Raw genomic sequence first — 72089 nt, 5'->3', positions numbered from 1 at the left:
TTATATTTGGTGGATACGGATTATAGAATTGCACGAATCTTCGTGTCGATGACCCAAAGCAGATTCACGGGCTTGCAAAAATTTGTAGGCCTTCTGATTTCGAAGAAATAAAACGGATTCATATTACGATATTCATATGGACTGCGGTGTACGTAATACCTGAACAATTTAAGGGTGTTTGTAGTGACCGAATTCTCTAATAATCAGGGCTTGCCACGAGCAAATTGGGGGCGAGTAGATGACTACTCACACAAATTTAGACTTGCGCGAGTGAGGCGAGTACATGTATTTACTCACGCAGAATGATGTGCGTGAGCAGCCATTTAAATTTCATGATGTGCCTAATGGCAATGCTCTTGTCACTTCGGTGGAAGTGGACGTTGAATAAAGCTATTTCACACACAATGGCAATGCATACTCTTTTATTTCCTTGGCTGTAATATTAAATCGTCTTCCCTTTGCCATCGTTGGCGTGCTGAGGGGATTCGGGTAAAGCTTAGAAAGGTAAAAGAACAGGCAAACCAATTTCAATCCCATCAATTTGCAGAAAAGATGCAGGATCGAAAAAATTGCTATAGAAACGACAACATAAGCTCAATTTTTGATTATCCTGACACGGCAAAGGACATCCGCTTAAAAACCGCCTGGCAGTACGCGTCTCAAAGTATTTTTAGTAACAACAGGTGGCACTGGAAAGACATGCCGCGTGAGCAATAGTTCATCAATATGAAGGCATACAAATTGTTTACGGCTTTTTTTATTACGATATTCCATTATTTCTGATTAAATTATTTTTTATATTTGTGCGAGTACTTAATCACTCACGTAAATTTGGTTTTACGCGAGTGTAGCGTGCGTGCGAGTAATTACTCGCGTCTCGTGGCAAGCCCTGAATAATGGTGATATATTTATAAATGATAACATTAAAACGTTCTGCTTAAGAGTTTATTTATTATTCCTAATCTTTATCAATCAAAGTTTCTCAGTTTAAAAAAAATGCCGTAGTGACGAAAGTAAATTAAAAGTTTTGCCTTAGTTAGTGTACATAAAAACTGCCGTAGTGACGAAGGAATTACTGTGGCATTTTTTGAAAAAAATGCCTGCGTTCCAATTTCACGAATTTTGACCCCTGCAACACGAACGCTTTGCTCGTAACTGCGTGCTGGAAAGGGATCGTTTCCGGGGCGGTGGCATCATGGTTTGGGCCGCTATCAACATTAACTTCCAGTCCCAGTTGGTGGTGGTCCAAGGCAATCTCAATGCTCAACATTATGTTGACGCCATCCTTCGTCCGGTGTTGCTTCCATGCCAGGCAAAAATGGCACCATCTTCCAGTCAATATTTTCTCAGTGCATTTAAATATTTTGGAACATTATCTTTCATATTAGCTTGTGCCGTTGTGGGCCACCCTGAAATTTGCCTTAAATCTAAGTTTTGAGTGTGATATGATTATAATTTTGGTGCCCAGTCACAAGTTTTTTGGGTCAAGGAATCCATATTTGTACTTTTTATTTCACTGAAATCATTACTTTATTCAGAAATTCAAGACATACATGTGATACCTCCCGCAAATAGTCTCCCGATTTCACCCCTGATCTTCCGAGCTCCCGATCGGGAGACAAATACTCCTGCTTTTTCAATTCTTGTAATTTTATTTTTTGGGAGTCAAAATTGTAATCAAATAGCATCGAAATAAAACGAGACAGACTTTTTTTTGTTAACGACAACCGACAATCTCGTGTTGAATGTTGTTACTATAATTAATAACAAGACCTGAATACATTTCCGATGTTTTCGTATTTGGAACAATACCATTTAAATAACGCGATAATTATTGTTTTTATACGAAATTAATAATGTTTAGCAATCAGTTGATTTTAATTAAGTTTTTATTGCTCATTTCGAATTATTTATAAGAATGAGAGGTCTTGAATAGCGTGGGTCAGAGGTCATTTGAAGAATTAACGATGGCGTTGAGTCGAACGAAGAAACTGTTAATCTCGTCGTCTAATTGTTTAATTGACAAGATTAGCACAGCAGTTGTTTGTTATTGGATTATAATGAGGAGGAAATTGGGATTAATGATATAAGATGCGATTACCGACGATTTACATAGAAAATTTATGATCATGTTTAGACAATCGTGTTGCAAGTATCATATCAAGCCATGCCCATGGGATTACACAATCATTATCAAACTCGAACTCAAAGTCGATTGCCGACAATTTACAAAGAAAGTTTATGTTTAGACAGTCATGTAGCGAGTATCAAGCCATGAAAACTCAAAGTTAGTCAAAGCTTAGAAGTAAGAAAGATTGAACAGGATGCCAGAGGAAATTTATCCAACTTCACCACCTCCTCCTTAATGAGCATAAAACTCAACATGGACACATAGTGTTTTTTTTTTGTCCCAGAAATACAAATTATGGTACATATTAACATTTGTGTGATTCAGCCAATCAGAATCTCATAATCATTTGTTTCAGCCTAAAGACGCCATTAATTAGGTCACGGGATCTATACACTTGAGACAACGGGTTCTACGGCACTTTAGCTAATTGCTTTGCATGTGTTTGTTTGGGGAAAGAATTGTGCTTTTATTTAGTGTTGTCTGCAGTGCTTAATTTCAACTTCTTTGCTTTGCTTACTTCAGAGGTAACTTTATTATAACGTTTTCGGTGCAAACTTTTAACTTACAAAGTCTTATTTTACGTAATTAGTTCCGTGGGGCTACGTGTTGTTAAACTTTCTCGTTTCCTTTCACGGCACTGGAACGATTCCTTTGTGCTGTTCAAATGGTGATCCCATGATATGGCAGTATAGTTCGCAGTTTTCAAACTTGTTGTGTTTACTCCATAGGTAACGTGGATACAGTGTCGGTTCCAAAACTTTGTGTACGGTACGTAATTAAATCTGTGGTGCTTCGTGTCGTTTAAACTTTCACACGCGCATACCATTTGCTTGATTCCTTTTTATGAATGATATGGCAGTTTGTGCTTCGCATGGCACGACGTTTGCGTCGTTAGATTTGAATACGGATACATTTCCTGTTGTTCCTATCAAGGTAACTTTGTTTGGTTCGTCATATATCAAACGTTTAATTCCGCAATTACGCGGTGTGCATTCTAATTTACACTTGCCACTCAATCTGTGTTCTATTTCGTGTTTCGGTTATGGTGGGTTGTGCGTTTTGAACGACAGATTCCAGCGGTTGTATAAGGGCTTTGACCGTTTTTTAAATACAGATATCGCATTTCTTCATTTGGGTTCGAACGATTTATGTGATTCGTCAGTGTCGCCGTACATCTTAGCACATGCCATTGTTGACTTTGCTTTGGACATTTTAACTACGTTCTGTCCCCAAGGTGTGATAATATCGCAACTGATAAAACGTCACGTGGTGGTTGATGAACAATACAATGATCGTGTTTTTCAAACTAATTATCGTTTGTCATTGTTGTGTCAACGCTTCCCTAACGTAACTTTTTGGAAACACAGGTCAGGCTTATGTCAGCCAGTTGCATATATTTATGATTCGCAGGGCATTCACTTGTCGGATTCTGTCGGATGTATTTTATTTATGAAAAGCATCAGAGATGCTTTGCTAAGACACATGAGATGGTATCAATTGCTGCCACCCACCACTTCATTATCACAAGAACTACCCAGGCCTTGAAAGACGCTTATTGTGTTCTCGTAAGCTCATGCTAGCCAATTGATTGGGCTTTCCGATGGAAATTGTGCTTTTCTGCAGAATTTTGGCTTTCCCTGCAACACTCTTGCCATTAAAAATGGAACTTTTGCTTTCCCGGTGGAATGTTTGCTTTTCCTACGGAAGTTTGTGCTTTCCCGGTGGAACTTTTTGCTTTTCCCTATGCAATGTTTTGCTTTTCCTTATGGAACTTTTTGCCTTCCTTATGGAACTTTGTGCTTTTTCCTATGGAACTGTTGCTTTCCTGTGCAACGTTTGCTTTCCTGTGGAACTTTTGTTGCTTTTATTTGGCTTTCAGGTTTTCTTGTATTATAGTTTGTTTTTTCAGAATCATGCCTAAACGCAGATGTCCGTCCAGCGATTCGGAACAGGAGGGTACAGATTCCTCCCCGCTGATGACATCCGCGGAAGACCGCCTAACAGAGATTCTGGTTAGGAAATTACTGAAGAAAGGCATGGTGGTGAAACAGACCGGAAAAAGGGGGAAAGTCCATTCAGCATCTGTCAGAGACCAGGCAACTAGGGTGCCCACCCCCCCCTTCGTCAACAAATGTGGTACTTGAAGAGGAATCACTAGAGGATACTACAACGCCAGCAGTTGTTAATACATCAACGTCAACCGCTACTACTGCATCAACGTCGGCTTGGTCACCTGAAGATACTACAGCTGCTCCAGGCCCGTCAGTGTTTTCGATACGGGCTATTGACTTATTCAATACAGGTAACGGCGCTCCCCCGATATCGCAAGCGCCCATACCTCCAACATCAATTTCCAGCCATGTGTAGGATAAAATTAAGGCCGATATTTGGTTAGATAAATTTATTGATTTTTCTTTATTGCTACCTGGATTGAATTCCAGTACCCTTTCATTAAATATTTCTGAAGGGGATGATAGTTCAACCTTTCAGATCTCATCATCCCCCAAGGTAAAATTGATCAATTTTGAACAATGGCGTAGAGCCTTTTTAATTTTTATGGATATTTACTGTCAAAAATTTCCACAATTGATATCTGGTTTGTTGACTTATTTGCAGTCAGTTATGGATTTATATGCGTCATTTGGCGTGAGGGCGTATCAATTTTATGACCAGCAATTTCGTATGCTCCGCACCACATACCACCTGCCCTGGAATCAGATGCATTCCGAATTGTGGCTGAAGGCTTCCACTGTGTACGCCACAAAAAACAATGTCCCAGTGGAAGCTAAAGGTTCTACCACTGCCCGAGGTCAAAATTTAGTAGGTTATGATTTCAATTCAGCCAAGGGGTGTAACCGCCCACTCTGTAAATACCCACATGTGTGCAGATTATGTCTGCATAAACATCCTATGATGTCATGTTTCAGTAAACGTTCATCGTTGTCGAATACACAGATTAATCCTCCTATGCCAACTGTGCACCTTTGCTTGCTGATTTGTTTCTCTATTCCTATGAAGCCGATTACATACAGGCACTCGTAAAATCAAATAAAAGATAAATCACATTTTAATTTCACTTATCGATATATCGATGATGTTCTATCACTGAATAATCCAAAATTTAGTGATTATGTAGAATTCATGTATCCTGATGAGCTCGAAATTAAAAACACTACTGACAGTGACAATTACGCTTCCTACTTGGATCTACGTCTCGATTTTGACAATTGCCATAAACTTAGTGTTAAATTGTACGATAAACGTGATGGCTTTGACTTTTTGATTGTTAACTCTCCATTTATTAGTAGTAACATTCCGATATCACCAGCTTATGGAGTGTTTGTGTCTCAGCTAATTCGTTACGCGAGAGCTTGTTCATTTTATTCTGATTTTTTAAGTAGATCGAGGCATTTGTCATCTAAGCTTCAACTACAGGGATACTTGCGAACTAAACTTATTAAAACCTTTCAAAAGTTTTATGGCCGTCATATTGACTTGATTGGTAAATATAACATGTCTCTCTCGGCTATTATTCTAGATATATTTAATTGACGCGTATACTATCTCCCTGATAATGTCTGTCTACTACATCGTTAACACTGTTTATCACGTGCATTTTGCATACCGATAGTCCATTGGCCAATCACGCTATTTTACTGAGATTTCGCCTAATAGTTTGGATGCAGCTATGACGGGTGTGGCGCCAGGCAAGGTACCTGTTACCACTGTTTGTCGTGTTTTTTGTACACGGTGAACAGTCCATATGCTGATTACAATATTTTGCCAATGCCGTTTTTTTTTTTTAGGACTTCAAATTTTGTCTAATGGTTTGGATTGTTCGTACTTGGTTTAATTTTATTTGACTGAGGATGGATTGAAATCTATTCAAGAATTAGCGGCAAAATGGGTTGATGTTGATAAGAGACTGTACTCAGGCCCCATATGTTGAATTTCAGTTAGCCACAGTGAGACTATCTAGTGCATGCCATGATGTCCACATTCATGAAAACTGTAGAATCAGTTGCTGATCCCTTGTATAGGATATGCAGGGGAGGTCACTTCAGAAACATAGGTTGCTAGTCAACAAAACATACGCCCACAACAGATCATCATCCGACCAGTCAACAAGGGGTGTCGCTATTTTTTTCTTTTGTCGATAATGAAGCGGCTAAAACACAGTATTTGTCCAGTTTTCAATTTTTTAATGTTATATACAGTTTGGAAACAACATCCAGAATTTATATCCTATTTCTTCTATTCAACATTTGTAATAATGATCTCTTCTAATATAATGACCACCAAATTTCAAGTAAATATATATATCTTCATTGTACAGTTATGGCAATAAACATATCACAAAAATAGTTATTTTTTTTGCGTCATGCTGTCTTCACTTCAATACATTGTATTTTGAAACTCAAATTAATATATTTTCTGTGACTTTTGTAGAAAGGATTTAAACAAATGCTCGTAAAACATTTCCTATAAAAAAATTTGGTAGTTGAATTGCCCTATACAAATAGACAGTGTATTAAGGGAGTTATGACTAAATTAAAAAAATGTGTTTCTGTCAAATTTTCCGAATCATAGTGGATTGTGCATGAAAAATACTGAAAACTTACAACCAGCGGCAGCCAGGCAGGATGTGCCCACATTTTGCAACAGATGGATAGAGAACAAACTACAAACAAACGCGATTTTTTGTACAATCAGGGGCAATAATCCAGAAAGTTATGGTCTGAAATGTGCAAATATCAAAGGGGACTGAGATCTTTGGGATATAAAGATATGTTTTAAGGTCACAAGTAAAAGTTGTGACCTCTAGAGGGTCCACAACCTTGGTATTACATACTTTTACACAATTGAGAACAAAGAGCATCAATTTTGTTGGGCAGTTTCATTTCGATTTTCCCGAAATTTCGAATTCAACCTTCATTATGTTGGAATGGTGGTATATTTAAACGATTTTTATATCTAGAGAATCTGCAAGCTAAAAATGTGATTTTTCGAACAATCAGGGGACATAATCCAGGAAGTTACAATTGGATATGCGCGATTATCAAAAGGAACCAAGATCTTAGTGTGTAACGGTGATATATTCACACGTTTTTTTTAAATCGGATAAAAATTGTGACCTCTAAAGGGACCACACGCTAAAAATGTGATTTTCTGTACTATCAAGGGCCAAAAATTCAGTAAGTTACGATCCGATATGAGCGAATATCAAAGGGAACCAAGATCTTTTGGTTGTAAACATGTGTTTCAAGTTTCATCAAAATCAGTTCAAAATTGAAATTGTGACCTCTGGAGTGTCCACAACCTTGATAAACCAGATGTTTACTACTATTTGAGTATGAGGGGCGGCCATTTTGTTCGGCAGTTTTGGCCTGATTTTCACGAAATTCAAACCCAACCAACATTATGGTGTAACAATGATATATTCAAACGTTTTTTTTTTCAAATCAGATAATAATTGTGACCTCTTGTACAATCAAGGGTCATAATTCAGAAAGTTACGATCCGTAAAGCGCGAATATCGAAAGGAATCAAGATCTTTGGGTTATAAACATGCATTTCAAGTTTTATTAAAATCAGATCAAAATTGGGACCTCTCTAGAGGGTCCACAACCTTGATATACCAGATGTTTACACTATTTGCGTATGAGGGACAGCCATTTTGTCTGATGACAGTTTTTGTCCGATTTTGGTGTAATGGTGAAATATTCGAACGTATTTTTAAAGATGGGTTCCCAGAAAAGTATTTATCGGGTGGTTATTTCGAATAAAAGTATGGTAATTTTGGTATATATGAAAAGTAGAGATATCCAATCTTACTAGAAAAATACTGGATTCCCTGAAAAACACTCATGGAGCGTATACAGGACAAAAATGTAAGGGTTCCCCTAATCAACAGCCCGACAATTAGGAATTTCTGGTCACACGCGAACATTGAGCGCTTGATGTACAAGTTGATAAACTTTATGAAGAGTTAGATGTACAACACTTTCTGAGATAAAAATGACGGAAAAATATGCGGGTAGTGGATAATCCGAGAATTTAATTAGGATTCGATATTTGTATAGCAGGACATTCCTTCGCAATTACAATGTTTGAGAAGGATTTGAAGCAAAGTTATGACAAATTAATTAGTTTGAATATGTTTTTAGTCCATATATACCATTAAATCACCCAGTTTGTATGTGGGAACCCATCTTTAAATCGGATAATAATTGTGACCGCTAGAGGGACTACAAGTAGGTACCAGCAGCTAAATTTTCAAACTTTAGAAATGTTGATTTTTTTGGCATAAATTTACTTATTTATGACCCAAATAGAAGCACAGAAAATTTGAGTCAATTATCTTTAACGTTTTTTGAGATATGGGGCGGGGTTCTCCTGCCCCCATCCAGGGGTGTCAAAAAATCACGAAATAGCGTTTTCAAAGTGTAATAAATAGAAAAATAAATACAAAAATGCAGTTGTTTTGTAATTTCCTGGTAGACTTTACCCCTGGGTACTAGTAAAACAAACATTAGAACAACAGGAGATCAATTTTTTGATTAAGAGACTTTCAAAAATGCCTATTTTGCTCATTTTGAGGGGCCACAAATAGCCGCCGGGCATTTTCGGATGATGTTTATTTTTCAAATAGTCTTTTCAATACAGATCAAATCACATTTTCCCACACAGATCTGCAAAGAAAATTAGTCAACTTAATTTGGGGATCCTTTATGAAAAATAAAGAGGGAGATAAGGGTCAAAACATGGTGTCGGACCCATTATTGACCGAGTGGACAAAATGCCGAAAAATGAGTAAAAATGGCAAAATACCAACATCTTTAGTCTGCTACCAAAATGTTATTTCTTGACCGATTTGAATAAAAATTGGCATCAAGGTTAATAGGAAGCTTATGTCTGCAATGAAACAATCAGAATTGAGCTATCTATTATGGTTTGGGAGAGAGGACAGGGGCAAGGAGGTATTAATGACAAAAATCGCAAAATTTGCTGAAAAAGACATATTTTCAGATAGCCACCAAAATGTATTTTATAAGCAGATTGCATTAAAAATTGGCATGTAGACCAATATTGGGCTCCTGTATCCACTGTATTAACCAGAATTGAGCTATCTGTTATGGTTCTGGGTAAAGGGCATGGGGAAGAAGGTAATGATTTCCAAAGTTTGAACATGACAAAGTGTGGAGGAAAAGGTAATTTCAGATGGCCACCAAATTATAACTTTTTTGCAGAGTTGTTGATCCCCCAAATCCAATAAAATCTCCAAAACTGAGCTACATGAGATTGCTTTAGAGTAAGATAATGCATTTTTTGTTTTAATTAAATTAAAAACTTTTTTTTTAAAAATCCATCCAACGATCAATATTGAAGAAGTTTCGGTGGCAGTGCTGTCTTTAAAAGTACCATATTTATCAATATCACTGGCTGTATAAACCTGAGTCTCCTGAGATAGGCTAATGCAAATAATGAAAACTTTATCAAACCTGAGCATTATATTATAATAAACTGCATATTAATTATATTATGCTTAGGTTTTATGCATAATATAATTAATATGCAGTTTAATATGTAAAACATCATAATATAATAAAGAAAGAAACTGTATAAATCAGAGCAAATGTAGTTTGTTTATGTTTTGGTTGGTCTCATCCAATCACAGGGCAGAATCCAGTCACGTGATCCAGCAATATTGTGAAGCTAACTTTTTTCCACCGGACCGTACCACATGATTCAAAGGGACAAACATTAGTGAAGCTATTAATTTGGATCGAGAAATATGTCTACTAACACGACATACCATTCATTCGGCACCATTCTGTCCCCAAAAAACTGAATCGACAGTTTATTGACGGCGATTTGACAGCCAATTTTTAACGTACGCGAGGATTTTGTCATTTTTGCCGTGGTGTAACCCTCCGCAAAATCAAGATTTCAACATTAATAATATTATTTTATTGCCATGTTAATAAAAAACATCCTAGGGGATTAATTTTACACAAAACGACTTTTACTGGGCATTATTTACCCATAATACGGATCTTTTTGGCTGAAAAGCGAAGTGACCTAATTCCGATCTGGGATGTTCTCATTTGTCTGCTACGGAAGGAAGCTCAACGACGACTGCGCATTACGTGATGTTAAATAGGTTGCGCGGAGCTGCCGTTTGGTACAGGATTTCAACACGAATTGCATCTTAAAAGTTAATTTGTTTAGCTTTATTTACGTATCAAATATGCAGGTGTTATTTTCAAGGGGTCGTATTGAATTTTAGCTTTGAAAATTTTTGTTGACTTTCACGGCAAAATTAGAAACTTCGGAGAATTTTTTTTTATGCAAATATGATACGAATCGAAAGCTTGATTCAAGGGCTAAATAAATATTCAGGCCACGATGTGTCAAGGCCATTGGCGCCGTATTGCGAATCAAAATATTGACAAGCTCTGTGTTTTGGACTAAATTTTAATGACGTTACAATTAAGTAAATTACGTAATGCCGGGAATTATCGCAATTTCAACATTTATTTTTTTTATATCTTTCAAACATAAATGCAGTCATGTTAGGTATCATTAGAAAGAAGATAAAACAAACATTCTATGAATATAAATTATCTTTTAAAAACTGTAAGAGTGATAGCTGTACTAATGTTGGAAAGTTGACTGACTTTCTGTAATTATCGACGTCGTCATTGTTTTCCAGTAGGCCATGCTGGTATTTGCCGGTACCTACTACAAGCTAAAAACATGATTTTTCGTACTATCAGGGGCCATAAATCAGGAAGTTACGATCCGATATGCGTGAATATCGAAAGGAACCAAGATCTTTGGGTTATAAACATGAATATCAAGTTTCATCAAAATCAGGTGAAAATTGTGACCTCTAGCATATCCACAAGCTAAAAACGTGATTTATCGTACAATCAGGGCCCATAATCCATGAAGTTATGGTCCGATACATGCCAATATCTAAAGGAACAAAGATCTATGGGAGATAGAATATATTTTAAGTTTCATCAAAATTGGATAAAAATTGTGACCTGTAGAGTGTCCACAAACAAATTGTGGACGGGGGCGACGGCATAAATGTCCACATGAAAATGTGGGCGTATAATATTATACTTTTCAATGTGCAATTTTAAAATCTAAAATATTTTTCATTCATTAGAATTTGATTTTTTTTTACTTTTTGTAGTGTCCGTAACCATAAAGTGACCATACAGTTACCCATACTTAAAAAGCTTCACAAAAGTTGATTTGTAACAGCTGCTGGAGCGGAAAAAAGTTTAAATTTTATTGATCAATATTGATACTTAGTAGAATTACAAGGCAATTTATTTTTTCTCCCTGATGAGACACTTTTGTCACAAATACAGTTAGCTGAAAACATTTACAAGTCACTAAAATATGACTACGAGTAACAGCCCATTAAGTAATGATCAGAAATCATTAGAATTTGTCTGGCTTCTAGTTTAGGCACATGCTAACGTTTAATATACAAAACATTGAATATTATGTAGCTGTTCAAGTTATCGGAAATCATTGAAAAGCAATTGATTTTGTCGTCTGATGACCTTAAACTGAAATGATTCACATTTTAAAATATATTGCGATATAGTGATATCCCTGAAAACAAATATCACAATATATTCTGAAAATATAGCGATGTTTCCAGAGATATCACCTAGCTCTAGGGTTCAACATCCTACTTTTCAGCTCCATTTGCACTAATGAAGACGGACAATTGGACATCCACCATGCAGTGTGCTATACCGGTAATTTTGCCGGAATTGGGACCTTGGTTTTTCTTTTTGTCTCATCTAATCCATCTGTTCCTTGCCAGGCTCTCCATTCTGCACCAAAATATACTAAACTTAGACTGCCTGTCTACAGTTAGCTCGGCTTGAAAACAGACACTAAGCATTTTGTAAGAGATCGACAGAGAACAAGCTAATTTTAGGTAAAATCAGAGGCTAAAATCCAGAAAGTTACGATCCACTATGTGCAAGTATCATAACATGACCCAGATCTTTAAGATATAAACATATCTTTTTAAGTTCATTGAAATCGGATTAAAAATGTCACCACTACAGGGTCCAAAACCTATTTACGTACAGGGAGCAGCCATTTTGTTGAGCAGTTTCGGTCCAATCTTCATGAAATTCAAACTCAAATTGCGCAAATATCAAAAGGGACTGAACTCATTTAAACCCATCCTTCCTTATGGTATCATGCTGATATATTAAAATGGTTTTTAAAATCGGATAACCAGTGGTTGCAAGGCAAGATACGCCACATTTTGCAAGAGATGGATAGAGAACAAGCTAAAAACAAAAGCAATTTTTCATACTATCAGGGGCCATAATCAAGAAAGATATGCACAAATACCTTGGTATGACATACTTTTACACTATACACTACACTATTTGCGTACAAAGAGCCGCAATTTTGTCAGGCAGTTTTGGTCCGATTTTCATGACATTGGAACTCAACTGTCATTGGGGTGCAACGGTGATAAATTTAAAATTGGATAAAAATTGTGACCTCTAGAGGGTGCACAAGCTAAAAACAAGATTTTTTTGTACAATCAAGGACCAGGAAGTTGCAGTCCGATATGCGCAAATATCAAAAGGAAACCCCAATCTTTGGATTTCAAACATAAATTTCAAGTTTCATCAACATTGGATAAAAACTGTGAATTCTAGAGTGTCCACAACATTGGTATTACATACTTTTACACTATTTGCGTAGAAGGAGCAGCCATTTTGTCCAGCAGTTTCGGTCAGATTTTAACGAAATTCAAACTCAACCTTCATTGATGGTTAACGGTGATATATGTGACCCCCCATGGCATACTGAGTCACAGTGAGGACATTTTTAAAATTGAGTTATTGTTATTTTCACATTCTCCTACTCAATACCTTCAATTTGATGTATAGTTTGTTGGAATCGGGTAAAAATTGACTGAGCTCTGTCCATTCGAAGCTACCCAACTCACAAAAGTAAATTTTGAGAAAAATTACAAAACAAAATCCCATAGCCACCAGGCCATTTATTTGCTGTTCTGTCGTTGAATATATCTTTCCATGGGTTTTCACGGGTGCTGAAGACGAAAATCGTAGTAAAAATTTGATCCGACGATTTCCGCCATTTATTTGCTATTATATCCTTTAATATTTTTTTTATTTAGGTTAGGATTTCAAGGGTGCTGACGACGAAAATCGTAGTAGGCTAAATGCATCCCTTTCGTGACGAAACATCCATAACAAAGGCGGCATATTCACATGATAGTGTTATACTGAAAAATAATCTATACATTAGTTTTGTATATTATAACTTTGGTGAGATTAACAGTTAATCTCATAAATTAATTAGCACCTTAGTGCCAGCTAGTGGTCAGGAGATTAAGATTGCTGATTGGATAATCATCAAAGAAGCCGCCACAGCTGTACGCGTGTTCATTTAAAGGACAATATTGGTGCCAGTCATTATCACATATGTGCTAGAACTGGTTAAACAGAAATTTGCCCATGTATCTGTTATCACGCGACACTTCAGCCAGTTTTATAGAGGGATAACTCGTGTTTTCCTTTTGCGTTCGTCACTTCCTATTGTTGAAACATTGATTACTCATCTATCGTAGCAATGATCTCTGTGAAAAAATAATATTTGGAACGTGTTTAACCAGTTCTATCACATATGTGATAATGACTGGCACAAATATTGTCCTTTAACAAGTGAATTAAAATAAGATTTTGCGTGTATGATAGTTCTATTATTATTTTCAGGTACCATAACGGTATCAAAATATGAGTCCCTATAGAAATATCAATTTCATAGTCAAGAAATACTTACGTTCACTTACGTGCATTCTGGCTTTGATGTAATTAAACAATGGCAGACTCGAGAATCGTCGCAATTCAGCTCGTTGGTCGTTCTCATTTTTTCGACCCATTGTGATAAGAGAATTTTAAACAATAATATCCAAGATGCATTCCTTACTTTGCATGCCGTATGAAGAAGCGACAGTAAAGGGAATTTATCTATCAATAAAATTCTCTTCGAAAAGAAAATTATTGGCCATTTTGTTTATTTCCATTTTTAAATTGAAATAAACAAAATGACCAATAGGCCTATAAATTATTTTTTAAAAGATGATATGAGATATCCAATAATCACCGCTTGGATTAATTATTAAGAGTAAAAAAGGAGTTGTCCATGACTTTATCATTGACCCGTGACAGTTGATTAGTATTACTCAATGACACCCATCCGCATGTAGATTAATTTACATAATCAGCCACGTGGTTTGGATTAACACTCAACGGCAAACTATATACAATCAGAATTAATTTTTTTCTTCCACTTATCAGAGTGAATAGCATGTAAGTACCCAAACACATTATCGCTAAAACCAAATATTTATCGCCCGCTCGAGTCAGCCACGTAACCATAATGCTATTCACTCGGTGTCTGGGCCAATCAGCAAACGAGTTGTGTAGGCAGCATAGCAACAAGCGGGGGTGGTTTATATTTTTTAAGGGTTTTAAAACTCAATTAATCCGTTCAAAATCAATTCATCGACATTAATTTGATCATATTTGTAAAGTAGAGATTCTCCGCTTTACAACGATGCCAATCATTATGCAAGAGGAATGACCAGTCTTCCCGCTGCGAGCGAAGAAAAATAACTAATTTCGCCAAGAATTTTAAGAAATAGGACAGATTGAAGAATTTTAAGACATAGGACAGATTAAAGAATACAGTACTCTTACAAAAACGTTCAAATAAAGGAGTTCTAAAATCTTTTATTGCTATTTTGATCTTTTGTGTCGACTCATTTTTGTGAAAATCTCAATTCCGATCAAAATCAATATTTTCACTTATTTTGTCGATAGTCCAAAATTAGATTTTGTGTATTCCGACTCACTTTGATGGGTTTGTTTTGCCAAATTTACAGACAAAATATTAACAAAAAAGTGGGTATGACACTGCCCCAGGAAGTCGGGGCACAAAAATAAATAGTTGCTGTCTTTACCGTACAGTACTCTTACAAAAACGTTCAAATAAAGGAGTTCTAAAATCTTTTATTGCTATTTTGATCTTTTGTGTCGACTCATTTTTGTGAAAATCTCAATTTCGATCAAAATCAATATTTTCACTTATTTTGTCGATAGTCCAAAATTAGATTTTGTGTATTCCGACTCACTTTGATGGGTTTGTTTTGCCAAATTTACAGACAAAATATTAACAAAAAAGTGGGTATGACACTGCCCCAGGAAGTCGGGGCACAAAAATAAATAGTTGCTGTCTTTACCGTATAAGGAATAAATATGCAAAGTTCCAAGATGATCCATTCAGAATTGCAGCCTGTAGATGATAAATACAAAAATCGGGTGTGGCTCTGCCCCTGGGGGTTGAATATGGAACAATATAAATAGGCACCACCCTGTTATTGAAATGACAACATCAATAGTTGCTGTCCTTAGGGTATAAGGATAAGTATACCAAGTTCCAAGATAATCCATTCAGTATTGTAGCCTTCAGGCGCTAAAGGCAAAAATTGGGCGTGGCTCTGCCCCTGGGGGTCCAGAATCAATAGTTGACACCTTTAGGCTATAAGGAATACATATGCCAAGTACCAAATTGATCCATTTAGAATACGGCCTGTAAATGATAAACACAAAAATTGGGTGTGGCTCTGCCCCTGGGGAGGGCATGCAGTTGTTGTCCTTAAGGAATACATATCCTAAGTTTAAAGACAATCCATTAAGAATTGTGGCCTGTAGGCAACTCACAGAGACACAAAGAAAAAATAGGTGTGGCTCTGCCCCTGGGGCTTGGGCAATCATCAAGGGTATAAGGAATAGGTATGCAAAGTTTCAAAAGGATCTGTTAAGAATTGCGGTCTGTAGGCGACACAAAAGGCACACGAACTTTGGGTGTGACTTTGTCCCAGGGGGTCGGGCATGCACCAAAAATAATAGAGGTCAGGCTTAGGGTATAAGGAATAAGTAAAAAAAAGGATTCAAGACGATCGATTAAGCATTGCAGGCTGCAAGTGACATACAGACACACAAAAAGAAAATGGGCGTGACTCTGCCCCTCGGAGTTGGGCATTCACCACAAACAATAGTTGATGTTCCTTAGAATGGAATGAATAAGTATGCAAAGTTTCAAGGTGATACGTTAAGAAATGCGGTCTGTAGATGGCAAATATGATAAATACAAGAAATGGGCATGGCTCTGCCCCTGGGGATCGGGCATGCAACAAAAACAATAGGGATCATCCTTAAGGTATAAGGAATTATATGAAATTTTTCTAAGACGATTAAGAATTGTGGCCTGTAGGCGACACACAAAAAGAAAATGGGCATGGCTCTGCCCCTGGGAGTTGGGCATGCACCCTAAACGATAGGGATGTTCCTTAGGGTATAAGGAATAACTATGTAAAGATTCAAGATGATCACTTAAGAATAAGTATGCAAAGTTTTGAGATGATACGTTAAAAAATGCGGTGTGTAAACAAATACAAGAAATGGGCGTGGCTCTGACCCTGGAGATCGAGCATGCACCAAAAACAATAGGGATCATCCTTAGGGTATAAGGAACAAGTATGTAAAGTTTCAAGATCATCACTTAAGAATTGTGGCCTGTAGGCGACACACAGACACACAAAAAGAAAATGGGCGTGGTTCTGCCAGTGGGGGGTAGGCATGCACCCCGAACGATAGGGATGTTCCTTAGGGTACAAAGAATAAGTATGCAAAGTTTCAAGATGATACGTTAAGAAATGCGGCCTGTAGACGACAAACAAATACAAAAATAAGAATTGTGGCCTGTAGGCGACACACAGACACACAAAAAGAAAATGGGCGTGGCTCTGCCAGTGGGGGTTGGGCATGCACCCCGAACGATAGGGATGTTCCTTAGGGTACAAAGAATAAGTATGCAAAGTTTCAAGATGATACGTTAAGAAATGCGGCCTGTAGACGACAAACAAATACAACAAGCCAACAGTGAGGCTGATGTCCCCCGCCGAAATAGGAAAATAATTAGAGGACACATATAAATTTATCACAAATAAGCGGAACGGACAGACAGACAAACAGACAGACGGACGAACCCATTTTAATAGTTCCCTGCTTTCTTCGAAAGGCGGGGGACAATCAAAGTAGGAGAGTTATTGTTTTCCAAAGTCTCGACCAATCAAATTGCGTATCGCTCTGCTTACCCTGAGCAGAAAATGCTCATTATCAAACTTAGTCAAGGTATTACTGTAATGAAACTATACACCAAGTTTCATCAATCTCACTTAATTAGAACTAAAGTTATCGTGTCCCAAAGCATCAACCAATCAAATTGCTTATCTCTGCTTACCCTAAGCGGAAAATGCTCATCTTCGAACTCCATCAAGGCATTGACCTAATCAACACATACACCAAGTTTGAACATTCTAGCTCAATTAGGAAGAGAGTTATCGTGCCCCAAAGTATCAACCAATCAAATTGCTTATCTCTGCTTACCCTAAGCGGAAAATGCTCATCTTCGAACTCCATCAAGGCATTGACCTAATAAACACATACACCAAGTTTGAACATTCTAGCTCAATTAAAAGTTATCGTGTCCCAAAGCATCAACCAATCAAATTGCTTATCTCTGCTTACCCTAAGCGGAAAATGCTCATCTTCGAACTCCATCAAGGCATTAACCTAATCAACACATACACCAAGTTTGAACATTCTAGCCCAATTAGGAAGAGAGTTATCGTGTCCCAAAGCATTAACCAATCAAATTGCTTATCTCTGCTTACCCTAAGCGGAAAATGCTCATCTTCGAACTCCATCAAGGCATTGACCTAATAAACACATACACCAAGTTTGAACATTCTAGCTCAATTAGGAAGAGAGTTATTGTGTCCCAAAAAGTGTGACGGACAGACAGACGGACGGACAGACGGACAGACGGACGAACCCATTTTAATAGTCCCCTGCTTTCTTCGAAAGGCGGGGGACAAAAATAATATTTGTGGCCTGTAGGCTACACACACAGACAGGGGTGGTGGCAATGGCAATGGATCTATCAATGGATTAATGGATCTATTTTTGTCTATTTTCAAGCTGGTAGTAGAAGTCATTGTAACAGCAAGATCTTTACGCTTGAATGAGTAAGAGAAACTTGTTCAAAAATAGCATTTACTTTAGGTTACGTAGTTTCTAATTTTGCCATATTCTTTAGGTACATATGTGCTGATATAAGGTAGTTGAAATGTCCTGCAGCCCCAAAGATTTCCAGACCGGCGTACACAGCTGCTTTATGAATCTGCCAGTCACCCATTCTGTCACCTCAAACTAAATTTCGAGCTACTTGCACCATATATTGAAAACCAAACCATAATTCACTCGTCTTGGACTTAGACAGTTCGTTCTTTTTGGAATTCATAACCTCAAGTACTTGCATAAAAGTCTCATCTTCTGCCAGTGATTCAACGGTTTCACTGCCATTCATAAATGACTCGTATTTCTGACTTAATAAAAAGTTAATGCAAAAACAATAGAAACGTTCGATTTTTCTACTTTGTATACTATGCTTCAACATGTAGATCTTAAAGATAATTTGGATTGGTTTGTAGATAAAGCCTTTAATGGAGCTTTCGGGAAAGGCAGAAACTTGATGGCCATTTATGCAGAAGATGCTAAATGGATTATAAAACGTCGCATTGCCGACACTGTAGTTTTTGATAAAGAAAAATTTCAGAACATCATACAATTCCTTATTGACAATGCCATATTTGAGGTTGGGGATCAGATAATACAGCAAACTATTGGTTTACCGATGGGAACTGACCCCGCCCCATTTATGGCAAATGCACATTTATATAAATATGAATTCGCTTTTCAAGACCATAAAAGAAAAACAGATTACAAAGTAGCTAAAAGTCTAAACTATACCTTCCGATACATTGATGACATAACACCTATCAATGATAACGGAAATTTCAACAAATATAAAAGTGAAATATATCCTCCTGAACTAATATTAAATAAAGAAAATTCCGGCACTGTAAATGCATCTATTCTTGACCTGGACATCAATATAATTAACAACTAGAACTGCGATGCAGTAATGACGGGTTTCACCGGTGCCACATTACCCTTGAACTTATGTCACTTCCAGTGCCAGTTACCCAACAATATTAATTTCATTTATACATTTGTTACCATGTGTTACATATGTCAAAAAAGTGATCCTTACAAAATTTGTTACTAACTTACCGCTAAGTTAGCTGACTTTTAAATGGGAAATTTCTCGACAAGGGAAGATGCTAGAAGCAATTTTTGGACATCTATATGGTCGTATTGATCCAATCTATATGTCCATTGGAATCAAATATCATAATGTTAAACGAATGATAAATATAACTCACTTCAAAACAATTTGAAGGCTAATAATACAGTTTTTGCCAAAATTACATTACTTCCAGTGATAATAAAATTTTTACATTAATTCTATGAAAATATAAATGGCATAAGGCTCCACATGGTGAAAATTTTATGATAATCGAATAACAACTTGAAGACTAATAATACAGTTTTTGCCAAAATTACATTACTTCCGGTGATAATAAAAATTTTACATTAACTCTATGAAAATATAAATGGCATAAGGCCTCACATGGTGAAAATTTTATGATAATCGAATAACAATTTGAAGGCTAATAATACAGTTTTTGCCAAAATTACATTACTTCCGGTGATAATAAAATTTTTACATTAATTCTATGAAAATATAAATGGCATAAGGCCTCACATGGTGAAAATTTTATGATAATCGAATAATAATTGACACTTTTATAGACCAAAACCTATATCTCTGCAACCGAACAAATTAGAAACCATTTTGTGATATCTGTATGGTCGTATGGGTTTTTCCCCAAATGTCGTCATTTTCAGTGACAGTGAAAATGTTAAATTGGATTGACCTAGTCAAAGGTGGCATGAGGCATCACATGGTAACAAAAATTGAAAATTGAACGATAATTGACTCTTTTACATGCAAAATAACGTGAAAAGTGACGCATGCAAAATTGCCTATTTCTTTGCAACTGCGCATATTACAATCTAATTTTGACATACATTGTCCTCGTATGGATTGATGCTACAAAATTATGAAAGTTGCGTAGAAATAATTTAAAATATGAAGACGATGAATGGGTTGTAAATAGCTGATTTTTACTCCTTTTTTCAAATGGCGCAAATACAAAACTGATATAAAAAAAAACCCCACAAAACTAAGCCCGACATATTTTGCACCTGTAGTAGGAGCATTTATTTATCTTCATTGATAAGATTTGTAGAAATTAAGATTTTTCCTTAGGAAAAGACCTCCTGACCCGTCAAAATTTAAATTTTAGGCAAAATTACGTCACTTCTGGTGCCGACAGAAAACTTTATAGGTAGAAACAAGTTGAGAATTTGCACCAAGGAGTATATGAGCTTTTGTTTTATACAAATCAGGCAATAAATAATTAATTTAGAACCCATAAACTGTAATAAAAATGCGAAAAGTCTTAAAAAGTGATCCTGAAGAAATTGGTTATTTCTTTCCAAGAGAAGATGCTAGAAGCTATTTTTTGACATATTTATGATCGTATTGATCCAATCTATATTTCCATTGGAATGAAATATCATAATGGTAAACGAATACTAAATATAACTCACTTCAAAAAAATATTTGTTTTGAAGGCTAAAAATACAGTTTTTGCTAAAATGACATTACTTTCGGTGAGAATGAAAATGTTAAATTAGTTTTATGAAATCAGAAATGGCATAAGGCAACACATGGTGAAAATTGAATAATATTTGACACTGTTATAGACCAAAAACCCTGAAAAGTGACTAGTAGAAAATCGTCTATTTCTCTGAAACCTTACAAGTTAGAACCCATTTTGTGGTATCTATATGGTCGTATGGGTTCATTTTATTTGTCGATTGAAATTAAATATCATACTTTTAAACAAATAACATATACCACTCATTTGAAAAAAATATCGGTTTTTAAGGCTAAAATTCAGTTTTTGCCCAAATGACGTCACTTTCGGTGACAGTAAAGGTATTAAAATGGTTTAATCTAGTCAAACGTGGCATTCGGCATCCAATGGTGAAAGAAAATTGAAATTGAATAATAATTGATTCTTGTACAGGCAAAATAGCACGAAATGTGACTCATGCAAAATTGCCTATTTCTCAACAACTGCTGATATTACAAACTAATTTTGACATACATTCTCTTTGTATGGGTTATTGCTACGAGGTTGTGAAAGTTACGATGAAATATTTTGAAATATGAAGACGGTGGATGGGTTGTAAATAGCTTAATTTTACACCCTTTTTTCACCTTTTAATCGAAATAGCCCGAAAACGAAATCGAAATTAAAAATAACTGAGTCCGATGATTTGTGCGCCTTTGCATGGCGTATACTTTTGGTAATATCAAATTTTGAAAAAATAATATTTGCTTTCAAAATGTTGTACCGAACTGTCAAAATTGTAGTTTTTGCTGATTTTACTTCACTTCCGGTGCCGACACGAATCTTTACCGGCAACAAAATAAATGACATTTTGGACCACGCAGCATATGAACTTTTTTTTGTACAAATCGAATAATAAATAATTAATCTAGGACTGAAAAACTGAATTAGCCAATGGCGGCCAAGGAAAATTACGGACACAAAAAATGTTGACATTTTTTGTCAAATCGGATAACTCTTCAACCCTGGTTAAAATGCCATATAAAAATATTCATAAATAAAAAAGTTTTTTGTAAAATTTTAAATTTTCGAAATTTGGCACTTAATATCTATGAAGATTCGTCAACAATCAAAAATCAAAAGTAGCACAGCTATGTGCCTGGTCTCAGGCTATGTCATAATGCATCATATGTTAAAATTCGATGATTATTGTTAATACTACGGCATTTTTTTTAAAAAAGACAACTTCGGTGATTTCGGACATTTCGCATTGTCACAGAATGCCCAAAATAGCTTTAATCTCTAAGTCACACCCACTTTCCCAATAATAAATCGTATCGATCTGACATGTAGTTTCTGAGATACATGTAGTTTCTGTTGATACGAAGCCGCTTATTTGAGATTGACACATAACTGAAGGTGAATAGGCCTACCCGTCCAGTTAATACAATGGGCAATCTCACATCAGTCCACTAAAGAGAGGCACATGCTAGTCGCCCCCTACTTCCCCAAGACATTTAGTCCAAACCTTGACTCTCATACATATAAACCATTTGGTACTACATGTACATGTATTTCGTACTTATATCATATTAAACCCCTCGGCCGCCATGTTGAATCACACAGTATTTAACGTTCTATATCCTAACATCTTTATGAAATCAACGACAAATCTAAACTTGGGCACTCCAACCATTTTTATTTTTACATCATTCAGTTTTTTTTAAAACAGTAATTCTATCACAAATTATAGTGAAGACTGGACCACTAAACTAGTTACCCATCAGTTTTTCTTTGTGTTAATGCGTTCTACATTTTCAAAGCAATGATTCTTATAATGTGCGAGCCGCCATGACACCGGCGGATATTATAACTTCGATAGGCGAGAAACTTCAGGTAGCAGTTGGGTTTCATCAAATCATATAATTATGCGGTATGGCTTCACCTTTATTTCAATTGGAAAAGGTTTATTATATGTGCAGTGCAGTTTTAGGTCAGTTTATGTGTAAATTAAGGGAGCTATACATAGGCCAGTAACCTTTTTGTAGTCATTTGACTAAAAAAAACTTGCGGAAAGGAACTCCGTAGGACAAGCCACTACTGTGGCAGGAGTAAGGCGGAAGACATCAGTAGTGGAACCATTTCTAAGTTAATCCCGAAGTGCGTTGCTATTGTAAGAATATATAAAATCGGGTTTCCGATCCGCTTTTTTTTTACTGTAGTTTGAGTAATGAGTTAGAGCGTATATTTTGTAGTCAAAAAATCATTGCAAATAGAAGACCTCATCCCCACCACCACCAACCTGTAATACACTAGCTAGCTTGTGTATTTCCATATTCCATTTCCGAGAGATAGATAGAGAACACGCGAAATATAAAGTGATTTTTCTTACAATCAGGGACCATAATTCATGAAGTTACGATTCGATATGCGCAAATATCGAAAGGAACCATATCTTTGGGTTATAAACATGCATGTCAAGTTTCATCAAAATCTTTCACTGTGAAAAACCGGGGCTAAGTCATCTGAAATCAAACAAATTTTACAATGTAGGTAGTGAAAACAAAATGTTATGTTAAGCGTTGTTCGAGGGTGGGGTGGGTGCATAAAATTCCAAATGCAAAGGGTTATTTTTCGTGCACGCCAATATGCACACAGGATTTCGATTTTTCGTCCTACCTAAAAAACTGCACGCAAAGTTAGTTGTCGGGCCTTCGGTCAAGAACCACAGACAAAGGGAGAGAACGGGGACCTCTGTTTTGCATACCATCCAAGCGACTAGGCACTAATCCTTGTACCATGGACGAGGGGACGGGCATTTTTCGTCCCATCGAAACGACTAGACACAGATCCTTGCTAGGCCTTCCATACTTCACCACTGCCAACGGGGAACCACTTTGACCTCGGGTTTTCGTACCATCCAAACGACTAGACACTAATCCTTGCAAGGCCTTCCGTTCTGCAGCAAATGAGCCACGCTGGCCTCGTTTTGTCGTAACATACAAACGACTAGACAATGTTTCATAATTTAGTCATGTTCGCGTGGGTGGGTTGGCAGCAGAATTGATATGTACATGATAGTGACACGAGGAGGGGGGGGAGCGGGGTGTACACAAATCACACAAATCAGAGCTTTGTAATACACGCATATACTTGATATACTAAATACACAAATGGCTGAATTTCGAGACATTTCTGGCACTCTTTTATCACATAATGAGAACACTGCATTAATTTCTATATATCAATAAAATATGCCTCAGACCCATTGTTTATTTTTAAATTTGAATTAGACTCGTAACAAAATATATTTTCTGGCAACAAATAGCATATAAATAAAACTAGATTTACTTTCTGATTATTTTTTTTAAATGAAATCATTCCAGGGCTTTTATTGACATTTCAGAAAATGTAGAGTTGGTCCCATGCACTTGAGGCCAAGGTCCTTGAAGTTGTACAGCTGCACCCGGTGACCGATATTTATTTAACTGGAAATAAGTGATAATTCATATTATAACAGTAAATAATTAAAATATCCCATAGGGATTAAAATAATATGTATATCATGTAGGTGTGCATGTAGGTTAAAATTGTGACCTCTGTAAATAGGCCCGTTCCTTGCATTTAGTTTTAGAGTTAGGAGTGCTAAAATTGAGAGAGCGAAATGGGGTTGATCGACCACTCGACACAAACTAGGTAATTTCGGGACTAACGTATGGTTCAATTTTATTTCAATAATTCGCTTGCGCGTAGGGGTCTAGCAGTGGGGGGAAACCGGGTGATCCTGAAAAAATACACAGGTTGGACGGGCGACCTACTCCTTGTCACGTACGGAAAGATACCCCAGCAGTCAAAATAGGTCAAAATAGGCGATTTCGGTTTCTAGTGTCGATGCATCGTTACGGTCAGTTTAAAAAATTGTCTTTTAAGGATAATGTGTATAGTACCAATACCTATCACATACGGAAGAGGCGATAAAATCTCTTTGCATTTCCAATTTCAAAATTAATTAAAACCAATATTAAATTCCGAAAATCGTTTTTTTGCTAAAACTCTTTTCTTTTTAATGTGATCAAAATGGGGGTAAAGCACAGAGTCAGGGGTGGTAATAGGCGTATTGTGTCCTAATTTCATGGTTTTCGGACAATCGGTGCCGGTGTCACGGCGAAATTCCACTTTTTTCCCCTCATGGAAGCCGTAAATTGACGCAAGGGGTAGGGTCGCCTGTCCAACCTTGTGGGTTTTCTCCGGGTCCTCCGGTTTCCTCCCACTGCTAAAGACCCCTACGCGCAAGCGAATTATTGAAATAAAATTAAACCATATTTTGGTCCCGAAATGACCTAGTTTGTGTCGAGTGGACGTTAAACCCCATTTCTCTCTCTCTCTCTCTCTCTCTCTCCGTAAATTGACTTGAGGCCAGTGTCCTTTAAGTTGTACAGCGGCACCAGGTGACCGATATTTATTTAACGGGGAATAAGTGATAATTCATATTATAGCAGTAAATAATTAAAATATTTCATAGGGATTATAATAATATATCATGTCTGGGTATTACAGGGTTAAAACCAATATTAAATTCCGAAAATCGTTTTTTTGCTAAAACTTTTTTTTTTTAATGGGATCAAAATGGGGGTAAAGCACAGAGTCCGGGGTGGTAATGGGCGTATTGTGTCCAAATTTCATGGTTTTCGGACAATCGGTGCCGGTGTCACGGCGAAATTCCACTTTTTTCCCCTCATGGAAGCCGTAAATTGACTTGAAGCCAGGGTCCTTGAAGTTGTACAGCTGCACCCGGTGACCGATATTTATTTAACGGGGAATAAGTGATAATTCATATTATAGCAGTAAATAATTAAAATATTTCATAGGGATTATAATAATATCTATATCTTGTCTGGGTACAGGGTTAAAACCAATATTAAATTCCGAAAATCGTTTTTTTGCTAAAACTCTTTTTTTTTAATGGGATCAAAATGGGGGTAAGGCACAGAGTCCGGGGTGGTAATGGGCGTATTGTGTCCAAATTTCATGGTTTTCGGACAATCGGTGCCGGTGTCACGGCGAAATTCCACTTTTTTCCCCTCATGGAAGCCGTAAATTGACTTAGAAAAAAAACGACGAAAGGCAGGTGACAAGAACAAACGACTTGAACGAATGCAGGTATCACCTTGAAATTTTCAGGGTGCCTAGGTACCAACGTGAAAAGTTGCTCGCCGGAATTTAGTACTCATGGTACCTTTGGTTCCAGCGTAGCGCATGCGCGAAGTCAAATCCAGCTAAACTCGAAAACAACCTTGTCGGCACGGAAAACATCAAAGGAGAAATTCGAATAAAAAATGATACAATGATTTCACACAACAGGCCAGCTATTAGCCTCTCGATTGACAAGAGTTTCATTGCCCTCCATTCATTATAACCAATGTCATCGTGCCCTAAAGAATCAACAAATCAGCTTGCTTATCTCTGCTTACCCTAGGCAAAAAATGCTCATCTTTGAACTCAATCATGACATTGACCTAGTGAACGCCTACACCAAGTTTGAACATTCTAGCTTAATTAGAAGGAGAGTTCTTGTGTTCCAAAGTCCCGGCCCTTCAAATTGCTTCTATTTTTCATTTTCAATTCAAAATGGTGACCATCACGTGACCGAAATCAAAATTCTGATCCGATAGATTTTTAGGTATTCCTTCCAGGATTCCGAAAATATGACGCCCGAGTCTGTAAGTAAAATAGCAAAAAAGCCTTTTTGATTTTTCACGTTTAAAGATGGTGGCACTTCCGGTTCGATCGACAAACTCCATATTTTGTGTACGAATCAGTAATTACTTGTCTAGTATCGAATTTTTTTTTTAGGTCATTCTGACCTATATTTCGACGATTTTTTTGAAAACTTTGATCCTTAATTTCACCAAGGGGAGATAATTTAGAAAATTTCCAAGGACATCATTGAAGTCGCATTGGCAAGATCTACTAACATTCTAAATTTCACGAAAATCGCACAACTATTAAAGAAGTTGTCAAATTGGTAATAACTTCCGGTTCGAAATGACAGCGACGAATTTTCGAAATGAAAAAATCCGAAATTGCAGATTTGAAGTAAATGTTTCAAGATACTCAAAGAAAAAAGAATTAGTAAAATAGGTCAAATAGTCACAGAGTTACAGCATTGTAGGTCAAATGCATTCCTTCGTAAAATTCGGTGATTTCGGATTCGTAAAACGTTTTGAAAATATATTTAATCAACAGCCACCACCAATTTTTGGGGGGATAGGTAAAAGTTTCAGAACGATCCTATGGTTAGATTCTGAGAAATCCGATTTGTGGACAAAACACAAAAAAAAAATAACAATAATAATCTTAACAGAAACAATAAGCTTTCATATGTAATATGAAAGCTTAACTAGAACTGCGATGCAGTAATGACGGTTTTCACCAGTGCCACGTTACCCTAAACATATGTCACTTTCGGTACCGATGAAACCATTAAACAGGTTTCCACATAAGCATTGCACACATCAAATAAAATGGACGCAGAATCAACCAAATCCAGCAATATCAATTTATTTTATACATTTGTTACATGTAAGTGTACATTACTTCCGGTGATAATGAAAATGTTCAATTAGTTTTATGAAATCAGAAATGGCATACGGCATCACATGGTGAAAATTTTATGTAAATCGAATAATAATTGCCACTTTTATAGACCGTACAAGTTAGAAACCATTTTGTGATATCTACATGATCGTATGGGTTCATTCTATTAGTTGAAATATCAAAATTTTAAACAAATAACAAATACGACTCATTTGAATAAATTATTGGTTTTAATGGCTCTATTAATGGTGACATTGAAAATGTTAAATTGGCTTGACCTAGTTAATATTGACATTACGCATCAAATGGTGTCACTTTTATGGAAATCCAATAGTAATTGACTCTTTTACAGGCAAACTAGCGTAAAAAGTCACTCATGCAAAATTTCCCACTTTCTCGCAAACTGCTCATATTACAAACTAATTTTCACATACATTCTCTTCATATGGATTGTTGCTACAAGTTTATGAAAATTACGAAGAAATATTTTAAAATATCAAGACGCTGAATGGGTTGTAAATAGCTTAATTTTACACCTTTTTATCGAAATAGCCCGAAAACGAAATCGAAATTAAAAAAAAATGAGTCCGATGTTTTGTGCGCCTTTGCATTGCGCATCGATTTGGTAATAACAAATTTTGAAAAAATAATATTTGCTTTCAAAAAGTGGTACCGAACTGTCAAAATTATAGTTTTTGTTGAAATAATGCCACTTCCGTTCCATAAGTTTCAGTAAAATGGATCAAGACGTTTAAAACCGGGATGGATGAGAACATGAAACGAAAATGCTGGAAAAGAATTAAAAAGTGGCAGGAAAATATCAAAAAAATAAATGAAACTAGATCTGCATAGCAGATATGAAAGCTTTCATAGTAACTGCAAAGGGGGTTGTTAGAATCTATTGAAACAATAAGTATAAATGTCATCAGGTATCTGAAAAATTACATTTACCTTATGAACAAAATGGGAAAAATACAAAACAAAAATTGTCGACTTGTGGCTACCATCCAAGGCATATTTAGAAAACCTAATATTATATACAGAGTACGCAGGACAGGAATTAGTTGTGCTTCAATGTAAACCGGCCCGTTTCTTGCCTTTAGTTTTAGAGTTAGGTGTGATTTTCAAAGGATTCAATTTGAAATCGCTGAAAATCAATTGGCTTCTTCATCTCATGACCTTAAACACTGTGTATAAATTTAAAGTCAATCGGATATTGAATTTAGCCTCTAGAGCGTCCACAAGATTTTTTAAAGTGATCAAGGGCAATAACTCTGACGGTAATTATCGGAAATGGCAGTAAATATCAGATATCGCTGAAAATCAATACTGTAGGCTTCTTCGTGTCATGACCTTAACCACTGCGCATAAATTTAAAGTCAATCGGATATTAACTTTGGCCTCTAGAGCATCCACAAGATATTTTGAAGTGATCAGGGGTCACAACTCTGGCAGTAAATATCAGATATCGCTGAAAATCAATCGCCTACTTCGTCTCATGACCCTAACCACTGTGTATAAATTTAAAGTCAATCGGACATTAACTTTGGCCTCTAGAGCATCCACAAGATTTTTTTTAAGTGATGAAGGGCCATAACTCTGACAGTAATTATCGGAAATTGCTGAAAATCAATTGGCTTCTTCATCTCATGACCTTAAACACTGTGTATAAATTTAAAGTCAATCGGATATTGAATTTAGCCTCTAGAGCGTGCACAATTAAAGTGGTCAAGGACCATAATTCTGACAGTAATTATCGGAAATCACTGAAAATCAAAAGGCTTCTTCGTCTCATGACCTTAAACACTGTGTATAAATTTAAAGTAATCGGATATTAACTTTAGCCGGCCGGACGGCGACGACAATATACGACCACATTTCAATGTGGGCGTATACAAATTAACCGATGGCATATAATATTTAATGTATGATAAAGTCAAAATAGTCGATTTCGGTTTTTGGTGTTGCGTTCATTTTAAAAAAAAATGTCTTTTACGGATAATGTGTATAGTACTAATAGCAATCACATACGGAAGAGGCGATAAGATCCCTTTGCATTTGGAATTTCAAAATTAATTAAAACCAAATTTAAATTCCGAAAAACGGTTGTTTATTTTTTGCTGAAACTCCTTTTTTCTAATCTGATCAAAATGGGAGTAAGTCACAGAGTGGTAATGGGCGTATTGTGTCCAAATTTCATGGTTTTGAGACTATCTATGCCGGTGTCGTGGCGAAATTCCACTTTTTTCGCCCTTACAGAAGCCGTAAATGGCGGAAAAAAACGAACGGCAGGAACCGTGTCAAGAACAAACGACCTGAACAAATGCAGGTATCGCCTTGAAGTTTTCAGTGCACCTAGGTACCAACGTGAAAAGTTCCTCGCCGGAATTTGGTAGTCAACGTACCTTTGGTTCCAGCGTGGCGCATGCGCGAAGTTAAAAGAAATTACGGTCGATTTTGGGTATATTTCGGAGTGGTTTGGATCAGGGACTCAGATTGATCTAACATGGCGATCATAACACAATATGATAATCACTTTGAAGAATGAGCAAATTTTCGCGACCGGGTTGATTTGCTCTGCCCAGGCAACGTTCCTGTGCTCCGATTGCCTTCAAATTTGCACAGAATGTACCTTGGGATTCTAGCTATCACATATTAAAAATAGAAGAGTGTTGGATTCCGAGAACGTTCAAAATAAATTCAAAACCCACCCCCAACAATCAAAGGTTTTTTGCTTAAAAAATTGCCGTATTTTATCGAATTTTTATTGTTCTTGATATCTGAGGATTTTCTCAATTTAATATGTGATAAATATCATCGCGGCGCGCAGCCAACCGCTAGAAATTCCAGAGATTTGGACCACCGGAAGGATGCCTCAGCAGTCACAAAAGGTCAAAATAGGCGATTTCGATTTCTAGTGTTGATACATCGTTGCTGTCATTTTAAAAAATTGTCTTTTGAGGATAATTTGTATAGTACCAATACCTAACACATATGCAAGATGCGATAAAATCTCTTTGCATTTGCAAATTCCGAAAATCAGTTTTTTGCTAAAACTCTTTTTTTTTAATGGGATCAAAATGGGGGTAAAGCACAGAGTCCGGGGTGGTAATGGGCGTATTGTGTCCAAATTTCATGGTTTTCGCGGCGAAATTCCACTTTTTTCCCCTTATGGAAGCCGTAAATTGACTTAGAAAAAAAAACGACCTGGAGCCGTGCCAAGAACAAACGATTTGAACGAATGCAGGTATCACCTTGAAATTTTCAGGGTACCTAGGTACCAACGTGAAAAGTTCCTCGCCGGAATTTGGTAGACGTGGTACCTTTGGTAACAGCGTTGCGCATGCGCAAAGTCAAAAGCAGCTTAATATGTTATGAAGGGATTATTTTACAAAATGGACCTATCTCTATGAAACTTCGGCTAATCCCCCATTTCCGACCTCGGCGCATCAAAAAATTGTCTCCAAATTAAAATCAAACACCTAGTTCCATCTCTATTTTCTTGTTTTACTTTATGTACCCCCGGGAAAATGGCCACCGCTCGCCCCCATGGGTCGGGCCCTAAAATTTCTTGTTTGGAATTGTGCTTGGGACCATAAGCCAGATACCCGGTGAGTTTCAAGTTGGTGTGCACGATAGTAGGGTTGTGACGCGCATGCGCGGGCCTACACTCAAAAACAACCTTGTCGGCACGGAAAACATCAAAGGCGAAATTCGAATTTTTGAAATATTCGAATACCAAACATTCGACCCGTATCCCGGCTATCCTGAAATGTATTAATTTCCGAAATAGGAGACGTATTGAACATACTATGCCCTATTGTGTTTGTTTAGAAGACGGTAAATGTCGATTTTCCGCTATTTTTCATATTCACTTCAAAATGGCAGCCATCAGTTGACCTAAATCAAAATTCTGCTCTGAAGGTTTTTTAGGCATTACTTCAGGGATTCAGAAAATATAACTCCCATGTCTGTAAGTGCAGTATCCCAAAAGTTATTAAGACTTTTCACGTTTCAAGATGGTGGCATTTCCGGTTCGATCGACAAACTCCATATTTTGTATATGAATCAGTAATTACTTGTCTACTATCGGAAAAAAAAAATTAGGTCATTCGATGATTTTTTTGAAAATTTTGATCCTTAATTTCATTAAGGGGAGATAATTTAGAAAATTTCTGATCAAATTTTTGAAGTCGCATCGGTAAGATCTACTTACATGCTAAATTTCATGAAAATCGTACAACTATTAAAGAAGTTGTCAAATTGGTCATAAATACTGGTTCGAAATCACAGCGACTAATTTTCGAAATTCGAATATCTGAATCTGCAGATTTGAAGTAATTGTCTCAAAGTACTCAAAGAAAAAAGATTTAGTAAAATAGGTCAAATAGTCACAAAGTTACAGCATTGTAGGTCAAATGCATTCGTTCGTGAAATTCGGTGATTTCAGATTCGTATAACGTTTTGAAAATATATTTAATCAACAGCCACCACCCATTTTTGGGAAGATAGGTAAAAGTTTCAGAAAGATCCTATGGTTAGATTCTGAGAAATCCGATTTGTGGATAAAACACATTTCACCGATGTGGTAAATTCGTATTTCTTGTGGCATATAGCAGATCATGACTCATGCTGGCATTACACAATGGTTTCTTTGGGTTGCATTCCTTATTGTTTTCAAATTTGAGTGAAGTCTGTGTCACTACAGACCCAGGACTGTACAGCGCAGTGGACGCTTACGGCTAGCCCCGGGATCCATTCATTTTTTTTAAATTGTTTGTCTGTATGTGTTTTTCTGAGTATGATGTCTTGTCTGTGTATTTTTTTTGTGTAAATTTTGTGTGGTGCAGTCCCCCTGCACTTACTATTAGGGTATCCATTGTCTGGCGAAAGTTTGCGTCATCAACAGCTTAAAGCCTGATCAGATATTTTGTTAGACATTTGTCAACCGTTTGGAAACTGTGTAGGGCTCTTAGGACAGCTTTACTGTGCAGCATGTGTTCAACAGTGTTTTAACCATAAATGACTTGTAATACGTCACTCAAAACCGTCCCATCCATTAGAGCCCCGATAGCGCCTAAAAAGATCATCAATATATGAAATGATCCAAGCATCAACATAATATTTTTCAAATCATTATCATCATTCAAATCATTCAGAATTTACGATGCCTTCCAGAAGAGTGGTTGGTCAAACGTTATAATGGCCGGAAGCTTGTAATTGTGAGCTAGGTTTGAGAGATATGAAAATGTTGAAAATATACACATTTTGTCACTAGAATGCATATCTATCATATTAAGGAAATGCACCGAGGATTGTCCATGGTAAGCACGGTCTTTGTAAATCAGACTCATGCTTCCTCCCAGTTGGGAGTATTATGATGAAGTTTGAGTTTCAATGACATATCAATCTTCGGGTAAATTTACACTTTCAGAAGAGCATCAAAACTAAGTTTTCGGGTCTGTCCCGAATGAATTATGTCAAGTTTACTCTGACCTGTTATATCTAAGTTCGCCATATCTATATGTGGAATTTTCTTACCAATCTGGTTTCGTGATGTTACTGTTGCGATCATCCTCATTCCATGGAATACACCTTTTCTATCTATCGTAATTTTATCATGATCAACATTATCAGCTGCAAACTAGAGTGCCATTTGTTCAGACATAGCCCATATTGGCATATCTGTATCAGAGCAGGCAGCATTCAAATTTAACCCGAGAACCTCGCTGTACAATGAGTAAAACCCCATAGTATAAAATGTATCGATAACATGTCGCTGTCTTAGATGGTAATGTAATTGGACCACTAATCCTAGCTGTAAGGGGGCTATCACAGCCTTTGCTATTATGGCCTGTACGATAGCTTGTCCTAACGACAACTTTTTGTTTAGTTTCTGTTCCACTGATCAAACCTTTGGCAAAAGAATCGAACTTTATCAGGGAGGAAATCAAGAACAGATCATGTATGTAGCCACACCGGGCGGCACTATTTTATGCCGCACGGCACAAAGAAAGAATCGAAGAAAGGCGCCCAGTCGTGTTTAAACCCCTTTGTCCTTCTCTGTACACACACTCAGCGCTCAAAATTTACCACCGCAAATGGCAAAGCCATGGTAAAAGCCGACGCAAACCATGTCTGCCACGGCATAATTTATTTTTGTGTGCCGTAGTAGACCCTATCATCCCAAATTAGTTTAAAGAAAGAAGTATTGGTATTTTGTTTATTTATATTTAGAAGTTGTGTAGGTCTATTCATTTTACAATTCTATTGTCTTTAAATTTGTATATTTGCAGTAAATAGGTCACCCAGACCAATTTACTGCACTCAAATGTTAAAGGTTTGGATGTCGAAAATGGTGTCGTAATTCTTGAGACACAAGTCAAATAAAACAACGTGTTCAATTATCAATAATTACCTGTTGTCATAGTTTTTTGTACTCAAATAAAACACAAACACCGTTTTAAGAATCGTTTTAATTTTTAATCTCAAAGTAATAAAGTAATATTTGAAAAAAAAAAAAAAAAAAAACCCTGAGAAACAGAGTGGGGTGGGGGAATTTTATGCTCGGTCGGTTGGTGTCAAAAAGTTTTTAGATCCCTGGCAGAGTCTCTGTATCATTGATGAAAATTAAGTGAATTTGGTAAAAATTTGAATATATAAATGGAAATTTGATTTGCACTGAAGCAAATATAAAAGGCAGCAGATGCTCTGAAAATACACCAAGAAGGGTTGAATTTTCATAAAAGACCACAGGCCCCATTCAAAATAAATTTGTTCATCGCTCCGCTTGGAAGCTATTTTTTCCACCACTCAATGATTCCTGTCCAAAATCCAGCGAACTAAGACTTGCATCTACATCCCTGCAGATGCGAGTCTTAGTTCGCTGGATTTTGAACAGGAATCATTGACAGTTTCTTCATTAGATATTGTATCGTTTCTTAGGAATTTAATTGTAGCATTAATCATGGCGATTTTTTTAGCTTCGTCCCTAGAATCAGTACTGGTATTTTCATAAAATGTGCGTAGAATTTTATGAGCTGTTTTTCTGAGAGAAATAACATCTCCAAGCCCCACTTTCTGTGAGAACACAATAGAATCTCTGAAGTAACATTTTAACTTTTCTTTCATCCACTTTGAACTGTACAAACCAATGTCCGGCCCACTTTCAAGAACATTAGTGCATTGCGTGAATTTGCTGGCAGAGCTCCCCCACACCTAAAATTACTATTACACGAATTATGGTAAACATTGTCAGCTGTGTGTAAATCGTAAATGCAATATTCTATTCGACTTCTCACATCGGATGCCCATTCATTATTACGTCCATTGCAGCATTGTTTGGCCACGGTACAAGACATTCAGATTTATAATCAAACGGCCCTACTGAAAGTCTCTTACTCTGGTTCTCTTGATGGCTTCTGTTGTGGAATGAAGTGTAAAATTCTCAATTCTCGTATATTTTCTTCTACATTCAACATACACATACTGACCAACGGCCACACACAGGTCGTCTACTTTTCCAAGCCTGGAAATAAGGCACCTGTCACTGACAATGTCAGGCACAGATTCAGGCTTTGTCAAGCACTAAACCTCTGGTGCCTGTCATTTTGTCCGGCACTGATTTGTCTTTTTTATTTATATTATTAATACATGTCCAGCACTAAGTTGAAAATATCAGGTACTGTTTCATTAGTGCCTGACATTTTGTCAGGTACATGTAAAACCGTTATTTCCAGGCCTGACTCTTTCATTACACGACTTTCTTATACCAATGAACCCTTTCTCACCGATTTGTAGTATCTGTCGAACCATCACGGCAAAATGGACATACAACCTCTTCCCCAACACTAGGGACCGGGTATCGTCCAGACTTTACGAAAAAAGGAAAGAAACTAAGCTTTTAATACAAGAATTTAATACACGTATCCAGCTAATAGATTGCCGTCAAGAATATGTTAAGTGCCGTCAAGATTCACCAAAAACCGCCCAGTTTGTGCTACCGTTTAGATTAAGAAACACTGTTTACTTTTGACAACGATCGTCTGCTTTACGACCGTCCAGTTTCTCGGGATGTTTTTTAGAAATGAAAACTACCATTTAGATTTGAAAGGGGTTTAGTTTTTAGACAAGGCGTTTATTTTCCCGGACGTTGTCAAGAAATGAACAGAGTGTTCAATTATTTAAGGCGTTTAGATTTTACTCCAAATTACCACTTTACCGAGAGCCGTCTAGTAACTTACGGGTGAGTAGTAATGCAATGCCGTTTACTTTTCATGTCTTGTAATTAGTTTGCCCAGTGTCATCTAGAAAACTTAAGGCGTTTGTTTTTGTGTGAAATATTTAATTTCTGTCTCCCAATTTTAGAAACTATGTTCTGATTTAGAATCTGAATATAGTGTCTAAAATTCTCGAATGAATTGCATATTTGTTGAATATCATCCATTCTTCGGTATTGCTGACGTCCGTTGGGAAAAGTCAATTTACAATGAATTGAACATTTTCCCAGCGTAGATAAAACTCACATTTTATTTATTAGAAATTGGGAGACAGAAATTAAATATTTCACACAAAAACAAACGCCTTAAGTTTTCTAGATGACACTGGGCAAACTAATTACAAGACATGAAAAGTAAACAGCATTGCATTACTACTCACCCGTAAGTTACTAGACGGCTCTCGGTAAATTGGTAATTTGGCGTAAAATCTAAACGCCTTAAATAATTAAAGACTAATTCATTTCTTGACAACGTCCGGGAAAATAAACGCCTTGTCTAAAAACTAAACCCCGTTCAAATCTAAATGGTAGTGTTCATTTCTAAAAAAACATCCCGGGAAACTGGACGGTCGTAAAGCAGACGATCGTTGTCAAAAGTAAATGGTGTTTTTTAATCTACACAGTAGCACAAACTGGGCGTTTTTTTGGTGAATCTTGATGGCATTTATCACATTCTTGCCGGCAATCTATTAGCTGGATACGTGTATTAAATTCTTGATGATAAGCTTAGTTTCTTTCCTTTTTTCGTAAAGTCTGGACGATACCCGGTCCCTAGTGCAATGATACTCATTTTTGTAGACATGATATGAAGAGAAATTTGTTAAAAATCTCCAGAAAGTCAATATGGCTACCCACAAAACGTCATAAAGAGTTACATTATGTCGTCACTACGATGCCATAGCAAAAATATTGGCATTTAATACATTTATATGGTCTAAAACGCTTCCTTTCAGAGATATTTGCCATTGTTAGCCATTTCCCGCCATTTTGGATTGGTGATCGATTTTCTCAATACTTCATGCATACAGTGCGAAAGTACCGACATTTATTCCCACTTTATTTCAAAGGCATTTCTATTTAATTTTTTTATTTTCCGACTCAAAATTGCATTATGACGTCACTTTCTATTTAATTTGTTCGTTTTCTGACTAGATATTGATTATGATGTCATAGCAACAATTTGACCCCATCACATGATTCAATGATATCACTTTTATATTAACATTTATATGGTCTAAAACGCTTCCTTTTGGAGATATTTGGCATTTTACGCCATTTCACGCCGTCGTCCGCCATCTTGGATTGATTATCAATTTTCCCATAGACCCACAAATCCGATTTTGGAAGACTTTTGTTATTTTGATAAACAAGTACCCTAAATAAAAACACCAGTTGAATCTAGCTTTCTGCAAATTTATTCCAGGTAAAAATCTAGATTTACTGGGCTAATATTAATAACTTTATACCTATCTTTTCTTACATTTTGTTTCCAAGGGTGATCCTCCATGAGTTGACCATTTATCCCCTTCATATAATGCACCTTTTTTCAAATCAGGAGATCGTACTGAAGAACCACCTGAAAATACATCATAATTTATTTGTTAAGAATATAAAAGAAGAGACAGCCTGACTAATATCTGTATTTATATGTGTACAAAAAAACCCAGCGGCTGCCAGGAAGGATACGCCCACATTTTACAAAAGAAGGATAGAGAACAAGCTCAAAAACCAAACGCGATTTTTTGTACAATCAGGGGCAATATGTTTCAAGTTTCATCAAAATCGGATAAAAATTGTGACCTCTAGAGGGTCCACAACCTTCGTATTACACACTTCTACAAAATTTGCGTACAAAGAGCGTCCATTTTGTCTGACAGTTTTATTTTGATATTTCCGAAATACATATTCAACCTTCATTATGGTGGAATGGTGATGTATTTAAACGGTTTTTAAAATCAGAAAAAAATTGTGACCTCTAGAGAATCTGCAAGCTAAAAATGCAATTTTTCAAACAATCAGGGGCCATAATCCAGGAAGTTAAGTTCAGGTATCCGTGATTACCAAAAGGAACCAAAATCTTAGTCTGTAATGTTGATATATTCACATGTTTTTTTTAAAATCGAATAAAAATTGTGACCTCTACAGGGACCACAAGCTAAAAACATGATTTTTTGTTCAATCAAGGGCCATAATTCATGAAGTTATGATCCCATATGCGCGAATATCGAAAAGAACCAATATCTTTGGGTTATAAACATGTATTTCAAGTTTCATCGAAATCGGATCAAAATTGTGACCTCTAGAGGGTCCACAACCGTGATTTTGTCAGGCAAGTTTTGGTATGATTTTCATGAAATTTGAACTCAACCATCCTTAGGTAGAAACGGTGATATAGTGCAACATTTTTTTTAAATCAGATAATAATTGTGACATCTAGAGTGACCACAAGCTAAAAACGCGATTTTTCGTACAATCAGGGGCCATAATTCAGGAAGTTACAATTCGATATGCGCGAATATCGAAAGGAACCAAGATCTTTGGGTTATAAACTTACATTTCAAGTTTCAACAAAATCGGATAAAAATTGTGACCTCTATAGGGTCCACAACCTTGATATACCATATTTTTATGCTATTTGAGAACGAACGGCGGCCATTTTGTCTGTCAATTTTAGGCCGATTTTCATGAAATTCGAACAGAGTCGTCCTTAGGGTGAAACGGTGATATAATAATAAGGTTTTTTAAATTGGATAAAAATTATGACCTCTATAGGGTCCACAAGCTAAAAACGTGATTTTTCGTACAATCAGGGGCCATAATTCAGAAAGTTACTGTTCGATATGCGCGAATATCGAAAGAAACTGAGATCTTTGGGTTATAAACTTACATTTTAAGTTTCAACAAAATCGGATAAAAATTGTGACCTCTATAGGGTCCACAACCTTGATATACCATATTTTTACGCTATTTGAGAATGAACGGCGGCCATTTTGTCTGTCAATTTTGGGCCGATTTGAACGAAATTCATACTTTGCAGTCCTTAGGGTGTAACGGTGATATAATAATACGCTTTTTTAAATCGGATAAAAATTATGACCTCTATAGGGTCCACAAGCTAAAAACGTGATTTTTCGTACAATCAGGAGCCATAATTCATGAAGTTACGGTCCGATATGCGCGAATATCGAAAGGAACCGAGATCTTTGGGTTATAAACTTACATTTCAAGTTTCAACAAAATCGGATAAAAATTGTGACCTATATAGGGTCCACAACCTTGAAATACCCAATTTTTACGCTATTTGAGAACGAAGGGCAGCCATTTTGTCTGTCAATTTTGGGCCGATTTTCACGAAATTCAACCTCAGCCGTCCTTAGGGTGTAACGGTGATATAATAATAGGTTTTTTTAAATCGAATAAAAATTATGACCTCTATAGGGTCCACAAGCTAAAAACGCGATTTTTCGTACAATCACGGGCCATAATTCAGGAAGTTACGGTCCGATATGCACGAATATCGAAAGGAACCGAGATCTTTGGGTTATAAACTTACATTTCAAGTTTCAACAAAATCGGATAAAAATTGTGACCTCTATAGGGTCCACAACCTTGATATACCATATTTTTACGCTATTTGAGAAAGAACGGCGGCCATTTTGTCTGTCAATTTTGGGCCGCTTTTCACGAAATTCGAACTCAGTCATCCTTATGGTGTAACGGTGATATAATTATACGTTTTTTTAAATCGGATGAAAAATTATGACCTCTATAGGGTCTTCAAACTAAAAACTCGATTTTTCGTAAATCAGGGTCCATAATTCAGGAAGTAACGGTCCGATATGCGCGAATATTGAAAGGAACCGAGATCTTTGGGTTATAAACTTACATTTCAAGTTTCAACAAAATCGGATAAAAATTGTGACCTCTATAGGGTCCACAACCTTGATATACCATATTTTTACGCTAATTGAGAACGAACGGCGGCCATTTTGTCTGTCAATTTTGGGGCGATTTTCACAAAATTCAAACTCAACTGTCCTTAGGATGGAATGGTAATATAATAATACGGTTTTTTAAATCGGATAAAAATTATGACCTCTAATGGGTCCACAAGCTAAATACGCGATTTTTCGTACAATCACGGGCCATAATTCAGGAAGTAACGGTCCGATATGCGCGAATATTGAAAGGAACCGAGATCTTTGTGTTATAAACTTACATTTCAAGTTTGAACAAAATCGGATAAAAATTGTGACCTCAAAAAGGTCCACAACCTTGATATACCATATTTTTATGCTATTTGAGAACGAACGGCGGCCATTTTGTCAGTCAATTTTGGGCCGATTTTCATGAAATTCAAACTCATTCGTCCTTAGGGTGTAATGGTGATATAATAATACGGTTTTTTAAATCGGATAAAAGTTATGACCTCTATAGGGTCCACAAGCTAAAAACGCGATTTTTCGTACAATCAGTGGCCATAATTCAGGAAGTTACGATCCGATATGCGCGAATATCGAAAGGAACCGAGATGTTTGGGTTATAAACTTACATTTCAAGTTTCAACAAAATCGGATAAAAATTGTGACCTCTATAGGGTCCACAACCTTGATATACCATATTTTTACGCTATTTGAGAACGAACGGCGGCCATTTTGTCTGTCAATTTTGGGCCGATTTTCATGAAATTCGAAGCCATTCATCCTTAGGGTGTAACAGTGATATAATAATAGGTTTTTTTAAATCGGATAAAAATTATGACCTCTATAGGGTCCACAAGCTAAAAACGCGATTTTTCGTACAATCAGGGGCCATAATTCCGGAAGTTACAGTCCGATATGGGCCAATATCGAAAGGAACCGAGATCTTTGGGTTATAAACTTACATTTCAAGTTTCAACAAAATCAGATAAAAATTGTGACCTCTATAGGGTCCACAACCTTGATATACCATATTTTTTGGGCTATTTGAGAACGAAGGGCGGCCATTTTGTCTGTCAGTTTTGGGCCGATTTTCACGAAATTTGAACTCAGCCGTCCTTAGGGTGTAACAGTGATATAATAATACATTTTTTAAAATCAGATAAAAATTATGACCTCTATAGGGTCCACAAGCTAAAAACGCGATTTTTCGTACAATCAGGGGCCATAATTCAGGAAGTTACAGTCCGATATGCGCGAATATCGTAAGGAACCGAGATCCTCGGGTTATAAACTTACATTTCCAGTTTCAACAAAATCGCATAAACATTGCGACCTCTATTGGGTCCACAACCTTGATATACCATATTTTTACACTATTTGAGAATGAAGGGCGGCCATTTTGTCTGTCAGTTCTGGGCCGATTTTCACGAAATTCGAACTCAGCCATCCTTTGGGTGTAACGGTGATATAATAATACGTTTTTTTTAAATCGGATATAAATTATGACCTCTATAGGGTCCACAAACTAAAAACGCCATAATTCAGGATGTTAAATTCTGATATGCGCAAATATCGAAAGAAACCGAGATCTTTAGGTTATAAACTTACATTTCATGTTGCAACAAAATCGGATAAAAATTGTGACCTCTATAGGGTCCACAACCTTGATATACACTACAGTGCTGGAGCTTGGGACTATAATCGCCGAACACCGCGGAAAAACACTCTATTTCACGGTGGAATCTTGGAGAATCGCTAGCGAAACGGCAGCTAGCCAAATCACCGCGAAATAGGGTGTTTCGCGGTGAATTATGGTGTTTCGCTGTGAAACACGGTGAATCGCTTGAGTGCCGATATCCCGATGTAAGCATGTTGACAAAAAATGTAATTTATTTAAGTTGAATACAAGATATGTTAACCGTTGGCGAGGCAGCTACGGTCGTATTTCTAACACACTGTACATGTATAACGTGGTGCCACAATGTACGTGTATGCAAACAATGAATAACTTACAATTTTTTAAATGTATCATTTCATCTTATTGGCTGCTATCAAATCCAAAATTTAAATTATATTCGATGAGATTTTACACATAACTTCTTTACTCGCAGCTTCAGTTAATCTAAATCAACTATTCATAAATCACAGTGCCATACATGTAAATCACTCCGCAATGCGGTTAACCGTACGTCACGTGGTCAGAAACGCGCGAAAACATGAGATGTTGGGTTCGACACGGGGACTATATATTCTTACGCTGTGTTACTTAGCGAAAAGTTTTTAGCAAATCTTGACTGTCACCGGTATATGATAATAATGTATTATGACCTATTAAAATAATATGGGTGGGAGGGGGTACACTGCGAAAGTAACAAAAGTGACAAATAGAACTTGCAACCGGAGTCGAAAGCGCTTTCAAATCAGACATAAGAAGCTTGTACTTACCGCAAAAATGAAATGAACACGACACAAGTCTCCGATGTCAGAGAATATTCGTAAAGTATAACCGCTATCAAATCCACACAAAAATCCAAGGCACTCATTTTATTTTAGAAAAGAATAACTGTAGGCTCGATAGAACAGCCTATTCTTCATGAACCCCAAACCAATGGTAACTGTCAACTTGTATGTTGTCATTCTCGTGCAGATTTGTTTGAATAACAGAAATGTCCCGTGTATCAAGATCAAAGAATAAAATCGCACGTAGCCACTCTTTGTTGTTTTTATGCGAATTCAATTAATCTAAAAGGGGCTCCGGCGCAATTTAAGGAATTATTTTTGAGCCAATATTAACCATCGCCAATTTTTTAAATCATGGGATAAAGTCAATTAACAAACAATACGGGTCTACTTTATTACAAAAACATTGGTGAACTTACCATTTTGTCTAAAATTATAACGCTAATCAACAAACAATACTATTGTTCTTTATTACAAAAACATCGGTGAACTATATTGTTTTTGTACATATTGTATTTATTTATTTGTTTGTACTATATGTTATACCTGATGATTCTTTGGCTTAAAGGAATAAAGAATTTGAACTCGAACTAATCGCTGTCGGGATGGCGAGCCAAGCTAGTTGATTATTAGGTAAATAAAACAATATAAACAACCAATGAGTAAAAGTGATCTATTCTAATCAATTAAATAATATACAAGTCAAGTACCTGTATTACCTTAACCATGGACAGGTTTGCTTGTGGATGGGTTAACGGACACTCAACTTACAAATATTAAATCATCGCCATATTGGCACTGACTGACGGCACTTCGTGCACGGACTGTTGAATTCTCGTTTAATTTATTGTGTTAATTTTACTATTGTTTAAAATGTAAACAAAATCTTATCTCGAGTACGTAGTACCGTATATCGAGCTAGTCTAGTAAGTAGTAGGCTAGGTTAATCCAGACTAAAACGAAAGTCCTTTTATTGTATTAATAACATTGGCTTCTGGTAGACTCGATTGTCATCTAAGGGATTATATTTTCTTTACGCGGTCTATTTATAGAACAGTAAAACGATTGTAAATATTGGCGCGATAAAAATTTAATTATAAGTCCCAACTATTGTTGATAGAAAATAATAATGATTTACGTGTATCATAGATAATATTAAGTAACAATAGAATGAAAATACTGTTTGTTGTTTTTCGAGTTTTAGGCCATTATTACTTATTTTATGCATATTTTTGGTATGAACTTTTTTGGACCAGTAAAATCTCATTCGGTCCAGCAATAGTTGGAATAATACCTGCCCAAATGTCCAGTAAAAAAATATCATTTCGCATGGACTGCAGGGTACATGTATATGCAGTAGGAAATCGACAAGTTGGACGTACAAAAGAATGGAATCATTCAGAAAGTGTACTCAAAATAAGTAAATTATAACGGGGTGAAGACGAGAATTAACACACTCGTGGATATTGTATAAATATATGAGGTGCATGTAATGTACATGTATGTGTGCTTGAAATGGCTTTATTCAATATCTGCTCCCACCGAAATGAATTGGGTGACATAAAGTAGATGTATTTTGTCACAGCGGATATTATTCTCCGAGTAAAACAGTGTAAGAATATACATGTAGTCCCAATCTTTTGGCGCGTTTCTGACCACGTAACATACCGTTAAGCGACCCGCGGAGTGATTTACTGTACGTGCTGTATGGATGATTGATTTAGATTAACCGAAGCTGCGAGTAATGAAGTAATGTGTAAAAGCTCATCGTATATAATTTAAAGTTTGGATTTGATAGCAGCCCCAAATTGACGGATTACATCTAAGTTATAAACGAAGATGAATTGATATGTTTAAAAAATTGTAAGTTGTTCATAGTTTGCATACATTTTGCCCGGCGTTATGTATGTATAAAGTGCGTTGGGGAAAAAATCCTAACCGATACAGAATGCCGGTAAATGTCTTCCCGAGATTACCTAACTCATTTGTTATTCAAACCTGCCTGTACATTATACATGTACACGTTTCACGGGAGCATTACTATATTACAACTCCTTTAATTTATTATAGACATTATTAGTTCGACCCTAGCTTAAGGTAGGCTCGCTAATTCCTTGCGGGAAGCACGGCAAAACACGATGTATTCTTATCGAAAAACGGTGAATTCCTAGCGAATCTTAGAGAAAAAAAGCCGCGGAATCAAGCGAAATTTCACCGTGAAATCTAAGAGAATTCTCTGAGAGTTTTTTTTCACCGCGTCGCGGCAATTTCGGTCCAAAAAATTTGGGAGGAACTGTACCATATTCTTACGCTATTTGATAACGAAGGGCTGCCATTTTGTCTGTCAGTTTTGGGCCGATTTTCACGAAATTCGAACTCGGCCGTCTTCAGGGTGTAACGGTGATATAATAATACGTTTTTTTAAATCGGATAAAAATTATGACTTCTATAGGGTCCACAAGCTAAAAATGTGATTTTTCGTATAATCAAGGGCCATAATTCAGGAAGTTACGGTCCGATATGCGCGAATATCGTAAGGAACCGAGATCCTCGGGTTATAAACTTACATTTCCAGTTTCAACAAAATCGGATAAAAATTATGACCTCTATAGGGTCCACAAACTAAAAACATGATTTTTTGTACAAACAGGGGCCATAATCCATGAAGTTTTGATCCGATACATGCCAATATCGAAAGCAGCTGAGATCTTTTGGGGATAAACCTATATTTAAAGTTTCGTCAAAATCGGATAAGAATTGTGACCTGTATAGAGTCCACAAACAATTGTGGACGGATGGACGGACGGACGTCCAGACATACGGACGTCCAGGCGGACAGGGGCGACGACAATATACGTCCACATGAAAATGGGGGCGTATAAACATTGTGACCTCTATAGGGTCTACAACCTTGATATACCATATTTTTACGCTATTTGAGAACGAATGGCGGCCATTTTGTCTGTCAATTTTGGGCCAATTTTCACGAAATTTGAACTCAGCCATCCTTAGGGTGTAACGGTGATATAATAAAACGTTTTTTTAAATCGGATAAAAATTATGACCTCTATAGGGTCCACAAGCTAAAAACGTGATTTTTTGTACAATCAGGGGCCATAATTCAGGAAGTTACAGTCTGATATGCGCGAATATCGAAAGGAACCGAGATCTTTGGGTTATCAACTTACATTTCAAGTTTCAACAAAATCGGATAAAAATTGTGACCTCTATAGTGTCCACAAGCTAAAAACGTGATTTTTCGTACAAACAGGGGCCATAATCCATGAAGTTTCGATCCGATACATGCCAATATCGAAAGCAGCCGAGATATTTTGGAGATAAACCTATATTTCAAGTTTTGTAAAAATCGGATAAGAATTGTGACCTGTAGAGTGTCCACAAACAATTGTGGACGTCCGGACGGACAGGGGCGACGGCATAATACGTCCACATATTTTTACGCTATTTGAGAATGAACGGCAGCCATTTTGTCTTTCAATTTTGGGCCGATTTTCACGAAATTCGAACTCGGTCGTCTTTATGGTGTAACGGTGATATAATTATACGGTTTTTTAAATCGGATAAAAATTATGACCTCAATAGGGTCCACAAGCTAAAAACGCGAATTTTCGTACAATCAGGGGTTATAATTCAGGAAGTTACGGTCCGATATGCGCAAATATCGAAAGGAACCGAGATCTTTGGGCTATAAACTTACATTTCAAGTTTCAACAAAATCGGATAAAAATTGTGACCTCTATAGGGTCCACAACCTTGATATACCATATTTTTACGCTATTTGAGAACGAACGGCAGCCATTTTGTCTTTCAATTTTGGGCCGATTTTCACGAAATTCGAACTCGGTCGTCTTTATGGTGTAACGGTGATATAATTATACGGTTTTTTAAATCGGATAAAAATTATGACCTCTATAGGGTCCACAAGCTAAAAACGCGATTTTTCGTACAATCAGGGGCCATAATTCAGGAAGTTACGGTCCGATATGAGCAAATATCGAAAGGAACCGAGATCTTTGGGCTATAAACTTACATTTCAAGTTTCAACAAAATCGGATAAAAATTGTGACCTCTATAGGGTCCACAACCTTGATATACCATATTTTTACGCTATTTGAGAACGAACGGCAGCCATTTTGTCTTTCAATTTTGGGCCGATTTTCACGAAATTCGAACTCTGTCGTCTTTATGGTGTAACGGTGATATAATTATACGGTTTTTTAAATCGGATAAAAATTATGACCTCTATAGGGTCCACAAGCTAAAAACGCGATTTTTCGTACAATCAGGGGCCATAATTCAGGAAGTTACGGTCCGATATGCGCAAATATCGAAAGGAACCGAGATCTTTGGGCTATAAACTTACATTTCAAGTTTCAACAAAATCGGATAAAAATTGTGACCTCTATAGGGTCCACAACCTTGATATACCATATTTTTACGCTATTTGAGAATGAATCGCGGCCATTTTGTCTGTCAATTTTGGGCCGATTTTCACGAAATTTGAACTCAGTTGTCCTTATGGTGTAACGGAGATATAATAATACGTTTTTTTAAATCGGATAAAAATTATGACCTCTATAGGGTCCACAAGCTAAAAACGCGATTTTTCGTACAATCAGGGGCCATAATTCAGAAAGTTACAGTCCGATATGCGCAAATATCAAAAGGAACCAAGATCTTTGGGTTATAAACTTACATTTCAAGTTTCAACAAAATTTGATAACCAGCGGCTGCCAGGCAGGATACGCCCACATTTTCGAGAGATGGATAGAGAACAAGCTAAAAAGAAAGTGATTTTTCCTACAATCAAGGGCCATAATTCATGAAGTTACAATTCAATATGCGCAAATATCGAAAGGAACCAAGATCTTTGGGTTATAAACATGCATTTCAAGTTTCATCAGAATCAGAGTAAAATTGTGACCTCTACAGGGTCCACAACCTTGATATACCATATGTTTACACCATTCGCGTACAAGCGCCGGCCATTTTGTCCGGCAGTTTTGGTTTGATTTTCAGGAAATTCAAATTTTATTACGATTTAACGGTGATACAGGGATAGAAACTAACGCTCGCCCGGTCGCCCATGGCGAATAAACGTCAGTACAGGCGAATGAAATTCAAAAACAATTAGCCCGTGTGGCGACCTGATATTTTGGTAGTTGTAATAATTGATATTTTGTACTTAATGAACACTGTCATGAAACTAAGTTCCGAAAATCGTCGCCATTTACGTGTTTTTAATCTTTGTCTGTTCCATTTCGCTTTACCGGTATGAAATCTGAGTAAGCGAGCTTGCTGATTGGTTGAAATTGTATGATAACGAGGGAGGGTACAGAACAGCCTCTGTTTACACCTCGAGGAATTATGAAGCGAAAGTCGATATAATTAAATAACTTTTCGGTCATATTTCAGGTTAATTATCATAAATCGCCTAACCTAATCGTTGAAATATATACATGAAGCAAGTTAACGAAGAACATGGATGTTAAAAGGTTTTATAACAGCGATATATTACGGCAATGAAGACGCTCGTAATACACGTGCTCTGCTATAAATAACTTCATCACTCGGTGACAACTTATGATATTAAATTTTAAGGGCATTACATCATATTATTTTGCACATCACAATCTTATTTATAAAACATAAATGAAATATAAATACAAATTAGGCCCCTGAAAAAATCTATTGTATTGAAGATTAAACTTCCAAAGGACAAATATGAAATATGAAATGAAATGTGCCAAATTGAATTTTAATATATTATATATGTCTTCATGACTGATTAATGAATTCAATATTTGATGAAAAAACAGAGGCAACAATGAACAAAGTCTATTTGTTGTATTATTAAATGAGCCAAATTTTTTACGTCTGGTGTCAGTTTCTTACTGGGCTAGTAGAATGTTGGCTGGGCTAGTAAGATCTGAAAGCTACTAGCCCAAATGGCTAGTGACCATTTCAGGTTAGTTTCTACCCCTGGTGATAAAACCAAACGTTTTTTTAAATCGGATAATAATTGTGACCTCCAGAGAGGAACCACAAGCTAAAAAAGGCGATTTTTCGTACAATCAGGGGCCATAATTCAGGGAGTTACGATTCGATATGCGCAAATAACAAAAGGACCAGGATCTTTGGGTTATAAACATGCATGTCAAGTATCATCAAAATCGGATTAAAATTGTGATCTATACAGGGTCCACAACCTTGATATACCATATTTTTATACTATTCGCGTACAAGCGGCGACCATTCCGTCGGACAGTTTTGTTCCGATTTTCACGAAATTCGAACTCAACCTTTATTATGGTGTTACGGTGATATATTCAAACGATTTTTAAAATCAGATAATAACTGTGACCTTCAGGAAGTTACGATCCGATATACGCCCACATTTTGCAAGAGATGGACAAAGAACAAGCTCAAAAAAGAAGTGATTTTTCGTAAAATCAAGGGCCATAATTCAGGAAGTTACGATCCGATATGCATGAATATTGAAAGTAACCAAGATCTTTGGGTTATAAACATGTATTTCAAGTTTCATCAAAATCGGATCAATCAGGGGCCATAATTCAGGAAGTTACGATTCGATATGCACAAATATCGAAAGGAACCGAGATCTTTGGATTATAAACTTACATGTCAAGTTCCATCAAAATCAGAAGAAAATTGTGAATTCTACAGGGGCCACAACCTTGATATACCATATTTTTACGTTATTTGAGAACGATCGACGGCCATTTTGTCTGTCAGTTTTGGGTCGATTTTCACGAAAATCAAACTAAACCATCCTAAGGGTATAACGGTGATATATTAAAATGTTTTTTTAAATTGGATAAAAATAATGACCTCTATAGGGTCCACAAGCTAAAAACGCCATTTTTCGTACAATCAGGGGCCATAATTCAGGAAGATACCGTCCGATATGCGCGAATATGGAAAGGAACTGAGATCTTTGGGTTATAAACTTACATTTCAAGTTTCAACAAAATCGGATAAAAATTTTGACCTCTATAGGGTCCACAACCTTGATATACCAATACCATATTTTTTTACTATTTGAGAACGATGGACGGCCATTTTGTCAGTCAGTTTTGGTGTGATTTTCATGAAATTCGAACTCAGCAATCCTTAGGGTGTAGCGGTGATAAATTAAAACGTTTTTTTAAAAGGATAAAAATTATGACCTCTATAGGGTCCACAAGCTAAAAACGTGATTTTTCGTACAATCAGGAGCCATAATTCAGGAAGTCATGGTCCGATATGTGCGAATATCGAAAGGAACCGAGATCTTTGGGTTATAAACTTACATTTCAAGTTTCAACAAAATCGGATAAAAATTGTGACCTCTATAATGTCCACAAGCTAAAAACGTGATTTTTCGTACAAACAGGGGCCATAATCCATGAAGTTTCGATCCGAGACATGCCAATATCGAAAGCAGCTGAGATCTTTTGGAGATAAACCTATATTTCAAGTTTCGTCAAAATCGGATAAGAATTGTGACCTGTAGAGTGTCCACAAACAAACTGTGGACGGACGGCCGGGGGTACAGGGGCGACGACAATATACGTCCACATGAAAATTTGGGCGTATAAAAATGGTGACCTCTATAGGGTCCACAACCTTGATATACCATATTTTTACGCTATTTGAGAACGAACGGCGGCCATTTTGTCTGTCAGTTTTGGGCCGATTTTCATGAAATTCAAACTCAGCCGTCCTTAGGGTGTTGGTTGTACATGACAAGGAGTGGGGTCGCCTGTCCAACCTCATGAGTTTTCTCCGGGTCATCCGGTTTCCTCCCACTGCTAAAGGCCCCTATGCGCAAGCGAATTATTGAAATAAAATTAAACCATATCTTAGTCCCGAAATGACCTAGTTTGTGTCGAGTGGACGTTAAACCCCATTTCACTCTCTCTCTCCTTAGGGTGTAACGGTGATATAATAATACATTTTTTTAAATCGGATAAAAATTATGACCTCTATAATAATAATAATAATAAATAATAATGACTTTATTTCAGAAGGTTGAAGATTAGGCTATGATAGCCTTTCTAACATCCTGCCATTCGTAGAAAATATAATACAAAAGATATAGCTAATAAATTAAACAACACATCACAATAATTTACAACAGAGGAAAAAAATAAATATACAAATCAGTTAAAAGATTAGTTTAAGTACATGTTTATGCGGGTTATATATCAGAATGTTTGAATACATATAGATATAACATGTATTAACAAATATACAATATGTGCATGCTTATAATAAGGAGAACACATATCATAAGAGATAAGCTTATAGGTTTTTAAGATAAGGTATTTGAAGTAGATTTAAGGTAAAGAAGAAGTTTTTTCCTGAAAAGATTCAAGTTATTTAAAGTTTTTAAAGAGGCTGGCAACAAATTCCAGAGTTTGGGCCCTTTAAAGCGTATACTGCTTTTAACTATATTAATATTTGGCTTGAGAGTAGTAAGTTTATTGTTAAGATGACTGTAAGGGGTTCGATAATGTCGGCGGTATGGTTAACATCTAAAATTAATTTTAAGGCCATTATTTGCTGTCGAGAAAGACGGTCAAGAGATTTAGCATCACAATGGTCCCATATTGGGGAACAATAATCTATATGTGTTTGAAAGTGGGCATTGTAGAAAAGGATTCGGAAAGGAGCTGGAAGATATTTTTTAATTTGACGGAGTTGAAATAGTTTATGGCTTAATTTTTTTAGAAATATAATCGATGTGATCTTTCCATCTTAGATTATGATTGAGAAAAACACCCAATATTTTTACCTAGGAGACGACTTCTAATGGTTCATTACGTGATTTAATATCCAAAGTAGCAGGGAGGATATTTCTTTTTTGTTGTGTCGTGATTAGCATAGCTTTGGTTTTTGATATATTTAATCTCATATGGTTTTTATCACACCAGGCTACTACTATATTGGCACTGAGTTGAAGTTTTTGTTCTAATTCTTTGACAGTAGACCCAGATGTGTAGACTGTTTTGTCATCTGCAAAGAGGTCAGTTTTAGAGGATAGGTATGAAAGTAAATCATTTATAAAAATATTAAATAATATGGGTCCCAATATTGATCCTTGGGGCACACTGTGATAGATAGATTTATTATCAGATAATATGCCTTTAACAGATGTTCTAAGTATGATTCTAGAAAAAGAATTGATTTTCTGGAAAATTTAAAATGTTTACATTTGTCAATAAGAATATCATGATTTACTAAGTCGAATGCTTTTTTAAAATCAAAGAATATTGCTCCACAGAGGAGATGGTTGTTAATATAATCATACATGTTTTCAGTAATATGTGTTAAGGCTGTTAGACAAGAGCTAGATGACCGGAAACCTGACTGATTACTATATAAAAGTTGATATTTATTTAAATAATTGTTGAGATGTCTTTCGAGAATTTTTGATATATTTGGAAGAATGGATATCGACCTATAATTATTGGGGTCATCTTTGGTGCCTCCTTTATGAAGGGGGATAACTTTAGCTTGTTTAAATAAAGAAGGGTACGTGTTATGATTTATTGACAGGTTAAAAATGTGTGTGAGACTAGCAGAAAGTTGAACAGCACCTAAGCGGAGAAATAGTAGATTTATTGAATCAAGACCGACTGCCTTGGAAACATCTAATGTTTGTGGGGCATTAACTACATCAGTTGTTTTAATTAACGGAATTTGGAAAAATACGTTATCCGGTACTTTAAGAGTTTACATATGTTTTTAAATTAACATCATCAAGCCTTATGTTACTAGGGGTAATATCTGTATTGGCATTGAGAATTTTATCGGCTATGTTAGAGAAGAAATCATTAATTATATTGCTATCTAGTGGTATGTAGGGACTACTCTTACTTTTGTTAGCTGCTGAATTTAATGCATTCCATATCTGTTTAGAATTTTTGTTATCTCCGATCAGATCCTGGAGGTATTTTGATTTAGACTGACGAATCATTGTTTTTAAACGATTTCGACACTTTTTATATTCAGTGTCGTTTCTCTTACTTTTATGAAAATCACGCTGTCGCATTAAATTTAAAATTTCACTAGTAGTGAGCCATTGAGGTTTGATAGCAGACTTAACACGTCTAGTTCTGATAGGAGCATGGTGATTAATTATCGGAGTTACTAAATCATACCAAATTTGAAGAAAATCTGTAGGGTTATTTATCAGATACATATTTTCAAAGTTAATTAAGCTTAGGTCATGTATGTAATTATCTTCAACAAAATTTCGAAGGGATCTGTATGAAACATATATATGTTTTGTTTTGGGGATCTTAACTCCTCTTTTGGACCATGTAAAACAAGTTGGGAAGTGGTCTGATATAGAATAACATGGCACTCTGGTTTCAATAATATGGTTGGTGTCAGATACAATGACATGGTCAATTAACGTAAAAGTTGAATTAGTAACACGAGTTGGAGAAGAAATGATTTGAGTTAAATTGTAAAAATTGAATGAATCTGTCCAATAAGAATTTTTACTGTCTAACAGATCGATATCTATGTCACCAATGATGATAAGTTCACTTCCTTGATTCTACGCAGTATCAATCATTAATTTAAATTCATCATGCCATTTAGCAGTAGATACCGGATTTCTGTATAAACAACATACTAAAATAGGAGATGTCTTTTTTATAGTAATTTCAATCCAAATGACTTCAAGAGTACCGCGTTCCAAATCATATTTATGTCACCAATGATGATAAGTTCACTTCCTTGATTCTACGCAGTATCAATCATTAATTTAAATTCATCATGCCATTTAGCAGTAGATACCGGATTTCTGTATAAACAACATACTAAAATAGGAGATGTCTTTTTTATAGTAATTTCAATCCAAATGACTTCAAGAGTACCGCGTTCCAAATCAGTTCTTCTTTTACAACTTATAGATTCTCTTTAAAAGAGTGCCAGAAGAACTAAATGTACTATCATCTCTTCTAAATGGTGAATGAAAACCAGGAAAAATAATAGAATCAACATTTGCAGAGTCGGATAAATGTGTTTCAGTGAAACCAAAAATATCACAGTTTTCAAGAAGTAATTTGAGTTCCACTGTTTTGTTTATAAAATGACAAACATTTAAATGTCCTAAGTGAAGACCTTTCTTGGTCAAATAATTATACATACCCGTATTGAAAACAAACAACACTAACTAATTACAATTAATTATCAGCAAACGGGTCAAATATAATATATTTATAAGTTAGTCCGTAAGGTGTGAAAAAACACATTAGAAGGGGGTGGGTAAATTGGACTTACGAAAAGATTTTTGCAGGGGGTAGGTAACAAAGATATGTATATGAATAGGCAATTATGTCCAAGGAAGCTTAAGAACAATTATGATATGGGGAAGCATTATATTGTGGGAAATAGTAAGGGTTGCGCAATGGTCTATTATATACATGTAATCATATTGGTGAGATACTGTAGAGCTAGTGGGCTTGGGTCTGTTATAACTAAGTAGGATAATTTGGGGCAGTTTGTGAAATCAGGGCCCTGTTTCACAAAAACTTAAACTAAAATCACTAAAATAGATTTTAACTAAAATCAAACTGAAATTTTAAATTTTATGCGTTTCACGAAGATCGATTGTAACTTAAAACGCAATTTTAATTGATTTTAGTTAAAATTGCTTGCGCTCGCGCAGTGCACAATTCCGGTGAGGGCACGTAGGCTGTAAGCATACACGCCTCGGAACTGAAAAATGTTGCCAGGTTGAATTAACCATTACAATACCAATGAGGAGGGTTTCATACGTTGTAACAATGTCTGCACGTGGTCAGATAGTCGTAGAGAGACGAAATAAATAAGTTTATTGTGTGTTATTAGTTTTGAAATGTATCAGTTGGTTGGCCTTGAACTTGCATGTCACTTTCGTGACCTTGGCATTTGATTTACTTGCAGGCTTAGATGGAAATAATGCGTATCAATAAACTAAATCGCTTGAATTTCGTAGTTTTATGGTATTTTGGATAACAAAAACTATTGAGAAATTGTCACAAATATGTGATATTTCTAACTCAAACGATTAATAAAGTATTGTCGATTTTTAAAAGTATTTAATAACTTTTTAACTAATACACGAAATAACCAATGTTCCGATGACATATTTGAAATGTCAGTCCCATGGACCCTTTCAATAATAATTCGAAAATGGTAAAGTGTCACACTTCTTATTAGATTTTTTCCCAATATAAAATACCCTTGGCTCCTATATAAATCATCATAACCCCCATGTTCCTGAAGCAATGACCGCGAGTTTTACAACATCATGTACCTCGTGGGTTTTCTCCGGGTCCTCCGGTTTCCTCACACTACTAAAGACCCTACGCGCAAGCGAATTATTCAAATAAAATTGAATCATGTGTTAGTCCCGAAATAACGAAGAATTTATATGCAACGTTTGTTAGTTGATACTAGGTCTAAATCTATTTTCAACGATGTTAGCATTGTTGAAAATCTCAACGCCTTACATGACAAGTATGTCATTGTACCAACTGACAAAGCGTCCAATAACTTAGTGTTTATATGTAAACGATATTATTATGACTGCCTGTTCAAAGAACTTAATTTCGGGAAATCAATCGACAGTACTACGGATAAACGCTCTACGCTTAGTAAGGATGAAATTATATCCAATCACAGATCTGTACTCACTTCATTTGGTACTCCATGTGGAGATACCTATACAGATCTGCCCTTGTTATATTGGATACCTAAACTACATAAAAATCCCTATAAGCAACGTTTTATAGCAGGTTCATCCCATTGTTCCACAAAACCACTTTCAAAAGTATTGACATCCATACTAACGGCAGTGAAAGAGGGTATTCAAAAATACCGTGACAAAATATACTCTCGTAGTGGTTTTAGATGCACCACAAATAATTTGTTTTTATTGGTCAATGTTGTTAGAATAATGTATATACAAAATAGAAATCTTCTTGTAACATGTAAGCAATTTACATGCAGAGAACAAACAATAGTGAAAACAACAGTTACCAGTATGTTATTTTTAAAATTACATAGTTGCTATGGCAACCACCCAAAGTTCTTAATATTTTACTAAAAATTATGCAATTTATAACAATTATACAATTTATAACATTTAATATCACATTGCTTTTAGATGCTAAAAGCTTTCTTTAAAATGGGTGATCAGTGATCACATGTTTCATTATGGTAAAAACACGTACCATTCAAAATGATATAAAATTGCATTTTTGGGGTTTGTTTTTCGTTTTGGTTGCTGGCAACAAAATATATGTTAAATATACAAGAGTAAAGATATGTAATTTTTAATATTCACAAATTTCTGGACTTGTAAACAAAATTCACTTCAAGATTTCAATTCCTTCATATTTCATTTACAGCATGTCTTAATACCAGCCAAATAAATGGGCAATTTGCTACCGCCGAATGTTTTCAAAAGTGAACATCTTTCCAGCTATTGAGAGAAGACATATTTATAAAGATTTTGATTTTATTTATTTTTTAAAATCTTGCCCAGTAGCTTCTGATTTTAGATAATACAATTATCAATATTGATGTCAAAGTTATTGAAAAATTTTGCTCAAACCTATACAATCCATATCATTTGACATTATATGGGTTTCAAATATTTTAAAATGCTTATTTTTAAATGTGGTGATCACTTTTTGGGTCATGGTAAACAGCGTTGAAAATGGTCAAAAATTGCATTTTTTCCATTTTGGTTGCTATGACAACCAAAATTGATAATATATGGCGGATTAAAAATATGTAATTTTAAAAATTCACAAACTTTTTGACATATTCCCATAATTTCACTTGTGTATCTCCATTCCTTCTTATTTTACTAATGACCCAAAAACGCCCCAAAAATAGGCAATTGTGTGCCGCGGAAAATTGTTCAAAAATGAACATATATTCAGCTCTTGAGAGAAGGCATATAGATATTTTTACTATTTTTTTTTCTGTTTATCTTACTTGATAGCTACTGACTTTAAAAAGCATAACAACCAGGTTCAATATTTCAGATATAACATGGACAAGACCATTTTTAATGAAAAAATTGACCAAAATCACTTAGACAAAATGGAATTTTTGAGAAAACCTATGTATTTTGGAGTTGCTGGGGAAATCGGAGTAATTGTTACACAAATGTGAAAATCGAAACATAATTAGCCTTAAAGTTGTATTTCATGAATTTACATCTACATTTTTGATAGTTTCGATACGAAATGAAATGATTTTATTAGCTTTTCAAGTAGATCTCATCATTCTTCTCACAAAACTTTTTACAGATTCAAAATCGGATGAAAACTTTTTTTTTATTGAGGCTCAAAGTTGCGATTTTTGACTTTTCGCGGAAGAAAGGTTTTTCAACACTTTGAAAAAAACATTTTTGGTGTTTTTTGTGATGCCATATTTTTTTTTCATATCAAACCTATCAAAAATAAAGATGTAAATTCATGAAATACAACTTTAAGCCTAATTATGTTTCAATTTTCACATTTTTGTAATAATTACACTGATTTCCACAGCAACGGCAAAATACATAGGTTTTCTCAAAAATTCCATTTTGTCACTGTCAGAGCGATTTTGGTCAATGTTTTCATCAAAAATGGTCTTGTGCATGTTATATCTGAAATATTGAACCTGGTTGTTATGTAATTTATAATCAGTAGCTATCAAGTATGATTAACAAAAACAAAAAGAGTAAAAATATATATATGCCTTCTCTCAAGAGCTGGATATATGTTCATTTTTGAACAATTTTCTGCGGCACACAATTGGGACATTAATAAAATAAGAAGGAATGGAGATACACAAGTGAAATTATGGGAATATGTAAAAAAGTATGTGAATTTTTAAAATTATTTATTTCAAATCCGCCATATATTATCAATTTTGGTTGTCATAGCAACCAAAATGGAAAAAATTGCAATTTTTGACCATTTTCAACGTTAAATTAAGCAGTTTAAAATATTTGAAACCCATGTAATATCAAATGATATGGATTGTGTAAGTTTGAGAAAAATATGAAGGAGTTTGGGCTGTTACCATAGCAACCACATTTATTTTTTCCCGAAAACCATTATTTTCCAATAATCATGACATCAATATTGATAACTGTATTATTTTAAAAACAGAAGCTATTAGATAAGATTTTAAAAAATAAATAAAATCAAAATATTTATATGTCTTCTCCTAAGAGCTGGAAAGGAGTTCCCTTTTGAAGAACATTCTGCAGCAGCTAATTGTCTATTTTGGACATTATTAAGACATAAATAAAATATGAAGGAATTAAGATCTTGAAGAGAAATTTTGTTTACAAGTAAATATGTTTGTGAATTTTAAAAATTACTTATCTTTACTCTTGTATATTACTTAATATTTGGTTGTTATAGCAATCAAAACGAAAACAAACACCCCAAAAAAGGCAATGTTATTCCATTTTCAATGGTGTTTTCCCTGACAAACCAATTGATCACCACATTTTAAGTATAGTAGCAGAAAGCATTTTAGCATATATTTATAGCCCATGTAATATAAAATATTAAGAATTGTATAATTTTAGTGAATTATTAAGGATATTGGATGGTTGTCATAGCAACCACATAATTTTAAAAAACGGACTAACTGTTGTTTCATAATCATTGTTCTCAGCATTCATTGCTTACATTATTGTTAGAATTCTGCTTTTACATATTATTTTCTACTCAGAAGATAACATTGACCAATAAAAAATTATTCTCTAAAGATTAAAGAGTAAAAGTAGGTTACTCAGTTACTGATAGGCTATGGTAGGCCTAGTCATGTTTATAAAGGCCTAGGCCTAAAAGCTACAATTTAACTCAAAGAATTGTTATGTTTTTACTTCACTTTTGAATATTTCTATTATTTCTTCAAATCGGTATGTAGCCTATTGAGCAACTTCCTTCTTTGTATATTTTAATTAATGTATTGTAAATAAATATCAAATCAAGGCCTAAAGGCCTTACGTTTGTCGGTTCTTTCAACTTGTTTAACTGCCCAACAAATAATATGTGATACTCGAGGTGTTTAATATAGTTTCCTAAAAAAACTAAGAATTAAAATTATAATAATTAGTATGACAACTGTTATATAATGCTAAATTATTTAATAAAACGTTTTGCGAAAATTGGGTATCCGTATCGATACTGAGTGATAGTAATTAGTAATATTGTCGACATGACTGACCTAATTGAAATTCATAATCTATGTCGGTTCCTTCATCTCAAACGAAATGTTGTAAATCGCCATCGGCAAATCCAGAAATTGAGCCATTTTTCAAACTATTTCAGCTAGCGTTAATTCTTTTGTTAGTCCAACTTTATTTGGGTATAGTTCCCTTTTTAAGTGGGTAGAAATCGATGTACTAATTATCAGTAGTACTATACTATCTTCCTCACGGCTGCGGTCGGTACTGAGACCCATGTGGATATTTTCTGGTTTCATTTCCATTCGTGTGCACAGAAATGCTTTAAAATAGGGCTTGAATAATTCAGTGAACAGCGAATTTATGATTTCAGTGCATTGAAACATTCATCAATGTTACAGAATTTTTCAATTCTTGAAAAATGTTTGGTGTTAAAAGTAGAGACGTTTGGTCGCTGGGATGAAATTTCCCTTCGATTTTTTTATATCCTGTACATGGTTATAAAAGCGCGCGAAGATGAGTCACGTGATGTAAACACAGTCGGCCCTGCGAAAGGCGTGAATAAAATGGAATTACTATCGTTATTTATTTTCAGGCAAGTCATTTATTCATATAACATAACGATTTCTTCATAAATAAACATCGAGTTGCATTTCGAGCTAAAATTACGGCGAATATGAGTCACAGGAACTTGGAATGGATTTTTCTTCTTGTGTAGAAATGATGTCATAACAAGGCAAAACTACGCGATTTATTTTTGACAAAATTGCCCATTGTATACAATTTTCAAATGCTCGGCGGTGGTTCTTAAAATGCTCCGATTTTGTTGATTTTAATAGCATTGAAATGACAATAAAACGAACTTTCGATCGGTCAGGGGTGCTATATTGGCAAATCGCCTCACAAAAAGATTACGTGAATTGAAGCGTTCAACTTACAAAAAAGGCATGGTATTTCGAAATGCCGACAAAGCACCCCCGACTGATCAAAAGATCGTTCAATTACCTCATTTCAAAACGTGACAAAAATTTTCAGCGTAACTTCAAAACACGGGAAATTGACGTTTTTCAACTTACGTTTATGAAATTAATAAAATGAACACATATATAAAAATTATATCAAGCAAAAGAACAGGATATCGGCTTCCAAAATATTTTAAAATTATTACAAAATATTAAATAGCCACCGTTGACATTAAGTTGAAAAAGGGTTACAAATCGGGAATAAATGACTTTCTTCCAACGCGGGCAATGGAGCTGTGACACCTAGTAAATATATTCGAAATCGTTTACGTGCGAAGTGCCAAAATATGAAATGTGGAGGGTCGATGGTCGAATAGGAACACAGTGTATTCAAAGCCGCCATATTGGAAGAATTCAAGCGCGAAGAATAGAGCAGCGATGCCAATGCGAAAACGAGCGCGAAAGCCAAAGCCTTGACCAAACAATCTTTTAAGTGACGTAAATATCGCGACTATAGGCCAGAGTAGACAGAATTAATGAACAAATTTTGTCTAGTGATACAAGGGAAAGCGTAAAAAAGTGTGAGTGCTAAGTACTTTGACCTAAATATCAACGGGCACCACGCGCAAGGAACTAGGGCAGTTTAAGACGCGTCGACAGTGTGCACCAATGCAAGAACCAAAAAGACTTCAGCAACGTAAATGACAGAATTAGCGGCTCCAAAAACATAAATTTCGAAGAAATTCCTTTCTAAGCAACAATAGCTAGTTGGGATATAAAATTACCTGTAATAAGTCGTAACTAAGTGTGCCGTGCGTATACTGCCAGTTGGAATTTACTTCAACCAATTGACCTACAAAAAACGGGCACCACACGACTGTTAAACTTAACGGATCTATTGATCAATGCAAATATCAGGTAGGACAAACTTAACTTATCAATTCCTTGAAGCGTTGTCCGTATCCAGGAAACAGAGGTGCGGCAATTACACTGTTGAAATCCAGGAACAAATTTGTTGCAAGTTTCTTTCTAGTCTCGTGTTGTCTACAAAGGTACCGGTACTGCAAATAACACTGTTGAAATAGGTTTTGCAAATTTCTTTCTTCTAATACAGTATTACAGGTATACAACTCTGTGTTAAAATTTTTGAGTCAGTAAACTGATTAGTACTATACGAGTGGCTTTAGCAAAATATGTCCACAGTTAGGCAGGAGGAATGTACGAATGATTGGCACAAAGAATAGAGGATCATGGGAGGAAGTGGCAGCAATAAAAGTATCCGATTACCAGCTACAGCACTGGGTATTCAAACAATAAAGTAATCGACACAAATACTATATTATTATCATAATATTCATTTATTATTAAGGCTAATCGTTTAAATTGCCATAGTTCTAATGTTATATGTGACCGGCCGCATCTAAATGAGTCGAAATGCGCAAGAATCAATAATGAGATAAAGACAAAATAAGTGAAAATATTGATTTTTCAACGAAATTGAGATTTTCACAAAAATAAGTCTATTAATATACTATCTATCGACACAGAAGATCAAAATAGCAATAAAACATTTTAAAACACCTGTATTTGAACGTTTTGTAAGCGTACCGCATTCTTAAATATGTCCTATTTCTTAAAATTCTCGGCGAAATTAGTTATTTTTCTTCGCTCGCAGTGGGACGACCGGTCATTCCTTTTGTATAACAATTGGCATCGTTGTAAAGCGGAGCATCTCTAGTTTATAAATATGATCAAAATATTGTCGGTGAATTGATTTTAAACGGATACAATCAAGTTTTAAACCCCTCCAAATGTTGCCATGCCGTTCACACAACTCCTTTGCTGATTGGCCCAGACACCGCGTGCAAGACATTATCGATAAATATTTGGTTTTGGCAATGTTTTGGGGTACCTACATGCGATTCACTCTGATTAGTGGCAGAAAAAAAAAATTAATTCTGATCGTATACATTGCCGTTGAGTGTTAATCGAAACCACGTGGCTGAAGATGTAAATTAATCGACAATCGGGTGTGTGTAATTGAGTACTACTATTACTAATCAACTGTCACGGGTCAATGATAAAGCCGTTGACAACTCATTATTTACTCCGAACAATTAATCCAAGTGGTGATTGTTTGATATCTCATATCATCTTTAAAAAAAATAATCTATAGGCCTTAAATTGAAATAAACAAAATGGCCAATAATGTTCTTTTCGAAGAGAATTTTATTGATAGCTGAATTCCGTTTACCGTCGCTTCTTCATACGGCATGCAAAGTAAGGAATGCATTTGGGATATTATTGTTTAAAATTCTCTTATCACCATGGGTTGAAAAAATGAGAGTGGCCAACGAGCTGAAATGCGACGATTCTCGAGTCTGCCATTGAGTATCCTCTGAATAATGTTGATATTTACATCAAAGCCAAAATGCACGAAAGTGAACGTAAGCATTGACTTTGAAATTGACATTTCTATAGGGACTCATATTTTGATAACGTCGCGGTACCTGAAAATAATAATAGACCTATCGTACACGCAAAATCTTATTTTAATTCACGTGTTAAATGAACACGCGTACAGCTGTTGCGGCTTCTTTGATGATAATCCAATCAACAATCTTAATCTCCTGATCACTAGCTGACACTAAGGTGCTAATTAATTGATGAGATTAACTGAGTTAATCTCACTAAAGTTATATTATACACAACAGACTACTAATGTATAGATTGTTCTTCAGTATAACACTATCGTGTGAATATTATGCCGTATGTGTTGTGGATGTTTCGTTACGAAAGGAGTGCATTTATTACGATTTTCGTCGTCAACGCCCTTGAAATCCTAAATAAAAACATATTAAACGAAAAAATATAGCAAATAAATTGTGGAAATAATTGGATCAAATTTTTACTACGATTTTTGTCTTCAGCAATACTGAAAACCCATGGAAAGATATATTCAACGACAAAACAGCAAATAAATGGCCTGGTTCCTATGGGATTTTGTTTTGGAACATACCAAATCTTTGACTTGCTTTTTCTCAAAACTTACTTTTGTAAGTTGGGTAGCTTCTAATGGACATAGCTCAGTCAATTTTGCCCAATTCAAACAAACTATACATCAAATTGAAGGTAATGAGTTGGAGAATGTGAAAATAACAATAACTCAATTTTCCAAATTTCCTCATTGTGACTCAGTATGCTGTGGGGGGTCACATATATTGTATAACTTGTGAGTTTTGTAAGAAACAGTATTTGGCCAAACTATCACCCCCTTTAGTACCAGACTTAATAGTCATAAAGTAATATTAAATTGAAAAAGATTGGAAAATCACCTCACATAGCCCCATACTTTAATAAACCTGGTCATGAATCTTATGTCTGCACTTTGCCGGATAAAATCCCTCAGAACAATAGAGCCAAACTCAATATTGCTGAATCACTTTGGATCCACAGATTAAACACTGTATGGCCTAGTGGTTTAAATGAAATGCCTGTAAATTAATTCTACACCCCTTTTTTTAACCATACATCATTTATTTATATTTAGTCTATATTATGTCATCAAAGTTATAAGGTCATATTAACATTATGACATCACTTATAGTTACCATGACTAACCTTGTACCCGTATTCAAATGTATCATTTGTGTAGTTGCACTCTCTGAAGAAGTAAGTTTTTACACTTACTAAACGTTACATTCTATAAAGATGGTTTTGTGATACCCAAGACTTTGTTTTTAACCACGCCTACTACTGGTGACACCCTATCAAGTTTATTATGACTTGGATCCCCTCTAAGTTTATGTTATTCAAATAGTTTTGGATTCCTCTCTCTTTATATTTATTTGGATTCACATGAAAATGTGGGCGTATAAAAATGTAGCCTATATTGCGTTCACAAGCAAATTGTTGACAGACGGAACAGACCTACAGGGTGACGACACAATACAGTACACCCACGCTGAAATGTGGTTGTATAAAAATGATATTGATCATCTACATGTATCAACACAATGCTGAACACCATAAAAAAAAAAAACCAAAAAAAAAAAACTAACCTGTTGTTAATTTGTCATAAAGTATAGTTGATTTGCCTCTTTCTAATCGATTTTTAGCCCGAGATACCATCATAGAATTTTTACTGTCACTGCGTCTATTAGATGGTATCACCGGCTGTCTTGTTTTATCCGTTTTGTGCTCTTCAGTTATTTCTGGCAATCCTACTTTTGTTGTAAGTTTTTTCTTATATTTGCCAAGTTCTGATGACGGTCTTGCAATTCGAAAATCTTCATCAATAACTGTCTTGTCTTCCTCACTATTATTGTCACTGCATTTGGAAAGGGGTTCTTTCATAGACAAAGTTTGCCATTCACGAGTCACATAAACTATATCTGCAATTAATTCTTGGTAACTAGATAACATTTGATATTCTAAACTTTTAGGAATAATTTTTACAATATTCTTGTAACGATAAATGAAACTTGCTAATTGTTCTAATGTATTGCCAGCTGTAAATTTTGCTTCTTCAAATAAATATCTTTGTGAATCTTCATCATTTGAAAGTATAATGTTTTGAAATGTGGTATTTATTTCAGACATAATACTTCTTTTACCTAGTACGTCCATCATTTCATCTTGTTTTTGTTTTTCTTTGTTAGCCATTAATGCGGCAAGCTTTGGATTAAGATGCGCAAACTTCAGACTTTCAGGTAATTCCTCAGGAAGTTTACGAAAACGCTTTGGTGTCTCGCGAAAGCGGGTTTGCTGATAAAAATAACAGTCTTGAGTTCCCATCCTTGATTTCTAAAATCAGCTAAAATTAGTTTAAATCTTCATAATGCTGAAATTATATAACATATGTTGCAGCAATCAATATATTCATCAGCAACTTTGTCATACAGCTTTCATAAAGATAGGTTGCCAGGCAACAAAACATATGCCCACAGCAGCTAAGTCATCAGAGCAGTCAACAAGAGTTGTCGCATATTTTTTCTATTGTCGGTAATGAAACATTTATAATACAGGGCAATTCCGTGAGTAACAGACTGGACATTTGGAGAAGGTTTTTATCAGTCCGCTTTTAACTGAGAAATACACGATGGTACTAAATATTTGGCATATTGATATAGTGATCTTGCAGAATCATTTTTAATACAAAACAGTATGACATACTTCTAAACAAATTTCATTCACTACTTCTCAAAGTCATGGTAACAGACTGACATTCTCGCAACCTAATGTTGATGGCCCACATACTCAGTATGGAATTCCTGTGAAGTTTGTAGATTTACAAAATCTTTGTATGTAATTGATAGATATCCTTTATACAAATGTTAAATTCTTTCACTTCTGGCAATTTTTTTCCATATTAGAAGTTAAATTGCCTTTGGTAACAGACTGACATGGTCCATAAAAGTCCGACGCATTCTGATTAAAGATAATTTTAAAAAATTTGGACGTAGCACCCCTCCGTCTTAACAACAGTAAGAAAACTGTAAAATGAAACACAATGAAAAAAAATAAATAAAAAATTTAAAAAATTAAATAACATAAGTAGGGTTTGTCAATTTGCCTAAGCCCATTGTATTGCTATCACTCAAGGGTGTGCTGTACAGAAATGATTTCCATTAAATTTTATTTGCATATAACAGCCTGGTAATGATAAATATACTATTTATTTGTCCTGTTGCTATTAAATCTATGAGAGCTGTTTATTTATATGCGTGCACATTAGATCATAAGGTCCATCATTGAGTCAAGTGCCAGTGTTTCGATTCACTGCTTGTACATGACAAGGAGTAGGGTCTCTTGTCCAACCTCATGGGCCTTTCTGGTTACCCCAAACAGCTAAAGACCCCTACGTGCACATGCATTATTGAAAAAAAAAAGTCCAGAAATGCCTAGCACAGGTTGCGTCGACGTTGAACCCCATTTCTCTAATTATATGCACTTTAGATCAGAAGGTCAAGTGACATGGTTTTGAATCCAACCTTGTTTGTAACAAGGAGTAGGGTCGTCTGTATAGCCTCTTGTGTTTTCTTTGGGTTCTCCAATTTCCTCCTTCTGCGTTCAGAGCTGAACTATGTGCAGACGAGTATTGATATTTGCAAAGTGAATTCCAGTGTTTATAAGTGAATTCTGGTGTTCATTAGTAAATTCCAGCGATTAGTTTACCTGCCTTTTATAAATGAAATGAAATGAAATGTGGTTTTATGGCACATCAGCTCCAACCGGGCTATATTGCGCTAACCATATAGTGAATTTATTCAAGACAAAATAAATGAAATCACAGAAATATATTTATATCCATAAATAAAAACAAGTATCACAGATAATATATAAAATTAAAAATAAATATCAAATACTTTATGAATATAAACAATTAAAGTGAAAGAAAACGGGTTACATATATACAATTAAAACTTATAATAAAATTTTGTCTCTTTTAAAAAATTTAGGATCTTACAATATAACTCCGGTTGAGCAAATAAATGTTGTAATGTCTGACAGCTGTTATATTTTGATCTAATATTTCCAAGATACTTGCACTCAATCAAAATGTGCTTCACCGTCAAAGGAACATGACAGTGTTCACATTCTGGTTGAGGCTCTCGCTTCAAGATGAAAATGTGAGTTAAAAAAGTATCACCAATGCGAGAGCGACACAAAACAACTTCATCCCTCCTGTTAGTTCTATAGGAGTTGGGCCAATCTCCTAAGAGAGGCTTAATGTGATGAAGTTTGTTAGTGCCTGCAAGATCCCACGACCGTTGCCAACGGCCATAAATTAAATGATTAATTGAATGTTTAAAATCCTTAGATGGAATTAAAAAGGGTGATTGGGGAAGATCTAAAGCAGCTTTGGCAGCAAAATCTGCTTGATCATTCCCCCTTATATCTACGTGACTGGGGAGCCAGCAAAAGACGACTACTTTGTTGTTGAACTCGTAAGATAGTAGCAGACGATAAACATCTGCTACTAATGGGTGTTCAAGCTGTTTGTTGTTAATTGCTTGAAGCGAGGACAAAGAATCAGTAAAGATAATATACTTTAAAGTTGAAGAGGATTGTATGAACTCGTAGGCCTGAAAAATGGCCTGGAGCTGCCTTTTATAAGGTCCATGGTTTATATTATACAACATTTAAGCCCGAAAGAAAGACCTGCAATATTAGCCTAGGCCTATAGGCAGATTTAGCTCTTGCATAGGCCTTTGGAATTAGGGCCACTGTTCGTGCAAAATTTCATTCATTACACACTACATGGCGTAGGCCCCCATGCCCAATTTCATTAGCCCCACTGGAGCAGAACAAATAGGCTTGCCAGGGCAGTAGCGCTAGTATAGGACCTTTAAACCCCATATTTATGATTTCATTTTACGCCTTTAATTAGCGACCGGCGCCACTGCTAGAGGACTCAGACAGTGTTGTGCACAGCTATGGACAATTATCAACCTCACTCCATCTATTTGTAGGTCATGTTATTCTGACGGAATTTGGGTCGGAAACCGAGTGAATCTCTTAGAGAGTATCCAAGTGTGTCTGAAAAAAATGGTTAATGGCGGTTGACATGCGGTAAATTGGCTTTTAATAAATTGTTGAATTTTTCTTTTTTATTAAAATTGTCTGATATGCGCTGATACGCTCAAAGTTTAACTTACAATTATGAAAATAAACACTAAATTAGTGATCTAAAATATTGCTGAGGACGGAAACCCCCGTGGAAAGTGGCAATTCCTGGAAATCCCTCCTCCATCACAATACGGACACAGACCACAGTTAATACCTCAACTGACTTTGACAAAAGAAAATGTGGCTTGTCATTCAGTGTGTATTATTAGATTTATAAGTGTAATTTAAAATGCAGATGCAATTTTTGAAAATTGAATTAATGCAGTCCATTTATAGTTGACTTCCAAAATGCTTGGGAAGAAAATATATTTGTACCTGTTGCATAAAGGTATTAATTTACTTTTACAGGATTGTGCATGTATGAATGATGAGTGTGAGATTAAAATGTACATTAATAAATCATAAATACATGAATATACAGTTTGGTATGCATAATAAAATTGCTGTGCTGGCCATATAAACTTTTAATTGACTTAATTTTTTTAAATCTTTTGTATTTTCAGTAGTATGGTAGACCTACATGGTAGCTACATAAATAAATATGATCCTGATTAATAAATAATTTGTTTGTTTTTTTAAAAAAAATTTTTTTTGGTGGGGGGGGGGGGGGTAATATTTTCATTTTATTTTCATTCTTAGTTTATTCTATTCTGTTTTGAATACTATACGACAAAGTTTTGTTTTTAAATATTTTGATTATATTTATGATTATGAATAAACTATTCAAGGTATGTGTCATGTGCTTGTATGGCTGTGTTGATACATAAATAAGCTTCATTTTGGTGAAAAATTATGTCTCTAGCCTAGCTCTTTTCGTTTCTCAGATATGGAGTGGGGCTGAAAATGGAAGCAAAATGGCTGATTTCGCGAAAAGTGGGGTCTGCCAGTTGGTGTCACTAAACGACAGTAACTCTGTCAATTCTGCTCCCATTTTAAAACCAGCGGCTGCCAGGCAGGATACGTCCACATTTTGCAAGAGATGGATAGAGAACAAGCTAAAAAGAAACAGGATTTTTTGTACAATTAGGGGCAATAATCCAGAAAGTTATGGTCTGAAGTGCGCAAATATCAAAAGGGACTGAGATCTTTGGGATATAAAGATATGTTTTAAGTTTCATCAAAATCGAATAAAAATTGTTACCTCTAGAGGGTCCACAACCTTGATATTACATACTTTTACACAATTGCGAACAAAGAGCAGCAATTTTGTTGGGCAGTTTCATTTCGATTTTCCCGAATTTCGAATTCAACCGTCATTATGTTGGAATGGTGGTATATTTAAACGGTTTTTAAAATCGGAAAAAAAGTTCTGACCTCTAGAGAATCTGCAAGCTAAAAATGTGATTTTTCGAACAATCAGGGGACATAATCCAGGAAGTTACATTTGGATATGTGCGATTATCAAAAGGAACCAAGATCTTAGTGTGTAACGGTGATATATTCACATGTTTTTTTTAAATCGGATAAAAATTGTGACCTCTAAAGGGACCACACGCTAAAAATGTGATTTTCTGTACTATCATTAAGGGCCAATAATTCAGGAAGTTACAATCCGATATGCGCGAATATCAAAGGGAACCAAGATCTTTTGGTTATAAACATGTGTTTCAAGTTTCATCAAAATCAGTTCAAAATTGAAATTGTGACCTCTAAGAGTGTCCACAACCTTGATAAACCAATATCGAAAGGAACCGAGATCTTTGGGAGATAATCCTATATTTCAAGTTTCGTTGAAATCGAATAAGAATTTTGACCTGTAGAGTGTCCACAAACAATTGTGGACGGACGGACGGACGTCCCGACCGACGGACGTCCGGACGGACAGGGGCAACGACAATATACGTCCACTTGAAAATGTGGGCGTATAAAAATTGGCGTTGTTTAAATGCTGAGATGTGCAGCTTTGGGAAAATAACAAGGTTATCGAAAACAAATTAATATTTAAAAATAGCTGCTTGTAGCTAGTTCAAGTTTACGTAATTATTTAATCTTCTGTACGGTTATTGCAAACATTAGAAAATAAACTTCCCGAGCTATGTGTAAAATGTTTGCATGATTGTGTTGGTGCGTAAATAAGCTTTATTTTGGTGAAATAATTATGTCTTGGTTTCTGAGATATAAAGTGCGATTGAAAATCGATGCAAAATAGCCAAACATGCATTTCAAGTTTCATCAAAATCGGATTAAAATTGTGACCTCTACAGTCCGATATATGCGAATATCGAAAGGAAACGAGATCTTTGGGTTATAAACTTACATTTCAAGTTTCAACAAAATCGGATAAAAATTGTGACCTCTATAGGGTCCAAAAGCTAAAAACGTGATTTTTCGAACAATCAGGGGCCATAATCCATGAAGTTTAGATTCGATACATGCCAATATTGAAAGCAGCCGAGATCTTTTGGGGATAAACCTATATTTCAAGTTTCGTCAAAATCGGATAAGAATTGAGACCCGTAGAGAGTCCACAAACAATTGTGGACGGACGGATGTCCGGACGGACAGGGGCGACGGCATAATACGTCCACATGAAAATGTGGGCGTATAAAAAGGTGATTTTTAGTACAAACATGGGCCATAATCCATGAAGTTTCGATCCGATACATGCCAATATCGAAAGCAGCCGAGATCTTTTGGGGATAAACCTATATTTCAAGTTTCGTCAAAATGGGATAAGAATTGTGACCTGTAGAGAGTCAACAAACAAATTTTGGACAGACGGACGGACAGGGGCGAAGACAAGATACGTCCACATGAAAATGTGGGCGTATAAAAATGGCAGTGGCTATTGTTATGAGTCGTAAAAATAGTCCTCACCAGGCTATTGTTACAATGATGCTTTCAGAGCCCTCAACCCTAACCCTAGTCAGACCCAGATCCAGGATTTTGTCGAGGGCATGCATTGGAACAAAGGGTAATCATCAGAGTGCCACATGCATTAGTGGTTTGCATTAGTGGCGTGGGCTGGGGGGGGGGGAGGGTACGGCCCCCAGGATGCAGGCCTGTAGTGAAGTTGAAATCCATTGATTCAAGAGGAGTAATAGAAATTGATGGTCGTAACAATAGCCACAGGACTATTTTTACGACTATTCAGTTTTTAACTTCGCCGATGGAGGGTTCTGAAAGCACCATCGTAACAATAGCCTTAGGAATATTTTTACTAGCTACGAGAACGTAGTGAAAAACGTTGAGATATACTGATGTGTTTGGTTTTAGCTACGATTGGATGCCTTAATTAGTTCCAAGTGGCAAACTCAGTTTCTATATTAATGCACGTAACATCTTAAAAATAAGATAATTTATACTATTATGACCAATTAAACTTACAGAGGCCAATGTATGGCACAACTATCGCCTAAGTAACACCAAATATTCGCGTTTGAAGTGTTGTTTTTATCGTCATACATCTCCTGTTTAAAAATGGCGTTCTTCGTAATGGCTTAACGCCTCGATTTTAAATACGATGATTCAAACCCGTTTTAGGTAGGATTATAATGCTTAATGTAGTTGGGTGTGGCAGAAATATAAATAACAATAATTTTATTAATCAATCGTTGTTTTGATGAAAAATATTGTCAGTTTTGCTTACTGAATCCCGATGCGATTCGCGTTGGGATTAAATTGCTACCTGGAACTATATAGGACCATCTCTTAATCTCGAACCACGGAGGGTTGAGAGGTGAGGTTTGTTATCTATATTTTTACGACTCGTCGTAACATAATAGGCAATACTCCAATGGCAATAGCCACTCTGCCCACTCATCGTCTCATGACTCATCTCATGCCTTTAAAAATAGCTGCCGGTCGCTACTTTAATTTTGGGCTTACCGATACCTGTTCCAAGCGAATTATTTTTTCCAACAAAATAAAAATTTATTTAGAATTTTGTCCTATATAAGAAAATAGTGTTCATATTTTTAATCCGTTACTTTAGAGTTCAAGTATACAGCTGTCAGAGTGAGGAAAGAGTACCTGTTGATTTTTCCGCCATCTTTGTCAGTAGTTGTTGACAACACGGTCAAAGGTGAACTCAGTTCCTTGGCAACCAAAGCGCTCTTCAATGAGGTAAGCCACTCGGTAAACTTCAGCAGATTCTAGCAATGACGTCTATACACTACCCAGCGGGCACACAACGTTGTGACAACATTGTTCAGGGGTTGTATCACAACGTCTGAAAAAGGTCAGCTGTAGGTTGTTTTGCAACAAACTCTTACGTTGTGACAACGTTGTACGGACGTCAAAGCAACATTGTCACAACGTTGTGTGGTGGTTGACGAAAAGTTGTGACAACGTTGTACGGACGCCAAAGCAACATTGTCACAACGTTGTGTGGTGGTTGACGAAAGGTTGTGACAACGTTGTACGGACGTCAAAGCAACATTGTCACAACGTTGTGTGGTGGTTGACGAAAAGTTGTGACAACGCTGTACGGACGTTCAAGCAACATTGTCACAACGTTGTGTGGTGGTTGACGAAAAGTTGTCACGACGTCAGAATTTGTTGTTTTTCAACGTTGTGTGGTGGTTGGCGAAAAGTTGTCACGACGTCAGAATTTGTTGTTTTGAGGTTGTATAAAACCCAGTATAAGCCCCATCCGAACTCCCTACAGTTCTACCCCCACTGGACTAACGAAGACGGGAATAGGCGGCCGGGCACGATGGAAGTTAAATTAGGTGTGTGTTCGGGGAAGGGAGGGGGGGGGTTGCTTAAATGCCCGACAGATTTGGGCCACGGTTTTGACATAGTGAAACGATACGCGAAGTTTCAACACCCTCACTCAATTAGAATCAAAGTTATTGTGTCCCATCACAACCAATCTAATTGCTTCTTTCTGAATACAATCAGTATCAATTAATAGGACAGTACGTAGTTTCAAAACATTCAATTCAAACGATTATATTACAGTCAATATTAATGCTAGAGTCATATAACTTTGCAGTAATGGGTAAAGGTAATAGAATCTGATCATTAAATTTTAAGTAATGGTCATGTAATGAGTAATGGAAGATTTCAAAAGTAATGAGTAATGGAAATGTAATTAATTACATTCCGAAAATCATGTAATGGTCAATTACATTTCAATTACATTTAATGGCGCATTCTTTGAATGGCATT

The 72089-nt window shown here is 35.8% G+C and overlaps 1 long non-coding RNA gene across 2 annotated transcripts; it reads right to left on the bottom strand.

The window, feature by feature from the left end:
• Positions 1–24238: 24238 nt before the first annotated feature.
• Positions 24239–71085, bottom strand: LOC126828432 (uncharacterized). 2 transcript variants are annotated; one of them, XR_007683053.2, is made up of 4 exons: positions 70947–71085; positions 63404–64185; positions 37250–37345; positions 24239–24382 (listed from the first exon to the last, which is right to left on the bottom strand). It is a non-coding gene; the product is annotated as an uncharacterized LOC126828432 (long non-coding RNA). The 2 variants fall into 2 exon arrangements; XR_007683052.2 differs by lacking the exon at positions 24239–24382 and having other exon boundaries at positions 36685–37345.
• Positions 71086–72089: the final 1004 nt, after the last annotated feature.

The sequence above is a fragment of the Patella vulgata genome, chromosome 7 (genome assembly GCF_932274485.2).
Source record: "Patella vulgata chromosome 7, xgPatVulg1.2, whole genome shotgun sequence".
NCBI lineage: Eukaryota > Metazoa > Mollusca > Gastropoda > Patellidae > Patella > Patella vulgata.
Note: the sequence above shows the minus strand (reverse complement) of the source record. Positions and strands in the feature narration are given on the sequence as shown.